The sequence below is a fragment of the Hydra vulgaris genome, chromosome 05 (assembly GCF_038396675.1).
Source record: "Hydra vulgaris chromosome 05, alternate assembly HydraT2T_AEP".
In the NCBI taxonomy this organism is placed as follows: domain Eukaryota; kingdom Metazoa; phylum Cnidaria; class Hydrozoa; order Anthoathecata; family Hydridae; genus Hydra; species Hydra vulgaris.
In genome coordinates, this window is record NC_088924.1 from 21,879,653 (window position 1) to 21,951,741 (window position 72,089).

At 27.7% G+C, this 72,089-nt stretch overlaps 7 protein-coding genes and 1 long non-coding RNA gene across 9 annotated transcripts; 5 read left to right on the top strand and 3 right to left on the bottom strand.

The window, feature by feature from the left end:
- The first annotated feature begins 2,701 nt into the window (after positions 1-2,701).
- Positions 2,702-3,481, top strand: LOC136080247 (uncharacterized). The gene has a single exon (XM_065796862.1). The coding sequence runs from the start codon at positions 2,702-2,704 to the stop codon at positions 3,479-3,481; it is 780 nt and encodes a 259-aa protein (XP_065652934.1).
- A 2,109-nt stretch (positions 3,482-5,590) lies between these two features.
- LOC136080248 (uncharacterized) lies at positions 5,591-10,075 on the top strand. Its single transcript, XM_065796863.1, has 4 exons — positions 5,591-5,595; positions 6,438-6,564; positions 7,864-7,912; positions 9,441-10,075. The coding sequence occupies exons 1-4, from the start codon at positions 5,591-5,593 to the stop codon at positions 10,073-10,075; spliced, it is 816 nt and encodes a 271-aa protein (XP_065652935.1).
- Positions 10,076-18,872: 8,797 nt separating this feature from the next.
- LOC136080692 (uncharacterized) lies at positions 18,873-33,937 on the bottom strand. 2 transcript variants are annotated; one of them, XR_010638598.1, is made up of 7 exons: positions 32,027-33,937; positions 31,830-31,880; positions 27,674-27,724; positions 23,134-23,299; positions 22,377-22,441; positions 22,069-22,196; positions 18,873-18,963 (listed from the first exon to the last, which is right to left on the bottom strand). It is a non-coding gene; the product is annotated as an uncharacterized LOC136080692 (long non-coding RNA). The 2 variants fall into 2 exon arrangements; XR_010638599.1 differs by having other exon boundaries at positions 27,701-27,724; positions 32,027-33,935.
- LOC136080691 (N-lysine methyltransferase KMT5A-like) lies at positions 26,992-28,880 on the top strand. The gene is made up of 8 exons (XM_065797668.1): positions 26,992-27,133; positions 27,210-27,266; positions 27,352-27,390; positions 27,515-27,577; positions 27,709-27,802; positions 27,885-28,050; positions 28,121-28,316; positions 28,543-28,880. The coding sequence occupies exons 5-8, from the start codon at positions 27,751-27,753 to the stop codon at positions 28,606-28,608; spliced, it is 480 nt and encodes a 159-aa protein (XP_065653740.1). The 5' UTR covers positions 26,992-27,133; positions 27,210-27,266; positions 27,352-27,390; positions 27,515-27,577; positions 27,709-27,750; the 3' UTR covers positions 28,609-28,880.
- On the top strand, positions 29,248-30,844 carry LOC136079911 (uncharacterized). Its single transcript, XM_065796584.1, has 7 exons — positions 29,248-29,265; positions 29,398-29,439; positions 29,572-29,622; positions 29,923-29,974; positions 30,065-30,123; positions 30,364-30,421; positions 30,515-30,844. The coding sequence occupies exons 1-7, from the start codon at positions 29,248-29,250 to the stop codon at positions 30,634-30,636; spliced, it is 402 nt and encodes a 133-aa protein (XP_065652656.1). The 3' UTR covers positions 30,637-30,844.
- On the top strand, positions 31,406-40,721 carry LOC136080690 (uncharacterized). Its single transcript, XM_065797667.1, has 9 exons — positions 31,406-31,460; positions 31,551-31,609; positions 31,804-33,422; positions 33,515-33,592; positions 33,893-33,946; positions 35,188-35,268; positions 35,603-35,707; positions 36,032-36,482; positions 39,226-40,721. The coding sequence occupies exons 3-8, from the start codon at positions 32,066-32,068 to the stop codon at positions 36,166-36,168; spliced, it is 1,812 nt and encodes a 603-aa protein (XP_065653739.1). The 5' UTR covers positions 31,406-31,460; positions 31,551-31,609; positions 31,804-32,065; the 3' UTR covers positions 36,169-36,482; positions 39,226-40,721.
- LOC136080249 (piggyBac transposable element-derived protein 3-like) lies at positions 36,847-37,875 on the bottom strand. The gene has a single exon (XM_065796864.1). It carries the CDS (start codon positions 37,873-37,875, stop codon positions 36,847-36,849), a length of 1,029 nt encoding a protein of 342 aa, XP_065652936.1.
- LOC136080250 (piggyBac transposable element-derived protein 3-like) lies at positions 37,901-39,219 on the bottom strand. The gene is made up of 2 exons (XM_065796865.1): positions 39,002-39,219; positions 37,901-38,668 (listed from the first exon to the last, which is right to left on the bottom strand). The coding sequence occupies exon 2, from the start codon at positions 38,666-38,668 to the stop codon at positions 37,901-37,903; it is 768 nt and encodes a 255-aa protein (XP_065652937.1). The 5' UTR covers positions 39,002-39,219.
- Positions 40,722-72,089: the final 31,368 nt, after the last annotated feature.

The window sequence follows — 72,089 nt, forward strand, 5'->3', positions numbered from 1 at the left end:
TAAGAGCTTCAATGATTTATGAAAACGAGGCTTTTAAATTTTTCAGTTAATAATTTTTTAAATCAAAAAATATTTGGCGCCAAATTTCAGTCTCGCACCGAGCGTCGTTCATGCTTGCTACGGCACTGCGAGAAAACACAAGTTTAAATGTTTTAAATAAAATTAAATGCAAGAAATGTTTTAAATAAAAGTACTTTAGTACAATTATATCACTCATTTATTTATTGTCACATAAACTATGCAAAGAAAATTAAACTTAAACCTCTTTATTGTCAGCAGAAGCATGTAGCACGTCTCATATATTTTAAAGACCGTTATACTCATGCCAACCCTCTATTATTTGAAATGAGAGTTTTTAATACATATGAGCTTAACATTTTTAATATTCTTTGTTTTATGTTTAAATGTAAAACCAATTCATCCCCTATTTCTTTCCATAATTTGTATTCATCGAAAGATAAAAATAAATACATTTTGCGGAATGATAATTTTATTAAGCAGCCCATTTTTCAAACAAATCTTTTTAAATTTTGTATTGATTATCGCGGACCATTCTTATGGAATAAAATAGTTTTAAAAAATTTTCTAAGGATTTTATTCATCAAAGTAACTACTTTTCTTTTAAACAAAAGCTTAAAGAACTCTTTTTTACAATCGACGATGTAACAATATACTTTTAATATATATATTTTTTTTTAGTGATCTTCCTTTTTACCCCCTATTTAACTATTGATTTATAAAAATTATATATGCATCATTAACAACTGTAATATAAAATAATGTATCTTGTATTTGTAACGGAATATTTTAAGTTTCTTACTTCGTTAACTTATTTTTTATCTTGTAAATATCTTATAAATTTTAACACGATCATTTCTTAGCGGTACTCGACGACAAGACCGTATGGTCTTCTACGAGTTCCCGCGTTCTTTTATTATTTAATAACGATTATTATATATATATATATATATATATATATATATATATATATATATATATATATATATATATATATATATATATATATATATATATATATATATATATATATATATATATATATTGTTTTTATTATTATATATTTGTATTTTAAATATTGTAACAAAATGTTTATTTATAATGTAATAAAAAGAACAAAAAATAAAAAATAAAAAAATAAATAATATAAGCTCAGAATGATAGAGTGAGAATAAAACTTCCGTAAATAAATATAAAAAACCAAAAGAAAATTTTAAGGAAATATAAATACCCTTGTTATCAAGTATAACACAAATATAAAACAAAGCAAAAATAAAAACAAACTGGCTTTTAAATTTTTATTAGTAGTTTCGAAGACATTAAAATGCATTTTGAAACGTTGCGTTTTAACATTTTTGAAACTACTATAAAGCTAATAACTGGTTAGTTATGTAAAAATATAAAGCAATAGAGCATTTTTTTAAATCTTAAGAAAATATTTTTTTTAATATTTCAAAACTGCGCATTTATCTACGCTTCGAAGTTTTTTTTGAAACCCTCTCTTATAACTTTTTTTGTTGTTCAATTGTCTTGTTTAAGTTCTTGTCTAATCTCAAAGCCTTTACATATATTGACCAGTTCCATATATACAGAGTACATTGCATAAATTTACGGCGTAAGTATGCACAGATAGGTTAATTAAATGTATGCATAGTATGCATACATTTAAATAACCTATATGCGCATATATACGATACATTTAAATAACGTTGATAAAGTTACTTTTATTTTATTTTATCAAATTGAAAAAATTCAACAAACGATCCCGACTTTCGTGAAAAATGCATCATGATCAGAAATCAATTTAGATCCATATGTTAACTTTGTAAATGATTTTTGAACACATACTGTTTTTATCAATATCCTAACAAAAATAATTTTGTTGGTAAAAATAAAATTCTTTCACAATAATAATAATGATGAAAACATAGAGGTGGGGGGAATCGGAGTATGGCGTATTTTTTGTATCAACGTTCTCTCTCTCCACCCCACTAAAAATTAAATAAGTCTGTCACTAAATATTTAAAGTCTAAATAAGAGTTTTGAAAAAATTTCGACATTTTGTAGAAATTTCTGGAAATATTTTCAATAAAATTTGCTTATAAGCCAGTTTTATATATAAAAAAAACTTTAATTCTGATTTCAGGGCCAAAACGCCAGGGGTGCGTGCCATAGACTTTTTTTCTAAAGGACCTTTTTTTATTATTATTTTTTTAAAGTTTCTAGATACATAGGATATTTCTTTAGAGACTGACAATTGTGCCCTCCTACTTCAAAAACCGTCGGCCTTGGATTTGCGTAAAGGAAAACATTGTATATATAGAATGAAATGTGTATTTCTGACACATTTCAAACATTTATACATATTTTATAACATTTTTTTTTTATCCATTTATTTAACCATAAAATTGAAATAATTACGAAGTGACGTATAATTTCACAAAATTAGGTTTGGTGTCACTCATTATAGTTAAAAACTAGTCATTGGAGTGACACCTTAATAAAATGAACAAATTAAAAAAATAAAAAAATTATATTGCGACCAAAATGAAATAAAACAAAATATAAAGAAGAAAAAAAATATTTAAAAAAGCAAGACAAATAACACAAAAAAGAGCTAAAGTAAATAAACGTGGTAGATAACATATAAAATATATATATATACATTAAACAATTAATCAATATGACAGTTACTCTCGTGGAAATAAAAAAGATGATCAAGAATATGTTGGACGAATTTGAGAAAAAAACGGAAGCGATGCTTAAAAGACAAGAAGTAAATTTCGTAAATATAATTAACGCAAATTTAAAAATAACAAACGAAAGTTTAGATAAAGTTGAAAAGCTATATAATGACAATACAAGTATTTTGAAATTATTATCAAAAGATGTTGAAGAGTTGAAAATAAGCTTAAACTTCCATGAAGAAACTTTTGAAAAAAAAATAAAGACCGCCATTACAGTCGTGGATAAAAAAAAAGAAACAAACGACAAAATAAAAGGTAAGAGTGAATTTGTATATGTAAAAAATAATTTAAGAGAAATAGAGGACCGAGCAAGAAGAAATAATCTAAGGATTGACGGAATAGAGGAAGCTGAAAACAAAACCTGGGAAGTGAGTGAGGCAAAGGTTCTAAATTTGTTTGAAGAGCAACTTGGCTTGGTAAATATAAAAATTGAGCGAGCGCATCGCACTGGTAACACGGTCACTAAAAACCCGAGGACTATAGTTCTCAAATTATTGGACTTCAAGGATAAAATCGCAATCCTCAAAAAATCTTCAAGTTTAAAAGGAAAAAATTTATATATTAACGAGGACTTCTGCGCGGAAACAAACCTTATTCGAAAAGATTTGCGTGAAAAAATGAAAGTGGAAAGAGAGTCGGGGAAATTTGCATACATATCGTACGATAAATTAATCGTACGTGATTGGAAAGAAAAGGAAAGTATTTTATGTCCTTAATATACTATTTTCTTATGAGTATTTATTTACCATTTTTTTGCTTATTTAAATTTTTTACTTTTTTCTTTTTTTTATCAAAAATGGCGAATAATGTGTTTGACCAATTAGATTTTGAAAAATTAAATTATGATCCTTTTGAAGATAATCTTTTGAACAATCTTTCTGATGACAACTTAAATATTTTTTTAGAAACTCAAATGAGTTTAATTAAAACACCATATTTTGATCCTTATGAATTTAAAATCAAAAAAGATTTAAACTCATTTTCTATGTTACACTTAAACATAAGAAGCATGCGGCAAAATTTTAAAAAATTTAAAGAATTTTTATTTATTATAAATTACTCGTTCGACGTCATATCTCTGTCAGAGACTTGGCATGATTCAGAAAGTCCTCTAGAGTTGAATTCGAATTATAGTTTGGCAAATTACAAACTAATTAGCCAACCACGAGGAAGCAATAAAAAAGATGGAGGACTGGGTGTTTACGTACTTAAAAAGTATCAATTTAAAATAAAAAAGCAATTAAGTGTAGCAAATAACAATTATGAAAGTCTTTTTATTGAAGTAATTAATGCAAAAAACAAAAATAGTATAATTGGATGCGTGTACCGACCACCTAGTGGTAAAATTAGATCATTTCAAGACTTTATCGAAAAAAGTATTTTAAAAACAAACAACGAGAAAAAAAAATTATTTATCCTTGGGGATATAAACTTGAATGCACTAACATACCAGAAATTTCCAAAAACAAAATCTTTTTTTGACATGTTATATAAGTACAATGTTTTGTCAGTAATTAATAAACCGACTCGGGTTAATAGAACTTCTGCAACTGCAATAGATAATATTTTTATTAACAATCTCTTAGAAACATCATTTGAGGCAGGAATATTTAAGACGGATCTTAGCGACCATTTCCCAATATACATTACCATAAAAAATATAAAAGTTATTCCAAATGATCAACCCAAAATTTTATATATAAATAAACGCAACCTTTCAACTCATAGTAAAAACAATCTTACGAACAAATTATATTTAGAGAATTGGAGTGATGTTTATAAAAGTCAAAATGCAAATGAAGCATGTAATTTGTTTTTAGACAAATTCCAAGAGATTTTTAATGAAGCTTGTCCAAATGAAGTATTAAAAATAAAAACAAAAACATTTGCTAATCCATGGATGGATAAAACACTTATTAAATGCTCTAGAACCAAACAAAAACTGTATAATAAATTTCTTAAAAATAAAAGCACAACTAATGAAAAAAATTATAAAGCATACAATTATTTTTATATCGATCTTTTAAAAAAAACTAAAAAAAATTATTACAGTAAACAATTTACTAATTGTAAGCTGGATACTAAAAAAACATGGGCTGTAATTAATGGCATACTAGGAAAAAATAAAAATAAAACTTCTTCGCTACCCAAACGAATCAATATAAATAATAATGATATATTCTGTCCTAAAGAAATATCCAAAGTGTTTAATACATATTTCACAAATGTTGGGCTTGATCTAGCTAACAAAATTACAACACCCCTTAATTCTTATAAAACCTATCTAACACCATCAAATGATAAAACGTTGTATGATTTCGACTTGACATTAAAAGAATTTGAAACGGCTTTTTCTTCGATAAAAAATAAAAATTCATCAGGATTTGACGGTATTCCCAGTAATATACTAATTTCAAATAAAAAAAGCATCAGTAGACCATTGTTCTATATAGTCAAGCTTTCACTGGGCCAAGGAATATTTCCTAATGTACTTAAACTCGGAAAAGTAATTCCAGTTTATAAAAATAATGATCATGCAAATGTTTCTAACTACAGGCCTATATCATTGCTTTCTGTATTTTCAAAGATATTTGAACGAGTAATTTATAATAAAATCTTTGACCACTTAACAAAAAACAATTTTTTTTATCCAAAACAATTCGGATTTCAGAAAAATCTTTCAACTGAACATGCGATTATTGAATTAGTCGATCAAATAAATAATGGCTTTAATGAAAATAAATTTACCTTAGGTATATTTATTGATCTAACTAAAGCTTTTGACACTGTTGATCATTCCATCTTGTTAGAAAAATTATAGTATTATGGGGTAACTAATAAGGACTTCAATTGGATTAAAAGTTACCTTACTGATAGAACACAATATGTTCATAAAAAAGAATACGGAATTCTTAAAGTCCCCTGTGGAGTACCCCAAGGATCAATACTAGACCCTCTCTTATTCTTAGTTTATATAAACGACTTAAGTAATGCATCAGTGAAATTAAACCCAATTATGTTTGCTGATGATACAAATCTCTTTCTTTCCAACTATAGTATCAGGCAACTTTATGCTGACATGAACTTTGAATTAAATAAGATAAATGATTGGTTTCAAGCAAACAAACTCTCATTAAACGTTAAAAAAAACAAAGTGTACATTATTTTATAAAAAGTCGCAAGAAGTAAACCTTCCCCTCAAACTACCAGATCTATTTTTAAATAATAAAGAAATAAAACAGGAAGACTCTTTAAAGTTCTTAGGGATTCTTGTGGACAAGCATTTATCTTGGCTTCCCCATATTAAATATTTACAATCAAAAGTTAGTAAAGCCATCGGCATGATGTACCGAGTTCGCCCTTATGTTAATATTATATGTCTTAAATTAATTTACTTCTCTTTAATTCATTGTTTTATCAGTTATGCCAATATTACATGGGGCAGCACGCAAACTACTAAACTTAAAAAAATACTTAGTGTTCAAAAACATGCGTGTAGAATTATATACGGAAAAAAAAGAAGGGAGCACACGAAACCCTTAATGCTTGACATGAAAATGATGAATATTTATGAAATAAATATTTATCAACACCTAATTTTAATTAATTAAAAACTCCAGTAAATTTTAATTGTAAGTTTAAAAAAAATATAAATGAAAAGTATTTCCTTAGAACAAACCAATCAAATTTCTTTAAATTGCCTAAGAAACTAAACAAGTTTACAGAGTGTTCAATAGCATTTCGCGGACCAAAAATATGGAACTATTTAAAAAAAAAAGAAGCTAAAAAAGATAATATGGTAAAATCATTAAACTCATTTAAGTTGCTAGCAAAAAAACACATTTTTAATTCGGAGGAATTACAAGAACTCCGTTAAGTTTTATCAAAATAGTTTTACTTTTTTATTCTTTGAAAAATTAATTGTACATATCTTTTGTAGTTATTTATGCAATGGTGTATATATTTTAAATCCTTGAGTATTTAAATTTGAAGTTTTTACATCTTACTTTTATCTGCAGTTTATTTGAACATTTTGACGACATTTTATTTTTGTGATTTATTTTAAGATTGTGGTGGTATTGTATCACCCATATCTTCTTTGAGTCCCGGTCTGTTTTTTAAATTGTCTTATTTGTTTATATATTTTATTACGTGATAATCTTATATAACTTATTTTATTAAACAGCAAAAATATATTCTAAACTAACGAATGAATGATATAACACAACGTTTGGCGATCAGAAGGATGATAAAAATAATGAAGAAAATAAAAAAAAAAAAAGGATATTTTTAAATATTATGATGAGACAAAAAATAAGTAATAAACTGAATAATAGCAACAAACATAAAAAACAACAATAATAAAAATAATTAGCAACAAGACCACAAAATAAATGCACATCAACATAAACAATACACAAGTGTAAACTTCAATTTAAACGGTGCACAAAATTACACAACAGTATAAACAAAACATAGAAATACACGACAATATAAAAAATACAAAAAACACACGACATTATAAACAATACACAAAAATACACGACAGTATAAACAATTCATACAACATAAATTAATAAAATTAATAAAATGTTATTTTAATAACTTTTTATAACTTTTAATAACTTAAAGTTTTTTATTTTCGAATTTATCACGAAGAGTTTTATTCTTTTAACTTTGCGTTCAGTTCTTCTGTTCATTTAATGTTTTTCTTCAATTTTTAATCTTTAATATTTTAATTGTTTTCACTTTATTTATTTTATTTTATTTTTTAAATCGTCTATTCTAAACAATTTTTTATTTGTTTTCCTTTAGCTCTTTTATCTATTTTTCACCTTTTCACCGTTAAAAAAAATGCTTCCTCCATTTGCGATGTCATTGCAAAGTGTCATTGCAAATTTTAATTTCTTTGTAGTCTAAAATATTATTAGCTGTATAGCTTTTTTCAAATTAGGAATTTTCGGTAACTTCTTTTAAACAAAATTTATCTAATATTCATTTTTTAGTTTTACTACCATTTTCTATTCAGTTAAAGAAAATATAAACTTTGATATTCTATATGATGTATTTTTTTTGATAAAATACAATTGTTTTTTAGATGGTAAAGCCAAATACAAGCATAACTCTATGTAAAACTATATGTAAAGGTGTGATATTTTGAATTATAAATATTTCAATAATCTCCTCTGAGAAACAATTTGAAGAGAAGTTTTTGTTGAATTTGATTTGGGGGTCTATTTTGACTAAAATTGACGTGTTGATTCCAAAACTGAAATCGTTTTTTTTCTAAGAAGTCAACTTTTTTCTCCACCCCTTGCGCTTTAGTTAAAAAAATTTCACCGTAAAAAAGTTACCCTCTGATTCCGATTGGATTCGTCTACCCGACAAGCTACAAAAATAGTTTGTCTGGGTTCCAAGCTATTTTTTGTGTGAGCTTTTACTTTTGTTAAAATGTTTTTTATTGTTTTTAAAACATGTAAGTTTTACATTTAAATGTAAATGAAAATAGTGTTAAATGAAACTTGGTGATCAAGACAAGCCAAGTTCCCCTCACACAGTCTGCAAGTAGTGTATTGAATGTTTACTTATGTGGACTAAGGAAACACAAGAAAAGTAGCCATCGGGATTCCCAAAGTTTGGTGTGAGGTAAAAGATCATTTAACAGACTGTTACTTTTGTTTTGTAAAAAGTTTTAACTAATAAAAAAAAAAGAGAAATATTTTATCCTAATTGACCAGCTTTAAGACCAACGTGTCATTCAAATGAAATTCCAGTGCCAGTATTCAAACAACTATCTTCTCTGGAAGAAATTAATGATGTTCGAGAAGACATTGACTGGAATACTGCAGATTTTGAACATCACAATTCAGCTCAAGGAATTCGAATTGTGAAAAGCCATAATTGAATGATTTGGCACAGGATTTGGGCCTATCAAAAAAAGCTTCAGAAATTCTAGCGTCAAGACTAAATGAGAAAAACAAAGCTGAAAAAGGAGTAAAAGTATTTTACTTTCATACAAGAAAAAATAAATTTCTGCAGTAGTTTCAAATTGAAGTGGTTTTGTGTTTTTCCATAACATTTCTGGTTTACTTAAGGAATTGGGATTTTCAGACTCAGGCCCGGTTTTAAGCGTAGGCGACGTCGGCGACAGCCGACGGCGGCACTTTTCTAGAGCGCCATTTTCTTAATTTATTTTGTGTTTTCCCAAAAAAAAAAAAATTTTTAATTTTTTTTATGTAACAAGAAATTATTTTATTTTTTTTAAAAATTTCCAAGTTCTTCTACGTACTCACTCCATTTTTATAATTTAAAGTTATGGATTTTGTAGATTATAACATTTCCTATTTGTCCACAAATTTTTTGCTTAGGCGGCGTTGTATTTTACGGGAACTTTAATACATACTAATTTTTTCAAATAAATAATATAGTAATAAAAGCGTTTGTTTGTATACATGTTTTACATTTGGGATTTGGCGAAGAAGAAACAGTAAAAAAAAGTTTCTTTTTTCTTTTTCAGGGATGGATGTTAGCAAACCGCCAAATATACAAACAAACGAATTCTATTGGTTCATAAAATACGCTGACTAAGCAAATTAAAGTTCTAGAATATTCCTAAGAAACTTTCTTAAAAATTTTATTGAAGTTATCTTTGAGATATCTATTGTAAATTGGCAGTTGAACTAGAAATTTTTGAAGGATTTGATGTGGATGATCCCGTACGCGTACGCAGAAAGAGTAGACAATTCCTATACGAAGGTCGTGATGAACCGATAGTATCACCAGAACAAAACTTCAGAGTATCTTTTTTCAATCGAATATTGGACATCGCAATTCAAGCAATAAATGAAAGATTTACGCAATTATCGGAATATAACGAGTTATTTGGGTTTCTTTACAATATCGGCAGCAAACACTTTACGGATGATGAGTTATTGAAACACTGTAAGGACTTGCAGTTAGCGCTTATGTCTGATGGCCAATCTGATATCAACGGGGTCGAACTTTGGTATGAAATTAAAGCTATTGGGAGACGACTTGATACTTCCAATAGCGATCCAAAAAGTGTATTAAAATGTATTTACACATCTAATGTTGTCGAAGTATTCCCAAACCTTTCGATAGCTCTTCGCATACAACTAACGTTACCAGTCACAGTTGCTAGTGCTGAAAGAAGCTTTTCAAAGCTGAAAATAATAAAATCCTATTTCAGATCACAAATGTGTCAAGATCGTTTAGTTGGTCTAGCTACGATTTCCATCGAGAAAGAAATTGCTGATCATTTGGACATAGAAGATTTGGTTTGGACATAGAAGATTTCGCAGAATTAAAAGCTAGGAAAATTCACTTTTCATTACGATTTGTTTTTTATTTTTTCATGAATGGAATTTGTTTTGTTTTTTATTTTTGTATAAATTCAGTTTTTTTATTTACTTTGTTTTTGTGTAATTTTTCGTAATAAAATAAAAATATATTAAAGTTTGATTTTCAGTGTTTTTCTATTTTCCTTCAAATTGGAAATTATTGCATTTTTAATTTTTGCGGCGGCAAATTTGCATCTCGCCTACACATAGAAAACTGTTAGAACGGGCCTGTTCAGACTACAACTTATTTGAATAGTGAATGTTCAATGATTATGCAAAGAAGAGCTTCAAGTGCGTCCTGCTACATAATAGCGATTTATTTAGTGCAGTGTATACTGGGCATTCTGTCTGCCTTCGTGAAGAATATTATGATTGAAAGAGAGTTATTGAGTTATTACAGTATAAGAAGCATCATTGGACAACCTGTGTTGACCCTAAAATGGTGTGTTTCCTTGTTGGTTAGCAACGTTTTTACACAAAGTATCCTTGCATTCTATGTATATTACATAGAAGAGCTCGAGGTAAGCATTGGGTTAAAACAAACGGGCCTCCAAGGTCTGATCTTAAATCTGGAGATCCAAACATTTTACATGAACCACTTGTTGACAGAAAGAAAATAAAATTTCCACCTTTGAACATAAAGTTAGGTCTCATAAGGCAGTTTATGATAGCACTGGTAACTAATGAAGACTATTTTAAGTACATTGTTATTGCATTTCCTAGACTGCCAATTAAAAAAATTTGATTGTGCACGAATTCGGCAGTTTATCAAAGATAAATATTTTACAAGAACTGTGTCGGATATTGAGAAGAATGCTTTAATATCATTTAAAGTCATCGTTAAGAACTTTTTTGGAAATACATACACACATAATTACAAAAAAATTGTTTAGCAACTTTTGGAAAATTATAAAGCACTTGGTTGCAATAAGAGCATTAAACTACATTTTCGTCATTGCCATCTCGCCGATTTCGTGAAAATCATAGTGCTGTGAGTGATGAGAACAATTTCATTAAGACTTGAAGGTTATGGAAGAACGTTATCAAGGTAGATGTGATGTACATATGATAGCCAACTTTTTTTGAAGCATAAAACGCCATAGTCCTCAATCTGAACATTCCGCAAAGAGCTATAAACGTACATTTTTACCTTAACTACTTTTAAAATTGAAGTATTCAGTAGCCATATTATTTGTTAAAACATTATTTGTGTTAAATAAACATTGCAGTCTAGCCCAATTGTTAATTTTCTTTTGTATGGTAATATTTCGATAAAATAAGCTTATATCGGCTAAGTACTTCATAATTTACATTTTATCACATTTTTTAAGAAAATGAAAACCCTATAATTTAAAAACTTGACGTGAGAAAGAAAAATTAAGATCGTTTTTTAATTTAGCACCTATAAATTAATCAATAAGTTATTTCAGATTCCATTCAAAAAAACTTTGGGTTCTCCAGTGTTTATTATTATTATTATTGTTATTATTGTTATTATTGCTATTATTGTTTTTATTATTATTAATTTTGTTAATATTTTTTTTAATTCATTAAGAAATTATGAGTTTTTATAAGAAACTCAAAATACGTTTTAATGTTTTGTATTAACGAGTTAAAATATATTAGTTTGTCTTCTTTTTAGAAAGAATATTCAAAACTTATATTTATTTATATTTGTTATATTTTAACACTAATGGACATTTTTACAAAAAGCATTAAATAGAAAAAACACTGCAATAGTAACGTTTTTAAGATTGCTTAGAAACGCATCAATGGTTTCTAAAATTTCTTAAGTTTTTTAAAATATGTTCAATATTTCTGAGACCTCTCTAGCGTTTTAGTTTGTTGAAAGACAAATACTAATTATGTTGTATCCCATTTTATTGCTCCTTGGTGGAATTTTTTATGACTAAATATTTCAGAGGAACAACAGTTACTGTCTTAACTTATTTTACACTTTACAGTATTCTTGATAAAATTTAAAGCTGTTTTACCAAGATAAGGTTTTCCGCAGCTTAATAAACTTAATAAACCGACTTAACAAACACCCGGTTTGCTAAAACTTTGTAGTTTAGATTTATTCCTAGTTGTTGAAAATGACTATAAATAGTCCCAAATTTAAAAACGGTTTTATAAAAAGCATTTCGAAAATTTTTCTAAACTTAGTACCTTAAAACTTTGGAGGTATGCTTATAAACATATATGTGTATTCATACCTCAAAAGCATTTTTTTATTGGGAACGGCTGTAAACATTAAACATTGATATAGTATAGAAATTTTGAATATGTCGCTTTTAAAACTTTTTAATTTGAATAATGAATATAATCAGAATAATGTTTTCCTATTGAATTAAAACCTAAGTTATAAGTAAGAAAGTTGCGAAAAAAACATTAATTATAAAAAAAAAATTATATGCCGTCTCCTAAAGTCTTTCCTTTTAATCGTTTCATCTCAAAAGTTTAAATTGTGGAGATAGAATAAGATAATTCAAACGTCGCGATGTATTAAACTTAAGAATATAGTTTATATTAAAAAATTATGTGACTTTATATTGTTTAAGCACTTTTGACTATATATGTTTATAAATAAGATTTTACTTAACTATTTAAGGTGGTACCATATGATATATCATATATCGATAAAACTTGATTTATCATTTAAAACTATGATATATCACTCAGTGGCGGACACAAAGGGTAAGGTGGTGGGGGAGGGGGATTGAGGGGTAACTAACCCCCATAAGAAATATCAAACATCAAAGTATTATTGAAAAATTTGTAAAAGAAAAAACAAAATACAAAAAATTATTCTGCAGCTAACTATTTACTTTTTTTAAACTAAAAAAACTGTGTTTAAAAACTTACGAAAAATAATATATAGGTTTGGTTTTAATAGTAAATTTTTTTTTATTAATTTAATTTTAATTTGTAGTATAATTTATATAGGTGATGAATATGCTAAAACTATTCTTAAACATACCATAAAGATATTAAGTAAAAGACGTCAGAATAAAGAAAACTTTAATGCTATATTTATGACTGCATCAGAGTTACTGGAAGACTTAGGTTTAAAAATCAAGATTTCACGAATTACAGGAAAACTAACTAATCGCGCAAACCCCAATACCAATGATCTTTTAACTTACTATAGAGTCAATGTTTATTTAACGTTACTTGATATCATACTTCTAGATTTACAGTTCAGATTTTCTGATGAAACCTTAAACTCTTTTGAATAAAATGTAGCAATACCAAGAAATTTATTAAACAAAACAAAGACAGAGTTAACAATAAACGTATATGAATTGCTTCTGTGAATAAAATATCATATTCATATCTATCCAATCAAAAAGAATACTCAAGCATTTACTTTTTGGTGATGATAGTAATTTAACTATAGAAAATCCTTTTGCATTTTGATTATATCTCGATTTCGGAAACTTTTTTTATTCATAATAGCTAATATATTTTTTAAACTTTTTATTTATATAATTATTATAACTATTAGTTCGTATGATTAGTTAGTAATAACGATAAATAGTATTTACATCGTTGCAAAAAAAAAATAAAAAAAAGGAAAAGGAAGTCTGTGTGAGTTAGGAAAAAATGTAGGCTGAATTTCAATCTTTTGAATTGTTTCCTGGTTTCAATGTTATCCGGTAATCCAATTTGAAGCTTCAGTTCCAGTTTTGACTCTTTGAAAATATATAAACTTATCGTCAATAGATGGTATTTTGTGCATCCATAACTAATATACTGAGTTTTATGAAAGGGCTTCCCAACATTAACACTGTTGATGAGAATGTCTAAGTAATGAAAGTTTCTTCAGAATTCGAATTTTGAGAGCTAAAATGGAAAGACGCAATCAAAAAACAACAAGACCTACCTGAATGTGTACTGGAAGCATACAAGCAATGTAATGGTAATGTCTTCCCTTTAATTAAATGTATTTTGCAACTGCTTTGCACCCTTCCTGTTAGCGTTGCTTCGGGAGAACGGAGTTTTTCGATTTTAAAAAGACTTAAAACTTGGTTAAGATCCAATATAGGACAAGAACAATTAAATGGATTAGTTATGATGCATATCCATAGAGATTGTATCATAAATGTCAAAAAGATTATTGATAGTTTTGCATCTTCAAAAACTAGAAAGCTCAATTTTATATTGTTGTTTGTTAAATTTATAATAGTCTTTATTAATAGAAAGAATATACTAAAGATATTATTTTGTTGCACATTACAGACAGGGTTGTCTGTAATGTGCAACAAAATAATATCTTTAGTTGTCCAGATTTACCTATAGGCAGACAAGACTGCAGCCTGTGTACCATGATTATAGCGAGCTCAATTTTTAAATGGGATTTCGTTGAAAAAAAATTGTGGTGTTAAGAAGTGTTTAGGGCCCCAAAAACTTTCCTGCCTAGGGCCTTTGTTTTATTTTTACTTTTAAAGAAACGCTGAGTTTTTAAAGAAACATTCTTTGTTATTTGTTTTAAGTTTATTTGTTATTTGTTTATTTGTTATTAGAAACATTCTTTGTTATTTGTTTAAAGAAACATTATTTGTTAAATTACGTCATTCTTTGTTAAACTTGTTAAACTACGTTATATTAGAGATATATTTAGAGATTGGAGAGTTTTTTACCACTAGACACCAGAGAGTGGGAAAAAAATCTTTTCAACGCTATCTTAAACTAAATTACAATTCAATAATAGAATTCAGACTTCATCAAAAAATGTCTTGGTTTTGACCGTGCAGTAGTTAAAACCCAGCTCAATTGGAAAGAACTCGTTTAAATCACAGAGATCTGGCTTGGAAAAATTAAAAGATTTGAAAACTTATTAATTTTGGAAGTTCATATTTCAGAAGTGTTTTTTAGGAATCGCTGTAAACATTAAACTTGATTTTTACATACCTTAAGACCAACAAATATAGTGATAATCTGGTTTACCACAAGTAGTCTGATAAACACGTAATATATCAGATTTGATAATTGGATAATCTGATGTCACGTGACAATCTGATTTATAACAATGATATATTTTTGTTGGATAGAATTTAAATTGAACATAAATCTTTTTGAACTGGTGTAATATTTTTATATTTATGCTGAGAGGCTCGTTGTAATTACTACAAGTAGTTTGTTTATAGATATGATACTGATGTTTTGATATAACTTTGAATTAAAATACGACAATACAATAATGTAAACATATATCTCTGTATTTTTCCCATTAAGTTTCTGAATTTTTCAGGTGTTTTAATGAAAATGAATTATCGCATTGCTTAAAAAACTACACTTTTTCAAAGGAAAAATGTTTTTTTTTGTTAAGTTATTAACCTCCCCAATGTCGAGACAGCCACTAAAGTCAAGGAGCCTGGTTTTTAATTTTTTTTAATGTGGAAACAAATCACTCTCAACTCTTTTAACTCCGACACACAAACCTTGACGAACAAAAGTTGAGCGCGCTGTTTTCAAAGACGTGGTATGGATCGAACTTGGAACTTTAAGCTAATGATCCAAGCGCTCTATTATTACACTACTACCGTCGTTGAAGTTTATGTGGTACAAAAAAAAAAATTAACAAAAATATTTATTTATTGACTGATCCGAGTATTATACATTATTGAATGAATGATGGACTTCCAATAATATTAGTTGACTTGCTGTTAAACATCTTTTAAAATTGCACATTTTCTTTCTATATCTAATCAACTAAGGAATTTTTTAGTCTGGATTGGAAAAATAAAACTTATGAAACAGTAGCCACGGCGCAGTGGGTAGAGTTATGGCGCACAATGAAGTGGTTCAAGGTGCTAGCTCTAGTTAAACAATCTTGCGACACATGAAAGAAGTCGTGTACTTCCTGGTTAGATGCTTTTCCACGGTACTCTGTGATAGATTGGCAAGTTTATTCTTCTTTAAAAAGTCCTTAATATTTTATTTAAAAACCTTTTTTATATAGTATTACTGTAAAATCCCGATAAATATAACCCTCAAACTTCAGATAACTAAAAGTATTTTTAAATTTTCTTTGAATCTGGTTTTTCATAAAAATCAATAACTCGAACTTTAACTTTAGCCATTTTCTTTGTCTTTTTATGGCGTGTTAAGATCAGGGTTAGGGGTCTTATTTAGAAATTTTTACTAAATCTAAGAAAGACGATGATCTGTGCGTTGAATTTAAATAAGTTTTTCCTATTATAAATATAGTTTATTCTGCGAAATGTTGTTTTTAAAAAAGTACTTTTATCTCATTTGGTTGAGAAGATGTTGTCCAAAGTTTTTAGCAAGCTGCACAACCTGCCCCAACAGAGTATCAATAAATAAACGAGTATGCATGATATAAACTTAAGCGTAAGTAAGCGTGCCTATAGTTTATAAATCTTTTATATTTTGTGTGGTACTTAAAGCGCTTCAAGAAGTCCTCACGGTCTTGTCGCAAAGTACAACTCTGTAAAAAAGCATATAACGTAAGAGCATTTAACAAGGAAATTTATGCCTCCTTCCTATACACTTTAATGACGTAAGAGAAAAAACTAAATAGCGAGAAACTTAAATTGCTGTCAAATTAGGTTAACTTGCCCCTGTTAGACTAAATGACACATTAGTTAGGTATTAAAATGAACTGTCGGATATAGGATTACAAGACTAATTATATTTAAAATTCCTATAATTTGGTTAAATGATAACTCTTTAGGGATGTAGATAAAAAATGCATCAATGCATTCAAGGCATCTGAGAGTAATTTTTTTTTTAAACCGTTATGGTTAAAAATAGAAAAATGCTCATGCATCATACTTGATTGCTATCTAATCACTCCTTGCTGTTCATTGTTACCAATGTTTGTCATGAAATGCGTAGTTATCAAGATTATTTAATTGTCCAAACTGGCATTTCTACTTCAAGAATAATGTTAAAAATTTATTAAGATTAAATGGTACTTCTCTAGCAAAAAAATTGAAAAATTAAATTCTAATAGATGTCATGTTTGATAGAGGTTTAGATTGTAGTCATACTAATTTTAAAACTTTTTGGAAAAAAATTTCAAAGCGCTTTGTCAACCTCATAAAATATTTGAGAAACTGTGAAAACAAAAAGTGATTTTTCTTATTTTTTCAAAAAATAAAAATTAATTTATAATCGGTTGTACTAGCCACCAGGCTAAAAATATTAGTTCCACAACAAATTTCAAAAACTACTTCTAGAAAATTGCCCCTTAGCAACTATAACATTTATCTTTTTAAATAAACAACCAGTGACCCAAAATAATTATGAAAGTTCACGCGTTTGAGTTTAGATGCATTTTTTTCCTAGTGAAACTTGTCAATTTTTCACTTAATTTAAAAAAATCCAAAAAACCCAACTTTTTTATTTATTTAATGGTGAAGCACCTTAAAAATCATTATAAAAAAAGAACTTCAATTTTTTAAATAAAGATTTAAAAATACCACAGATGCTATATATCATAAAATAAACCACTTAGTTTACAAAAATGCCTTGTAAGTTTTATGAAAAAATTTTGTACCAAAATGCCTTGAAAGCGTTATAAATAATTTGAGTGAATTACATCATGATTTAGATTTTTTTTGTAATAATTGTCATAACTTAAAAAATTTCCAGCGAATATAAACTTTTTAAGATTATTTTAATGTAAAATTGAGTACTTTAAAAAGTTTTCATTATATTATACTGAATTATCATTATAGTTAAAATTGCGATCTAATGATCGTAATTTATTTCTTTCTTAAGTAGAAACCTCAATAATAATCAATTAAAAAAATCAGAGCGAATACTTAATGCCTTTACATATCAAGGTAATATAATTTTTTGAATGGGTTATGTATAGGTTCTTTTAGTAATGTCTAAAATTTCCCGCGTTTTAAGAATAATTTTAATCGCTCAAAAAAATTCGAATTTTAAATCGAATTTCCAATACTTCTGAAAGTAAAAATTTTTTCGTTCAAAACAATTTTTGAAAGAAAAAGAGGAAGAAAAAAAGTAAATTTGCATTCATTTAAATTTCATTTATTAGACAATAAAAAAAACTAACTTACATTACGAAAATTAACATAAATTACGATTTAAAGAACATTTTAGCTTATAAATTATACGTTATAAATCTTTTTTTTAAATTTTATTATTTAATCATTTTGAAATTTATCTACATGGTATATTAATGGACGTGCCTAGAGTTAAACTAACCTTCACACATTTCTGCTTTGATAATTTTTAAATTAATAAGACATTATATTTTTTGTATAACTTAAACACTTATACTTAGGGGGTTATTAATAAAGCGCGAACGCTTTGTTTTCGACCTCACCCTCCCCGTATTTTGAGTACATTAGCTTTTTAACCACCCACCCAACAATTATATATATCTTTTTTAATTGTGTCTTTCTTTTATAATTGACCCACTCCCCCTCCATTTCATATACGCCATTTGCAAACCCTATTTCCACTCAGAGCTTACGTACTTTATAGACGATCCCTTTTTCATATTTTAGATAATACTAAAAATATATATATATATAAAAGTTTATATGTATCTATAAAATCCTCTTTTTAACGCTTAAATTAAGGGTCAAAATATACAATAGGGTGGTGCTAAAAGTTCTCTTTTAAATTGACGGGATAACCCCATCAAAAAAAAGGACAAGGATTAATTTAAAATAAAAATTTGCAAAATATATAATATTAATTCATTACGCTTTCAAAATATCGAAAAAAGGACAAAGCCAGATAATTTAAAAATTTAATATATTTAAGTTGTAGATTTTCTCAAAGTTTGTCTCTATGTATTTCCAAAGTTATCTTTATATATTTCTAATGTCCTAAAAAAAAGAAAATTATTCATAACATATTGAGCATTATATAATACAATAAGTAATGGAGAAGCAAGAAAGTCTCAATGCAATTAATCAATAGTCTTATATATTAAGGTGGTAACCAGGGTAAAAAATGGTTATTTTTGGTAAAATTTTGAAAAATACTAAAATAAATGTTTTAAATTCTTTTATCTACCTATTTTAAGATGCCTTTTCCAAAAAGCCAAAAATCTTAATTAAAATCAAATTTGCATTTTTTTACATGGCCTTAGCAACGCTTTTTCTCCGAAATCTTTAAAACCTAAAAGCTCAAGACGTTTGACTTCACTTTAAATATTATATTAGGCTATAAGCTGTAAGTTTACGTTTGTTGCTATATAATTACAATATATTACTTTTTAAAACTTGTTTGAGCTTTTTTGCAACTTTTTTTCTCGCTAAATCTTAATTTTTCAGAAATAACCTTTCCTCGAAAATAGAAAATGGGCTGGAATTTTGCAGATTTAAAGATGAACATATTAGGAATGTTGTCTATAAAGCAAAATTTTTTAATTCTTTTAAAACTCATTTTTATCATGTTTTGGTGCCAAACTTCCCTTATTTTTTATATCTTAAAGTTTGAATGTCAACCTGGTATAATTAAATATGTTAAAAAAAAAATTCTATTTTACAGGCAACATTTTAAATACATTAAAGAATTCATGTTCAAATTTTTAAACTTTTTTGAGTTATATTAGATAAGAGAATAGGCAGTTTTGGGGGTAAAATGACACTAATTATGCGCATAAACAATGACGTCATCACTAAAAAAAAAAATTTAAAGTCTATTGATACTAAAACTTCTCAATTTTTTGTTAAAAAAGTTGCTTTACCACCTTAACATTTAACTAATCTAATCAAAACTAATAGCAAAAGTAAAAACATTTAAAATGATCTATATTATTTTAAATCATTTTACTCTTGCTATTGGTTTTGATTAGATTATAAAACAATTTAATAAAATAACGAAGAGTTCAATATCGTCTGTATACAAGGAAAACGTCCAAAAACATCATTTTGAGATATTGAATAAGTTATCGACTTATCGTTGAAGTAAATAATTCTTAAAAAAACTTATTAATCACTGATTTATTAAATTTGCGTGGTATATAAAACGATAGAGAATTTAAAATACTAAATAGTGGTATAACTCCATACTGCTAAAATGGAAAAATCAATTACTTAAGATAACTTTTTCCGTTTTGATGACCAATGTTAGCAAATGTTGACACCGGGTCTCCCTTAATCAACTTAAAACATTACACTTGTTTCTCTAAAGTTAAAATTAAATGTCATCATGTTGGCTGTTGATACAATACGTGACATACTAAGGGGCATCGGCAATTTGGTATACATCACGTATTCTTCGTACAGCCGCATAACACAAATCTTTATATAACCTAATAAAACTTACGGTACTTAGGAAATAAATTAACTAAATTAAAACATTCCACGCGTAAAAACTTCATGAATACATGAAACACATTTGATGTGAACACAGTAACATATTTAAACATATAATGCGCAAAGACTTCGTGGAAAAACGAGGCATATTTAACACTATTAAATATAGAAATGCAGTGTTGTATTTATGCACTAAAAATATAGAAATGAAGTGTTTAAAATATAGAAATGCTTTATTTATGCACTATTAAATTGCTATATTTAACTATATTAAATATAGCAATGCAGTGTTTTATTTATAAAATAAAAATTTTAAATTAAACAACTCATTCATTCCATTAAAAATATACAATTGTTCTTAATTTAGAAAATATACGAATTTTAAGAAATAAGTTTTTATTTCTTCATGAAAAAATAATTTACTTTGCTGTTACTGTATTTTATAAGAAAAATATTTCTTTATATAATTTTTTATATAAGCTTAATATAATGTAAATAACTTAATCTAATATAAATAACTGAAGAACTGTCACTGACTGATATCACAAGTAATTTATGAAGGATTAAATAACTTAAAAAGCAATACTGAAATATTGGTAAGCTCGTTAGAAAACTGAAACAAGTCTTTTAACAAATATTATTTGAAAGCAAATAATAACATTAATTCACTTTTTAAAAGAGAAAATAGTTTTTTTTTAAAAAAACAACAACATTTTATTAAATAAATAAACAACGAAAAACACAAACAAAGCATTAGGTTTTTAGCATAAAACATAAAAATCATTTTTTTCGTTAACTGCGAAGATGCAATATAAATTGCAATTTAAAAAATAGATATGAACCCTAAGCTTTATTGATGCTCCAATCTTTTAAACTCATAATAAAAAAAATATTAATTCTAAAAAACAAAGCCGAAACCGAAAAATCTTCAACATAGATTTTTAAATTATTAAACATTTCAATTAGCATTTCTACATAAATCTTAACATTTCTACATAAAATTAACATAGATTTTTAAATTATTAAACATTTTTACATAAAACTTTAACGATTCAAATGATAATTTAAGATTAAACGATACTAACTTGTATATACCGTATGATACTTATTAGTTAGTTGTTATTGATGTAAAAGACTTCTAATCTAAGGAACGCGTTAGTTAAAAATAAAAAGTGTATTTTACAGAATCGCAACTAAGAGGCTGTTTATATGAAGTGGGCTGCATTTTTTGAAACCTTATACAGGCTCAGAATAGGCGCAATCTGATTGGTTTGATTTTTGAAAAATTTGATTTTACTACTTAAATGCACAAATTTTGTGCATTAAAGTAGTTATGCTTTAACAAAATTTTACAATTCAAAAATCCGTTTTTTCAAAATATTTTCTTAAAAAATAAAGGTTTTGAAAAAGTAGTTTGTTTTCTAACTGTTTTGATACCTCTGTTATGACATAAATAACAGTTTTAATAACTTTGATTATCGTAAAAAAGAATATTACCTTTGTAACAAACTATAAAGCAGATGACGAAATTTGACTATGCTGCGATTCTCATACGATAGTTATTTCAAAACATTTTTATAATTTAATAAAATAAATAGAATATTAGTAACTTGGTATAACTTTTTTCACATTCAGTTCTATCATTCATAAAAATAATTTTTTTTTTACCTTTAATAAGTTCGAGAAGATTTAATTTTTAAAAGCTTCGTTTTCCTGTTACTGTGTCACACTTTTTCTTATCATTGCGGTTGGTCCCTTTCATGTTGAAGCAAATCACCACTTTGTATGACATCAGACTATAAAAAAAAACAACATGTTTACAGTTAAATGTAAACAACAAATTAAAAAAGATTGCTTTATAGACCAATAAATCTTCTATTATCTGGTCTACTTATATATAGAAATAATAATGGCTATAATACATCATTATTACATGAAGTAAAGTAAATCATTTAAATCAACAACTTTAAAATTACCTTTCCATTATGTTTTTAAGATTATCTTTTAAGGAATTCCCACCAATCTTTGAAAGATGAACTACCTATATAAATATAACGTATTAAATACTTACATACAAATATAACTTTTTAAGTTAAAAAACAGAACATTTTTTATTTGTTTGTAAAATAAAAAAATCGGCTTCAAAAAATGGCTATTTCTCTATAAAACCATCTAATTGAAATACTCATTCAACAAATAATAAAAATTTGTCACAGAAAGTGTTTCTAAGAAATAATACTTGTTCAGAAAAGTAGTTAGTAGATTTAACAATGTCTTGTTAGGAATCTTTATATTTAGTGATTTGGAAAAAATGGACATGGGAGACCTGATAAATTTTTATATTTAGAAAACGTAATTGAAAAACAGCTTTTAAACAAAAACTTAGAATACAAAAATATTTTTAGTCAAAAATTTTAAAGAATCAAATTTTATAACTACATTTATAGAACTTATCTTTTATGAAAAAAACATTACATTGGTATTTTTCCAAAACTGATTTTTTGAAGTGTTTGCTTTTTACACATCTTATTCAATGCAAGTTCTTTTTTATCTAAATTAGTTTACTTGCTTATTATACTTTAAATTACTTTTCGCTATTATAATTCTTATTTCATTCCTTCTTTATCATAAAGAAGGAATGAGATATTCTGACAAAAGAGTTAAAAAATAAGTTAAAATTGCAACAATGAATACAAAAAAGATAATAAATAGAACTACAAATATTAAACTTACCAATTGTTTATATTTTTCATCATCATAATTTAAACTTGTATCTAATTTAAGAAGCTCTTCGACATCTGTGAATTTTTTAGGAACATTTTCTGCTGACTTTTCGGCATCCTCAGATCCATTTTGTAGAAAAGCTTGTCGATTTCAATTTGTTTTGTGAGAAGTTTCACTACAATATATTGGAAATCTTAAATGAAGTTAAAAAATAAAATTTTTGTATATTCTTGTAAATTATTACATAATTCTAGTCTACAATTAAAAGAAACTTTAGAAAATTTAGAAATGGTGTAAAATCATATTATGCAAACACAGCAATCATATTAATACAAATGCAGTTCAAATATAATTTTTCCATTTTACTGAAAAGCAAATCAAATTTCTCACAAATCATAAGTGTTGCAAACAGTTGAAATTAGGAAGCAAATTAATACTAATTGCTATTTTGAACATTTTTGGGAACCAATTCTTTTTTCACCTGCAAACATTCTTACAGCTATGCACCAATTGTTTTCAAAAAATATATATAAAAAGGTCCTCAAAAAACCAGCAGACTTTTTTTAATGGTGTCTTCAAATAACTTCTTAATATATTACTGAATAGCCTCATGAAATACTTTAAATTAATTTAAACCTAAAATAAATAGAAAAATAGCCGTTAACTCTTACATTAGGCAGTATGATTGACATAATGTTAGTTAGCTAAAGGGAAAAATTTGAAAGCTTTATTCCCCGATATTTCAAAAATTAAACCCTGTTTCCCTGATTTTTTTTGTACCTGCAAACAACAATAATGGTGGATTATTTTTAATTATATTAGTACAATTTGGTATTTTTTCCAGCCCCCTACTATTACTTTTGATACGTTTACCAACCATCTACTATTAACAATCCTTTATTTCAAACTTAATATAAAGTTTATACCTTTAGCCTGTATGCAAAAATGCTGCTGAAAAGAATGTTTTACATACCTTCAAGTTTCTGTTTTACCAAGCCAAACTAGCTCCATCCAGACTTAGGAGGTTCTTAATTCATGAAAGCACGTTTTACTTGCAAACCATCTCGCCAATAAAAAGTATTTTGGCTGTCATTGATCCAGCATGATGACACAGTCTATATTCTTGATTATTTTCTGTCCAAACAGCTCTTTCATATGCTATTTTATGACCTACTATTATTTTAGTAACCTTAAGGGCTATCGCTTTTTAAACATTTGTGTCTGCAACTTTTAATTTTGATATTTATACATTAATAGAGCAAAAAAATATTTTTCATAATGTTTAAATTTTAATTAAAACTTTGACTTGAAAAACAAATTTGACAGCAAAAATATACTTGCAAAGTTTTTATGTGTATATTTATATTATTATTTCAATAGAAATAATAATTTATACAATAATCCAAATAATTCATAATTCTAAATTTTGTGCACAACTTTCCAAATTACAATAGAGAACCTTGGACTTAGCATTCCTGATATTAAAATAAATAAACTTGTAAACTTCGTCTTTTAAATTTTTTTAAATTTCATCAAAAAAATCAATAAACTATATCAGTCCTGTCTAATATAAAATAAAAATAAATATAAAATGAAAATAAATAAAAAATGACTAAATCTACTATAAGTCTAATTTATTGTCTTAAATCATGCACATATGGAATTAAAATATAACTATCATTTCGAGGTAAACAAATAACTTTACAAAGAATATCATTCTTTAAAATGTTCTTGCTGTCCATTTGAACTAGTTGTATAAATATCTAAATCTCGTGAATCACATGGTTTGAGAAAAAGATTTCTCATATATGTCTTCTTAACAAATTTACAAGAAAAAAAATCACCAGCCAACTTTTCTTTTACACAAACAAAATCTCCATTTTTTAAACAGAACCAGCTATCTCTATTTTTAGAAGAGATTTTTATAAATTAAAAGGCTGTGATTAATTCTCTCACGGGCTTTCTATAATTATGAACATTTTTTAATAATTTAAACAAGTGGACTCTTTGCATTACAAACAAACTTTTTTAATATGTGCATGTGATTTTCAAATGAGACACTGAAAAGCAGACATTAAAATTAGATCTTCTTTTTGATGGCATACTGAATATGTATTAATGGATGTATATTAATGTTAAAAAACTTTGACTATATATGTCAATAGACTTTTATAGACAATATTATAGACAAACCACTCCAGTAGCTGTTTGGCATACTCCAATAATTGTATACTTTTTATTAAATCAGCATAACACATAATTCTTATACCAATATTCAACAATAAGAAATTAATATAAACATTATTAAGAATTAAGATTATTAAGAATTCCCTTTAATACCACAGGTCCAGTATAAAGAAGAAACTGTTTAAATTCTGTGGCTTTCCATCTTTTTAGTTTATTTAAAGATCTAGGCTGCCTTGCACATTCACTTGGCAGCTTCTAAAAGCTTCTAAAAAACCCTCAAAAAGATTTGATATCTTGTTGATTTGTGTCTGGGAGAGCCTGCATATTCTTGGACCTTCCTTTAAAAAAAAAGTAACTGCTTAACAACACCTAACATAACTAGATGCATAGAGTCAAGTAAGAAATTCTGAACACAAGAAATATTGTAATCAAGAAGAATACTTCTCTTTAACTGATAACCTGGGTAATTACCTTGGAAAAAGCCAATATCGTGAGTACCAATATAATGAGTTGAATTTTCATATTGGCAGGAAATTAAAATGCTTGTAACCGATTAAAGACTGACATCAAAATAACATGGAATAACTAACATCGAACATCTGACATCGATTCAACTTAAGATTTTGTCAGTTGATGTCGTCAATGAAAATCTAACTGAATTCCAATGTTAGATTGACATTGGGTGCCCACTGGGTAGCTAAGCATATCTAATAAAAAGCACTAAATAAAAAAAGAAAAAAAAATCTTTTTTTGAAAAATTTTAACATCGTTTTTAAAAATGTAATTCAAAACAACACAATGTAAATCAACGTATGTATAATTAATAATATAAAAAAGATTTTCTAAAAGTAGCACCGTAAAAGTTTTAAATTATTACTTTAACTAATAATACTTGACTCAAAGATATAATATACCTTTTAAATGCTTTCTTTTTTCAGGAAACCAAAATGAGCTCGTTTACTTTTAAAAACAGTGAATTAGAAAAAAAAAAGAGAAATTTCGAGTTGTCTGAACTGCCTCTAAACTTCTCTGATTTAATTGGTGAAGGTAGTTCAGCTAAAGTGTACAAGTCAGTTGTACAGAAGAAAATTGCAGCAGTTAAAGTTTTTAAAATCCAATTTTCAAAGAAACGTGTTTGGACGGTTTCTGATCAATTAAGACAACTCCAGCATAAAAATATCGTTCAATTCTATGGGTTTAGTTTACGCCCTACAGCTCTTTGTTTTGAGATTTGCTGTGTTCAACTTGACGATGTGATTGTACATTCCTTAAAAGATTTATTAAATATTCTAAATGACAATAATTATTTCAAATTAAGTGAAAGGGTTGACTATATAACTCAAGCATGCAAAGGAATAGATTATCTCCACCAAAAAAATATCATTCATCGGGATATCAAACCAAATAACATGCTAGTGAGTGGCACTTTAGAAAATCTCATAGTAAAAATTTCAGACTTTGGAGATATGACAACAATAAAAAATACAACAACAAGTAACATAACAACTGCAAATGGATCAAAATTAGAGGGTTTAACAATAAGCTATGTAGCCCCAGAAATTGCTAAAAAAAATACGAGTTTTCTTTCTGTATGGACAGATATTTATGCTATTGCTGTTTCAAGCTTTGAAATTTTATCTAACCTTAGCTCACCTTGGGAAAATATACTGCCATTCTCGATGCAATTAAAAACAATGAAAGACCAGATGTCAGCATATTAAGAAATCTCTATCCTGAAAATGAGAAGGAGATTTCTAAACTTATTCACCTAATAACATTAGGTTGGAAAACATTACCAGAAGAGAGATTACCACTGGCAGATGTAAAAAAAGTTTTTTTAAATTACCAAGTATTTGTTTACTTTCATTTTCAAAAAAATATTTATTTTGATTTTATAGTTTCTCAGAGAATTGACTTTAGTAAGTAGTAAAAGATTGGATGTAGAAAATGGAAATGTAAGTCACACTTTTTAACATTTTCTAGTATTTTACGACTCATCCTTAGGCTTAACAAAATGATAGTATACAAATCTCTCCTTAGAATGAACCAGAAGTCATTATTGAAAATGTTCCTGACTCGGTAAGTGGTAGCAACTTTTAGCATACAACTTATAACTTTATCTCCTACTTCTTACAGCATATTATGTTTTGGAGCTAATAATCAATACATTTAATAGCTAATACTTTACAGTTTCATTTTTCAGCATGAAGACTCTTGTTTATCGAGAGAACCACATGTCACAACAATAACTGTTGAAAAAAAATCAGTATGTAACTCCATTTCCTATTATTATTCCTTATATTGTTTTTTACACATAAGATATTTTAATATTAAAATTTTTAAAAATATTTTAATACATTACCATAAAAAAAAGATTTTTTACAATTACCATTTTAGCGGCGTCTTCCTCCAACTGAAATAGCAAAAAATTATATATCAATGATGACAGATCCTGATTTTATATACAAGAAATTTATTAACAAAACAAAAGGTCAGGAGATAACTTTAAGTTTGGAAAGGTAATATAAAAAGTATTTACAAATATTGTAAACATAACTTTTTGGTTTACGTAGGATATGGAGTTTTTGCATGTAAAAACATTCAAAAAGGAGAATTTATAGTTCAGTACAGGGGGGATTTATGCCTAAAGTGCGAAATGATAGAAAAAGAAAAAGTATACGAACAAACTAATGCTGGGAGTTATGTATATGACTTTATGCACAATAACATTGAATACAGGTAATAAACTTATCTTGTTTATTTCTATTTTGATATTAAAGGCATTATATTAAATCTTTTTAAATTTTAGTATTGATGCCACTTCTCATGAGGAATACTTGGCTCGGTATGTCAATGACTCTAAATACTTTCCGAATGCAGTAATGAAAAAAGTTTTAACTGAAGATCGAAATCCACATTTGTGTTTATTTGCATTAAAAGAAATCAAACCTAATGAAGAAATTGTATACTTTTATGGTGTTGATGGTTTAACATGGCATGCAGCGGTAAGGTTTTTCAATTTGGCGATTGTAACGTATAATAAAACCTATTTTTTAGTTTCGGTATTACTCATAAAAGAAAAGAAAATTTGTATAACAAGAAAAAAAAATTTTTAAATAGCAAAATTTTGTAACATTTGAAAACTCTAGAGATAGATTAAAATATTATATAAATATTGAATAAATATAAAGTATTTGAAACAGTTTTAAAGTTTTGTTTATATACTTTAAGGAGTTAGAAAGGAAACAAGAGCAAATTAAGGAGTCAAAGGTAAATGATATTTTTCTAATTATTTGAGAATCTGTCTGTTAGTGAGATCAATACCATATAAACGTTTACTAAATATCAGCTACTAAAAAGTAACTGTATATGCACTAAGTAAAATTTGACTTAGTCGAGTATTATATATTATAGTATTATATAAATATTTTTTATATTGTAGAGTAATAAATCAAAAAAAAAACAAAGCTGAAATAAAACTGGCACAGAAACAGTCGCAAACAAATCAAGAGTTAGAATTTAAACTTAGAAAAAATGTTGCAGAAAATCCTCTATTTTTAATTAGTGATAAAAATCAAGTATCTTTTTTTATTACTACTTCTAAAACTTTAGTGCATTTTCAAATTAAATGGAAAACACAAATACTATACACAACAAGAAAATGAAACAAAAAATAATCAGTAATCAACTTTATGTAAATGCAAAACAATATCCTTTCTGTTTTTTAGAATTTCTCAGACTCAGTGAAGAAAGACGCTTCTAATGATGTTAAAAATGAAGTGAGTTAGTTCTTTAGTAAAAACAAAAAAGTAATTAAAGTATCAACTCTTGCATTGAGCATCTAACACTATTTCAACTTAAGAATCCCCTTATATTGATAGAAACTTTAGAATAATATTTCATTTTTTTTATAATTCAGCTTGTAATATTCTGAGTATGCTTACAGATGAATTTGTATGAATGATGAAACTTTTAATTTTGACTTTGTATTTGGTTCTTTTTAATGAAAGTTTAAGCCTAACTTTGACTTCAAGTATTTAGTAGTTTTGTTGTTTTTTTTATAATAAAATGATGATTAATTGATAGATTACAAAAGCTATCACTTCTACTTGGATAAACAAGTCAAATGTAAGAAAAAATGTCTTTATTGTTTTCATTTTTTATATTGTTATCATATTAGTTTAAAAAGATGAAACACTGAGACACTAGGGTTGTATAAAATGCTAAATTATTATAACTTATTCATTCTAATATTTATAGAACCATTGTGTACCAGTAAAGAATGATTATGTCAACCAAAATACAGAGAGTGTGAGTATTTTAAATACAAAATAGTCTTGTTTTACACAAGATATTTTTGTATTTAAAAATTGGATCTATAAAACAAATTAAACTCTGAATAGATTAAAATTTTTAAAGACCACATTAATGACAATTCAAATAACAGAAAAATAAATGTGCTGAAGTTTTTTTGAGTTAATTAACAACTAAAAAAAAAAAGTTAATTATACTAAAAATATAATTGTCATTTTTAAGATAACTTAATTCAAAAATATTGCACTCTAAGATTTATGTTGATATTGCACTCTAAAATTTATGTTGATGATTTAGAATGAAGCTAATTCATCAGAAAAAATTTCATCAAACAAGATAGCTGTTGAAGGTAAGTACTAGCACATATGAAAAAGATGAACGAACAGACTTTAAAAATAAAACATTTGAATTATTTTTTTTAAAATTTTTTAAAATTTAGAGTTGGAAGTAATTGACTTAAGTGCTTGCAGCACATTACAAAACTCACATTTAGTAGAGGTTAAATTAATTTTTACCTTTTTTAAGCAATATAAATAAAGTCAGGGAAATTCAATCGATACTAAAATATTTTTGTAGGCATTATTTTCTAATAACTTAACACTGCTTTATCTTAATATTAATAATACAGAAAAGAAAAAAATATAATTTTTAAGAATATTTAATTGGAAAAACCCTGCTTTCTATCTAAATAGTATAAAAAAAATTTTTTATCATTAATAAAATATCCTTTTGATTCAGATTGGAGCTAATTCTTCAGAAAAAGATGAATTCTTATTGGACAAGTTTATTGGTAGAGGTAAGCTTGTTCATATAAGCTCTAAAACTTATAGATATGTCGCAGAAAAAATTTTTGTAAAAAGATTAAACAAACAAGGTTTTTAAAATTTAGACTTAGAAGAAATTGATTTTAGTGTTCAAACCATATTACAAGACTCACATTTAGAAGAGGTTGAGATGATCTTTTTCCTAGTTTATAGGTTTTATTACTTACATTATTACATTTCTAGGTAATAGTTTAAATATTAAAATTTTTTCCTTACTTTACAAAAAAAAAAAAAAAAAAAAAAAAAAGTTCATATTATCAAACAAAATGTTTCAGAGTCGTTTTTATTAATAAAGAACAATAGTGCTAAGTAATAATTGACAGCAAATTAGCCCTAGTTAATTCTTAGTACAACTACCAAGAAAACCTTTTTGGAGCTATGAATATATACAAATGGTTGAGTAACTATGCAAAATTTCTTAAACAAAATGTTTACATTTTGTTTAAGAAAGATATTTGATTTTTAAGATTTTGATAAAAAACTTCTTCAATTCACTTGTTTCAAAAAATATATATTTTCTTTAGCCACAAACGAGATTTGTAAACATATTTCAAAATGAATTGAAGAATCCAAATTTAAATTATGAAATCAAAAAAAAAGGTGTGGTGCAATGGAGGGTTAAATCTTTAAAAGTTGTAACTATATAACAATGAATTTTAAATTTCAGACAAATTTTGAATAGTTGCTCTTCCCTTTGTATATTCATACCTCCAAAGGGTTTTCTTGGAAAAAAGCTATAAACATTAAACTTGATTTTTACAGTCCACATTAATGAAAATTCAAATACCAAAAAAAAAAAATGTGCTGAAGTTTTTTTGAGATATTTAACAATTAAAAAAAAAAAAAAAAAATTTATGTTTAATAAAAAAAAAAATGTCATTCTTAGGTTAATTTAATTAAAAAAAATTGCAATATATATTATTTTTTTTTCAATAAAAAAATTCCTGTTGATGATTTAGAATGAAGTTAATTCATCAGAAAAATTCTCATCAGACAAGATAATTGTTGAAGGTAAGTACTAGCACATATGAAAAAGATATATGAACGGACTTTAAAAATAAAACATTTGAATCTTTTTTTTGTAAAATTTTTTAAATTTAGACTTAGAAGAAATTGACTTGAGTGCTTGTAGCACATTACAAAACTCACATTTAGTAGAGGTTAAATTAATTTTTACCCTTTTTAAGTAATAAAATAAATTCAAGGAAGTTCAATCAATACTGAAATATTTTTTTACAGGCATTACTTTGACATTTTATTTAAAACCAAATAAGAACATTTAATAAAAAAGAACATTAAAAATTACAGAAAATTATTTGAGACTATTTTAATTTATTTCTATCAAATTTTGTAGAAAAAAATACGCAGAAAACAACCTACCAGAGTTTGCCCATTTTGTGGTGAGCTACATACAAAATTGAATCGCCACATCTTAAAGAAGCATATAGATGAAAAGACATTAGAAAAAATCAACACAAAAAATAAAACAGAAAAAAAAAAGAATATTTCAACAACTTAGAAAAAATGGCATTTTGCAATATAATAGAAAACAATTATCTGAAAAAAATCCAACTTACCTAAGAGAGAGATACTCTCAATTAGAAAATGATCCAGTAATGTGCACTGGATGTTTTGGGTTTTATGCTAGATCATTTTTTAGAAGACATGAGATGAAATGCACAAAAGATTCTTGTGCTTCAGCTTTGTGTATACCATTAAACACCATGGATTCTGCATCACTAGAAAGTTATAGTGATGATTTTAAATCTTTTATCATTGGCAAATTAAGAGATGATGATATTGGACTACTCATAAAAAGCGATCCAACAATTTTAATGATTGGTTCTCGTCTCTATGATAAAATAAAAAGAAAAAAAGATAAAAGAACAGAAGTAAGAAGGTCAGTTAGGGCTGATATGAGGAGATTGGGTCACCTCTACAAACATTTTAAATCATTAGATATTCAATCAGTATTTAACAATTCAACTGATATGTTTCTCCGTAAGAACTTTACCAATCTAACAAAAGCAATTAGTCTTTATACATCATTTGAAAACAATGAACAAAAAAAATCTGGACTAAAACAAGCTTTGTGTTATCTTATTTTAAATGCAGCGGAAAAGCTAGTAGGAAACTTATTAGCTAATGATGATGATAGTGTTGCAGAAGATATTTCAAATTTTATTAAACTATATAATCTGGAAAAAGAAAATGTCTTTGGTGATGCCAGTTATAATCTTAATAATAGAAGAAATAAAAAACTTAAAAAACCAGCAAACTTACCAGTTGAAAGTGACATTATTCTTCTAAGAAATTTTACTATAGAAACAATAGATAAACTAGTTAACGACAAGTTCATGATGTGGGATCTACATTCATTTGTTTTGTTAAGGAACTGTACTTGTACAAGGTTAACTTTATTTAATGCCAGGAGAGGTGGTGAGCCAGCAAGGTTGCTTTTGACTGATTGGAAGGAAGCAGATGAAGGGGCATGGGTTGATCAACAAAGAATTAAATCTTTTTGTGATGATTTTGAAGATAATCAGATGAAAATAACCTATCAGACTGGAAAAGGGAATAATCATCTTGTTCCAATTCTTTTTCCAGTTGATACAATAGCAGCAATGAAAATTTTGTCTGACATTAAAATTCGTAATGATGTTGGAATTAAAAACAATAATCCTTATGTGTTTGCAAGTGGAAAAAGTTCTGATAGCCATTGCTCTGGTTGGCATGCACTTACAAGCATATGTGAAAAATTACCTTTAATAAATAAAACTAGGTTAAATGCCACTACCAACAGACATAGGCTGAGTACTCTTATTGCTTCACAATCAATGATAGAGAGTGAACGCAACCTTTTTTATGAGCACATGGGGCACAGTGAAGCAATTAATAGAAATATTTACCAAGCTCCGCCTGCCATCATGCAGCTCATCAAAACAGGAAAGCGATTGCAAACCATTGATGAAGGTAAAAATTAATCTAAGTTTTAACAAATTTAAAATGTTTCTTCTTTTTAAAAATTTAAAAAAATACCTACAGTTTAAACAATATGACATTAGGTGAACAAAGCACAAGTAATGAACCACAGAAAAAAATACAAAAGACAAGTTTGATCAATCATCCTCCAGAAAATAATGGTAAATATGCAATTCTTATCAAACCAATAATTTTCTTAAAATTACACCCAGGAGTTTAACTTAAAACAAAACAAATATCTATACATAAACAAATTAACTATTTTAGTACTTTTTATCATATATGTAACGAAAGTCGTAACAAAGTCTCAGAGCTTCTACTTTGTTACGACTCAGACAACTTTGTTTAGTCTCAGACAAAAGAAATAAATAAACAGGAAATAACAAATATTTTATCACAGCATTTGTATTTAGAAATTTGCCAATAATTGTTTGAATTATATTATATAAACTTTTTAATAGGTATTACCAGTTCCTGTAAAGAATTCCAATCTTGTTTAAGAAACATGACATTAAGTATGATTTTTTATGTTTTTATATATATATATATATATATATATATATATATATATATATATATATATATATATATATATATATATATATATATATATACTATAGCATTGCTGTTTTAAAACATATTTCATAGTATTATGCATAGGAGTATGTATAATTCATGAATGAATGCATACACCATTCTTCAAAAGAGATTATAACATAAAGTGGCATTAATGAGAAAAGCACAAGCATTTGCAGAATCTTATATATATATTTAAAAAAAGTATGTACCTTAAAAAATATCAGAAGCATCACAAAAACACATCATTTATGAATATTCAAATAATTTGACAATAAACATTAAGAATTTGAATATGCACAAACAAGAAGACATTTATAAAATTAAAAGGTATACAACACTAGTGACATATTTTCAAGTCAGCATATTATAATTCTCTCTAATATTTCCTTGCCTGTATTATTCACTATATAAAAAGCCTAAAGCTATTATTTACAATAATTAATTAAATGTTTAATAATTAAGCAACTGCAATTTTCAGCATCACAAGTTGTTTTATTCGAAAAATTAGAAAATGTTACTTTCTTTTAAAACTTGATTTTTCAAAGAAACTCTAAGGTAAGTATGGGTATTAAGGCCCACCTAAAAAAATGAAAATGTAAAGAAATGCTGATTTTTTTTTGCTGCCAGTGATAAAACCAGATAACTCTAATATTTTAATGTCGAAAAAAAGTTTCACAATTTATTTTTTCCCTAAGTTTGGATTAGTGGGCCTTATTACCGCCGGGCCTTAATACCCACACTTACCTTATACTAGAACTTCATTGATATTCATAGTAAACAAAAACTTAAACACCACACTCATATGCATGATTCCTTGTAGCTCATCAGAATGTAAAAAAAGCTTCAGAAATTTGCCATCTTACCAAAATCTTGTAAATAGAATTACACAAAGTTGCTTAAGCAAAAGTTTACTTGCTGTTTTAATTACTCTATTTAATTATTTAGGTACAAAGATTTTATAAAGAGAGAATACTAAACTTTTATTATTACTAGATAATGGTATTTTATTTTGAGAATGTCATGATCAAAAGCACTCAGTTCCTTATGATTCTTTGCAGGCTTGTGTTAAATGACTATCCAGTAGCAAAATTTTTGTTAAACTGTGTATATATATGCAATAAACATTTCAACTAATTTGGACTTAAAATGATGAAATTTATTTTGTTAATTATTACAGAGGGTGATTTAAAAACGCCACTTTTTGAAACAGATCCGAGTGATTCAGATGATTCAAAAAATAAAATTCACAGAGAGAATGGTAACTATGTTTTTTTTTCTAAAACAAAATAGAGTAAAAAAAAAAAAAAAAAAAAAAAACAATATAAATTTCAAACTTTTCGCATCAAATAATATAATAATTTCAATTGCTATGCATGCCATTTTCATTACTAATTAAATTACTGGAAATAAGTCTTTCTCAAAAAATTGATTTCTTATGATTTTTCTAAATCATTTGTCAAAAGTCTTACTTTGCATTCAACAATACGTATAAGCGACTATTATAATAATATTAAAATATATTTAACTATATCAATTTAACTTTGTAAAAAATTATGCAAAATTATTTTCCCCAGTAATGCTTTTAATTTTAGAGAATAAAGCAATAAACAGAAACTATTGTCGTTGGACAGTTGAGTATGAAGACCTGTTTTTTAAATGGTTTCAAAAATACTTGGACAAAAAAGCTGGTTGGCCAGGTATTAGTTTTAAATAGAATATTGTTAGTATCTTAAAATCAATGAATTAGAAGTTTTAGCAAATTCACCTAAAAAACAATTATACCAATTTGGTGTTTATGTTACCTAGCAACAACTAGTTATAATGAAATCCTTCAATTAGGAGTAGTACAAATCATATTTCTATATTAAGTTAACTTGACTTTTATTGAAAAATCAGTTTTTAAACTTTAACAAATTAAAAAATGTAAAGCTATATTTTTATAAAATTTCTAACTAATGTACTTCTAAGAGTAAGCTAAATTTTATCAATAAACAAGCAATAAAAATGATATTTTTATTTAGAGCGTGATTACATAAAAAAATTTCAAGAACTCGTACCATACTCATACAAAACAATAAGAACAAAAGTAAACAACGAAAGAAAGAAAAGATGCAACTCAGTAACGCTTCGCAAAAAAAGTATGAACATCAGCGTGTGAAAATATCCTACTTCAGCATTTCTCTTTTTTTTCTTATGTTAAATATTTAACTAACAAACCCTTAACTTATATATATTAATAGTATTCTTAAATATTTCGATTTTTAGCCTATTTTGTTTTATTCCTTAAAATTTTATCTTTAAGGAACTAAATAATGGAGCATATTGTCATTTCCGCATATTAAAAGTTATGTACAAATGAAACTAAAAAGTTAATTTTATTTAAAAGTAACTCTCGTTGTAACATGTTATAATCACATCTTACAAATGTTTCTCAACTAATTTTTTTTGTATTTTTATTCCCAAGATATGCATGTTTAACCCTTTAGCGCCCACCAGGGCTTAAAATTTTCAAAAAATTCCAAAAACTTCAAAAAGCAATTGTTTTTTGATCTAGATTATGAATTAAAAAATAAAATTTTAAAATTTCACTAGCAAACCCAATTATGTCATTGTAGCATATCTGCTACAATGGGAATACGAGGAAAAAAATAACAAAAGTTTTCTTAAAAAAAAGATTTTGTATTTAAGTATATAAAGAAATAAAGAAATTTGAAAATTGAAACTTTGCTATTGATTTCATTTTACAAATTCTGTTCTTATTAAATAAAACACAATATATCTTATAAGACAGTTAACAACCATTTATACTATAAATATAAACAAATTTTAAATGCCATTAATGGTAGTCATGATAACAATTTCTGTCCTTATTTAAGCATAACCAAACATTGCACTTTTTGCAACGAATATAAGAAAAACCAGTTTTGCATTTCTTACACCGCTGCCGTTTGTCACTATAAGTTGGTAAGTGGTCAAATCCATCCAGACGGATATCTTTTGTAGGATTACTCTGAACAGCAGCAGCTCTTTTGGTTGGTATAGGTATTGCATCAAGAGATGCTCTTCCAGCTTTTCTTTTTACAACAGTTACCAAGCTAGAAGCTACTGCAGCTTGAAAATTTTTTAGAGGCATGAATTTCTTGCTGGGGCAAATAATTTTTAAGTCCCGACGATACAAAAACCAGGCATTTGATAATGCAATAAGAAGGGTATGTGCCCATACATATATATACCATCTATGGCATTTTAAATTTGGTTTGTAGAATGAGCACATCATATCCAGTTTGTCAACTCCACCCATATTTTTATTATAAAACTGGACTATATATGGTTGTTTTACCATAATATGTTTGCAGGTTTTTCTATCATAACGCCTTACTGAGTTGATTGGTTCAATACTAGCAAAAGACGAAATTAAAGTAACTACCTTGTTATCTATCCAAGAGACAGCTATGTTATTAGATTTGATGTCAGTACGATAGTCAAACGATCCACGCCCTTGATTTTTTAATTCTTTTTCAGAAGTGAATGGGCATTTGTTAAGGCGCTTAAGGCGAGCTGTTCCAACATACCATATTCTACGCTTTTTTAGCTCATCTAGCAAAGGCAATGAAGAAAAGTAATTGTCAGCAAATATTTTAAAATTATGATTTTCTGGCAAAGTTGAGGTCATTTTAATTACAACAGATGCCCCGACACCATGAGGAGAAACTTCATCTTTCTTTTTTATTTCTTTTCCTTGATATAAATCAAAGTCATACAAATACCCACTGACACCACATCTAGCCCAAAGTTTGAACCCCCATTTATTGGGTTTTTTTGGAAGGTATTGCTTCAAAAATGACCTTCCTTTGAAGGGAACCATTATCTCATCAACTAATTGATTTTCCTCAGGAGAAACTTAAGAAATTTTCTCGCAGTTTTTCCAACCAAGGTCTTAATTTCCAAGCCCGATCATTTTTCTTTACTTCATCTGTTACGTTTAGATTGTCAACAAAGTGTAAATAGCGGAGGATAGAAAGAAATCTATTCCTTGATAATATTGAACTTACTCCATCATAATTCATAAAGGTTTCCCAATAAGATCTCACAGATGGTAGTTTTACAAGACCCATACGAAAAAAAACACCAATAAAAGACTCTATTTCATTCGATGTGACAGAAATATTTGTACCTGATGACTGGCAACTATATAAACTAGATTGTTCAGCAATAATGTCTATAAGATTGTCATCAACAAACATTTTAAAATATTCGTATGGAGTAGTAGTTTCGTCCGGAATAGGTTCAATAGGTACCTCTTGAAAAGCAATATCACCAATCAAATCATTATCTAGTGTAACCTTTTTCCAAAGTGGTAAACTTGCTTTTTTTTGTTTTTTGTTGTTGACTATTTTGGATTTTTTTGGGAGTGGGGCTGAAGAGTTGGAATAGAGCATATCATCACGTGTACTACTTTCCTGGGTAAGAGACTCCGATATTGGAAAAATAATGTTGTCATTGTTGTCATCATGCACAACCTTAGTATTGCTTACAACTGCAGTTGAAACATCAGATTCAAATTCAGAGTCTGACTCACTAAGATCCTCAAAATCACTTTCACCATCAAGAATAAATGCGAGAGCATCTTCAATATTTAATTTTTTATTTTTATTCATCTAAAGAAGAACAATATATGTGCATATATATATATATATATATATACATATACATATATATATATATATATGTATATGTATATATATATATATATATATATATATATATATATATATATATATATATATATATATATATATATATTGGTAACAATGTATACTTAAAAAGTCCATAGTAGCATATATGATACATATAAATTCAAATAGCATTTTGTGGTAGTTTCAAAAAGAGAAAACTCTCTTAAATACTTCTAAAACTTACATGTATTATTAATTTACAATAAAATAAACAAATAAGCTTCAATATTCATAAAAAAAAAGGTAAAAACTTACTTTGAAAATACCTTGCCTGACAACAATCACCCGATTTTTAAAAAGACGATTTTGATGTGTTTTTATGCCTTGATTATCCAATTATATTAACCTTGCTAAATCGGACCAACAAAAATATGTTGTAAATATGCTACAAAAGGTGTTTTTGAGATCACTGTGTTGACAGGGTGGCCATAAAAGGTTTCTGAAGTTATGTAGCAGATCTGCTACACGGGGCGCTAAAGGGTTAAGGATAAACTATTCGGGAATGTTTCAGTTAAATATATAAGGAAATACATTTGTCTAAAGTAGCTAGTAACCATATTGTTACTCTGACCAATTAGTGTAGAACATATTTACGTTTTTTCGTAATAATTAATGAGTAAAATAAGCCAACATTTATTTTTTTTGTTTTATTACTTTAATTATGAAAAAATTTTACAAAACATTTTAATATTTTCATCCTGCATTATGATAATAATTAAATATTAAATAAACTAAACTTTATGTATTACTTAGAACTTTTTGATAAATTTTTATTTTGACTTTGTTTAAAGACAATATTGTTTATTCTTAAGATGATGTTTATAAGCTTTAATTTACCAGATGAATGTACTTATACTTTTACTGCTATTGTGTTGTTTTTAGTATAATTTTATTTTGTGTTGTTCTATTGTTATACTTAAAAGTAACCTATTTAAGCATTGTTATCTATGTGTTCAAGTAAAGCCTACTATATTTCTATATTTTTATTTGTTATTTTTGTTTTAATTCAATTCACCTCCCCAAGGTCATTGCAATCAAGGAGGCTACTTTAGATATGGTTACAACCCTCTCTCAACTTTATAACTCCGAAACACAAACCTTGACAAACAAGGCCGCTGCGCCGATAAACAAGTCGAGTGTGGTACTACTAGGGACATGGTGAGGATCGAACATCACAAAATAAAATTATTATAAAAACAACCAAGGAGTTATTAGAGACTGGAGGGAAAACGAAGTTAAAATACATCATTTCTCAAAAAACAGTCTTAGTTGTAACATAATATTCTAATAAATACTGCGTAATTATCATAATTTAAAGTTAACTAATCACATTTTTTTTTTAAACAAAAATTATTCAATAATATTGTATCAAAACGTTATAAACAATTAATGCATTGCAAATTAAAGATGGAAGTTTAAAAAAATTTGTAAACATTATTTAGAGTTTGTTTATTGATATTTTTTGCTGCGCTTTTTGAACAACTAATAATAAATTTTAAGATAGGAATTTAATTAATAAATGTTTAGATAAGAATTGGTAGTATTTTTGCCGGATTTACGAAAAGAAATTTTATATTTCTACATTTAGAATATAGCAATTTGCTTTAAAATCCACCAAAAATACTCCGACACAAAATAAAATCTTGGAGGGATTTAATAAGTTCCTGGCCGAAATAACAGTTTTAAAAAACGTAACTAACCAGTAGCTGGACAGGCAAGCAAAAAATAAAGTTCAAATAGGTTGTAGAGATTTACTAAAACTTTGATATTTATACCTATAATTGAAGGAGGCAAATAACAATTACTTCATCTTAATCGTGATTTTTGTTTTAATTAACTTCTTGATTGATCTTTTATTTTATTAATCCATTTCGACCACAGCTTTCAAAGCTTACTTATTACGTTTTGAAATTTTCCATTTCTTTGCAAATTTTGACTTTGCGCCATTTTGACTCGCTTCTGGAATAATTATACTACAAAGTAACGCATTTTAAATTCATTTTCGGCTTTGTTCTCCCTCCAACTAAACCTATGTTCTCCCTCCAGCTACCTCCTTGAAAACAACTTAATTATTATTTAATTAATTATAAATAACATATGGTTGTTGTTTAGATATCTAAATTGCTATTAAATTAATAAAGAATTCTAAGTAAACTACTTATGATTGTACCATTTTCTCTTAAAAATTGAAATAAAAAGCATTTCTCGAAAATTGAATCTATTTTTTGAAAGTTTTCTTTTCATAGTAAAAAAAACTAAAAAATGTATACTTTTAAAAAATGTATAGCTTTTCTAATATCTTTTAAAATAATGATTTGGCTCTGATTTGAGTCCAAGTTTTTGTTTACCGGTACTGATTCCATGCAAGATTACATGATTTAAAGTTGTATGGTTTTATATTTTCAATATTTCAATAATTAGTTAATTCATTGGTATCGGCATTGATATCAACCTTTTCCCATCCATCGGCAACAGTATCGGCCAAAAAAGTGCTATCAATACATCACTACCAAATATACCGGTATTCGCCAGTACAACCCCAAAAAACCAGTAAAATGGGGATTTAAAAACTTTGTACGTTCTGTGTCATCAGACATTATCAATGTTTTTTTTTTTGTATTCTGGCTCCGTTGACAACCAAAAGTGCTCGGGTTCTTATGTGGTACGTAGATTAATCAAAACACTACCAAGAAACCCAAACTTTAAGCTTTAATTTGATAATTGGTTTGCTTCATTATCATTGTTTCTTTCATTGAAGGAAAAGGGATTTTTAGCAGCAGCCACCCTTCGGTCTGATCGAGCAAAAAGTTGTCCATTGCCAATGAAAGAGATCTTAAAAAAACCGGAAAAGGTAGCCACAGTTTTCAAGTTGATACTAAGAGTGGCTTAGCAATTACTAAGTGGTATGATAGTAAGTGCGTTTAAACGATTACTAACTATTGTGAACCACAATCAGTTGGCAAGGTAAAGCGATGGGATCATAACATAAGAATATACATATTACATTAGGGATACATAAGAAGTTTGTTGAAATTAATTGCTGAACTGTTGTTTAGGAACATAATAAATTAATCGGTGGAGTCAATCTTTTTGATATGTTGATAGCACTATACAGGAAATCAATCAAAACAAAACAATGGTATCTCAAGACCTTATTTCATTGCGTTGATATAGCAAAAGTAAATGCTTGGCTCACCTATCGACGCCATTGTTATCAATTAAAAAGACCTAAAAAATGTCAACTTAGTCTATGACAGTTTACAGTTTCTATAGCATCTGTCCTTGTTAAAACAAACATCATACAAAAATCTGTTGGTCGACTTTCTTAAAGGAAATCTAATGTTGAATTGCCAATTGAGCAAAGAAAACGCCCTATGCATTTACTAGCCGGCGATGCTCGGTTTGATAGCACTAGTCATTGGCCAGAACTTCGAAGCAAGAAGAACAAATGTTGTTTATGTAAAGGTAGAACAGGGAGAGTTTACTGCAAAAACTGCAACTTATGTCTGTGTTTAAGCAACGCCAAAAATTATTTTTATAATTTTCAAAATAAATAAAGTGTCATGCAAAATCGTAAAATAAAATCTGTTACGGTTAGAATGGGGGAGGCAGGGGAGTTATGCTATTAAGAGGTGACATTTAGAATATTTATAAACACATTTTTTTTTTTAATTTTTTTCCATAACTTGTAGTTTTATTTAAAGGAAGTTTATTTGTACTATTTACTTTTATTCCGTAAATGTTCAATGTAAACATATGGTTCACCGTTACAAAATTTTGAAAAAAATTCGCTTTTCCCGGAAAAACCCTTTGGAGGGATTAAAGTAGACACATTCCTGATTCCAAAAATGTTAAAACTGAAATTAACGAATTACGTCCAACAAAAAAAATTGCGATTAAAATTTTATTCTATAAGCACATGACACAGAAATGACAGCACACATTTTTTTTTGCATTTTTACAACACATCTAATTTGAAAACTCTATAAAAATAAAAAAGTAACGCTAAATCTTCTTATTTGACTAATAACTTATTCTGAAAACATATTGAAGTAAATGAATTCTGGTCTTTGTTGGTTTTACATGTGTTTGCTATTGTAGTCCACAATGCACGTCTTCAATTTGCTACCATAGTTAGTATTACTTGCGTCTTTTTTGTGTCTTTTCCAGTGTTCAGCAAATGAGATGTGAAGAGCTTCTGTTTGCTGCTCACTGTAAGGTCTAAGTGCATTGTGCTTCATTTCAATAATTCTTTGATGTGAAAAAAGACTGCATGTACCTTGGGCGTCACTGAAACATTTAACAAGGCCAGAAATGAGGTTCGAATTGCATCAATTTTCACTGCATAGTGTGGATCAAGCTCTTGTCTAAAGCAGGCAATCACAACTGCTCTAAATTTTCAAAGGGCATCAATAACACCAATGACTTGGAATGCACAGTCAGTTTCTGCTAGTTTTTGAAGGAGATAAACATTCTTCAAAAGCTTGTGACATTCATTGCCAGAAAATTGACATCCATGATGGGGTTGTGGTTGAATGTTTAGGAGTCTTGGTCAATCATCAGCTTTGGGCCACAGATAATGTTTGCGACCTTCAAGTCACAAGAAATGAAGAAGTTTGTAGAGTTGATTTGAATCAATGAAAGCAATTGTCTGATGTTTTCATATGTTTCTGACATGTCTTCTGCATCTTTATGATGTGGTGCAGTGAGCGATTGCTTGCTTGGGGGAGAGTGACAGGTCATTGCAATGAACAACAGTTTTTGACTTTTTGGTGTTTGAAGCTTTTTCAGTTGACACATCAATATCAGTTTGTGTGAAATGATCGGATAAATGTCTTCCTAAGGCACCAAACTTTGCATGAAAATTGCTTTCAATAACATTTGTTCTGCTGACTTGATTGATTGTTAATGCAAGTTTTTTATCACCAGAGTTTGACAAATCAGTATTCACCTGAACAGTGACAAGGTCTTCACTGCCACGATTGGAGCATTGTCAAAAAGTTTTTCGGCACTGGAAGATCCTAAAATATAAAACAATTAGTCGAATAATGTAACAAAGCTTTACAAGATCTAAATTTCACTTAACCAATTTGACAATAAGTTTTAAATAATGTGGAGCTCTATTACTTTTATAGTCAATTTTATATCTTATTATAAATTAAAATGATAATAACAATTTACCTTTTGTGATGGGGAGAGGTCTTCCACTATGTTGTGCAACTCTGATTGTTCCATGTGGAGATGCATCTTTTGAAGAAATCACTGAAGATGTAATCTGTTCTGCCAATGTTTGGTCTTTTGTCACAAGGGTTTGCATATTTTTTCAAAATCTTGCCTAATTGCACTTATGAGGAAGGTCTCTGCCAACAAGAGCAAGACATTCTGAGCATCTTCTGTGCGTTTTTGCTGCTGCTGATGGCATCGGATCAGTACTTCACTCTGCAATTCTTACATATTCCATTTGGGACTCGAGTATCAGAGAAATCAATTGGTTTATCAAGTAGAGAATGAAGTTTTTCAATGATGAATGTTGTTACTTGTCTATCACACTTTTGAAAGCACAAGAAGCAGACAACCTTTTTATTGTTTTTTTGTGATCTTGCAGAATTTGGCCAAAAGCCGTTTTAAAATTCACCAAACTAAGCTTATGAGTTCTTTAATTTGAAGTAGCACTTTCCAGAACTATAGTTTGAGCACATTGTAGGATTGTGCTGTTAGTATTTGAGTCAAATATGCTTATGGTTTTAGATAGATATAATAAGTGAATTCTTTTACATAATTTTCAACAGAAAAACATGCAAACTGGATTTCCTAATATACTGTAAAACTATTGCCTATATTTTGTCACAATCAATTTGATGCAATACTTTGCAATCTAATTTGGCGCTGTAATTAATTTAAAAGTCATCTTTTAGTTTTAATAACTTTTTTAATAACTGTAAAAATGCAAAAATATTGTTCACTGTCAATTCAGTAAGATCTGCTAATAGATAATAAATTTCAAACGCATTTTTTTTTCTCGGACGTAATTTGTTGATTTCAATTTTTACATTTTCGGAATCAGGAATGTGTGTACTTTCATGCCTCTAAAGGGTTTTTTCGGAAAAGCGGGTTGAACTTTTTGTAAATACTGATGGTAACGGTGGGTTACCATCAGTATTTACAAAACTGCTAACGTATGCGCAAAAATTTTTTTAGATTTGAAATGAGTATCATAAATCATGAATTTGTGCCAAAAATTAATTTTTTACTCAATCCCAAGACATAGTGAGGGGTAATGGGTTAAGCCAATATCATTTGGCAGAATCTCCAACGGTTTACCTTTGCATGCGTTTTTAAAAACTAGATTTACGCTTTCGCAGAGCTGTTCAAAACAGCTTCGGAAAAGAAAAGTACAAAGTTTTTATTTACAAGGAAATAAAGCTCTTCTTTTGCAAGATGATAGATCTTGAACTTTGCTTAAAAAAATTACACAATTGATGCATGATAAACCAAAAGTCACTTAACCATTTAAAAAGTAAAAAAAAATTTTCGTGCTCTTTGTTCCAACTCTTAAAAACGAGTTAAAATAAAGAGCACGAAAAAGTTTCCCACGGTTGGGATCTTGATTAATATTCCCAAAAAAATGGTCTTTAAAAAATTTTGCAAAAACTTTAAAGCCTTCAATCAATGATAATATTAAGTGTTGATGACAAAAATGACAAAAAACATCTACCCATCTGCATTTATGAGAAAGAAAAAGTAAAAAAAAAAATAATAATCTTAACTATGGTAGTAAGAAAAAGTTTCCAAATCACGACGGCACCCAATGAATTTTTCTTGCATATCGGAAAAAATGTAGTTTATTTAGCAAATTTTTTGTTTCTTATTCATTGAGGCAATTATTGCACAAAGTAACTAGATTGGGAAAAGAAAGAGGGAAGTCATTACCTTTACCGGTTTTTGGAATATCCAATTTAGTTATACTAATCTTTTCCCACATTCAATACCTCACTCCCAAATTCAATACCCAGTCAATTTGAGAAGATGACTGAAACTTAGGCCAACTTATTTTGGAGGGGGGGGGGGGGGAGGGCTCTGTGCTCGAAGGATTTTATAAAGATGAAAGAGGGAATTTTTCAGGTCCCCACACATTTAAATACCAGTTTACGTTTTTTTTTTTTTTTGTTATTATTATTTTACTTTTTGTCTTTTTATGTGGGTTAAAAAAGTTAAAAGTGTTTTTTTTAATTTAAAAAGTGTTACACAATTTATCTATTTCGAAAAGTACACTGTAATCAACAAAAGCTTTATGAAAAAAAAAGCTAGCAAAAACGCTAAAAACAAAAGTAAAATCACAGCCCCCCGCCCCCGGGAGAGGATATTCATACTTTAAAAATGAATGTAGAGAAAGTTTGTTTCATGAAATATTATAATTTATCAGGAAATAATTATAACAACAGTTATAAAAAAAACTGACCTAAAAAACAAACTAAACTATATAATTAATGATTTAAACTTAAATTGTTTTGAATACCACATCAAGTATACCACAAAAAAATTTAAAACTATTTATTTAAAAATGGAATGTTTCCATTAATACATAAATCAACTAGAATCGCCGAAAAAACAGCTTCGCTATTTGATAACATCATAACAAACGATATTTTTAATGAATCACTAAAAAAGGGTATTATTAAAAGCGACATCTCCGATCATTTCCCTATTTTTTCCTCTATAAATTTAGAATCAAATGAAATACCAATTAGCAAACAAATCTTTTTTAAACGCATTTACAACGAAGCAAATTTATCATGGTTTTGGGAGCAACTGTCATTGCTTCATGGGAAAAATATAAACACTTCATCTGACTTTAACTTAGCTTACGACCAATTCCTAAAATCTTTTTTATGAAATATATGATGCTAACTTTCCAAAACGTAAAATATAATTAAAACCAAAAAATAAAAATTCGCCTTGGATTACAAACAGTTTCAAAAACTCTTCAAAAGTCAAACAAAAGTTATACATTAAATATTTAAAAGCTAAGACAATTAAAGATAAAACCATCTACAAGAATTATGCGAAAATTTTTGAAAGACTTAGAAAATATCTAAAAAGAAATACTAATCTAATTTAATGAAGCAAAACGAGAACCATTCCAAACGCACATGGCAAATTCTAAGTGAAATTACTGGTAACACTAAATCTAAATCATGCTCTTTAAAAAATGACATTAAAAATAATGATGAAATCATATATTATTCTCATAAAATAGTAATTGAACTAAACAAATTTTTTGTCTCAGCTGAACCTAATTTAACAAAAAAAATTCCAAACATAAAAAAAAAATTGATATCACGTCCTTAGCAACAACTAATCTTGATTCTTTCGAATTATCACATGCGGAATTTGAAACTGCTTTTAGTTTGCCATAACCAAACAACGCGAGAGGTTTTCATGATATAAATAGCAAGATAATTAAAAATTCAAACGAATTATTAAAGACATTCTTTATAAGATTTTTTTTATAAGATCTTTAATAAGACAAGGAGTTTTCCTGATCAGTTTAAAATAGCAAAAGTTACACCGATATTTAAAGGAGGAGATCTGTTCTTCCAGTTTTTTCGGAAATTCTAGAAAGAATTATGTATAACAGAATTTACACACATCTTAATGAAAATCATTTGTTACATGACCATCAGTATGGATTTTAAAAAAATAACTCTACAGAACACGCGATTCTCCAGTTAAGACGTTTATCACTGAATCGTTTGAAAAATCTGAGTATACCTTAGGCATCTCCATTGACTTATCCAAATCCTTTGATACTATAGACCAAGAAATATTTTTTAAAAAACTCAAACATTACGGAATAACTGGAAATGTTCTTAAATGGTTAAAAAGTTATTTAAATAGTCGCAAACAATTTGTATCCGTTGGCGCTCCTTCACCAATGAATTTGCTAAAGATTACCTGTTTCACAAGGATCAATTCTTTAACCTTTTCTTTTTCTCATATATATTAACGATCGTCATAAAGTATTGAGATTAAAGTATTGAGATTAATGTTTGCCGATGATACAAACCTATTTTTATTACTTAATAACATCCCTACACTGTTTCAACTTATGGATCTAGAATTAAACAAGATTTCTTATTAGTTTAAATCAAACAAATTATCGCTCAACGTTAAAAAAACTAATTGGAGTTACTTTTATCCACTTTCTAAAAAAAAAAATTCCTAACAAAATGCCATCCCATTTCATTAATAATGTCGAAATAAACAAAGTAAATGTTTCAAAATTTTTAGATGTTTATATTCATGATGACCTTACATGGAAAATTCAAATTGAAAATTTATGCATCAAAACTTCAAAAAGTATAGGAATTTTATATAAGGTAAGAACTTTTTTGAATAAGAAAATTCTAACTTAATTATATTTCTCTTTTATTCACATCCATATTAACTATGCAAATGTTGCATGTACTAGTACTAACAAAAGCAAACATGAACCTCAACTTCATCTTATTCAGAAGCACATAGGACGATTAACAAATTTTAGTGAACGATTTACCCATGCAAAACCTCTATTAAGAAAAATTAATGCACTAAATATATATCAACTTAATGTTTATAATGCATTATCTTTTATGTTTTTATGTAAAACCAATTTGAATTTTTCAAAAGATAAAAATAAACACATTCTACGAAATGATAATTTTATTAAGCAGCCATATTTTCAAACAAATTATAGTAAGTTTTGCATTACTTTTCGCGGACCATTTTTATGGAACAAAATAGTTTAAAAAAATTTTTCTGAAGTTTTTATTGAACAATGTAACTACAACTCATTTAAACGAAAACTTAAAGAATTAATTTTTACAATAGATGATTTAGTAATACACTTTTAATATATATGTATTTATTGTGTATGTATGTACAAGTGTATGTAGGATTTAAATAATTTCAAGGAATTTTTCTGTAACGAAAAAATTTGTAATTATCTTGATTATGTTTTACCAATATTACGAGAAATTATCACGTTTATGTTAGCGGTTCTCAACGACAAGACCTGACAGTCTTCTATGAGTCTCGCGTTCTTTTATTTTTTTTTATCTATCTAACTTTGTAAATTTTTTATTGTCATTTACATATTATTTTTATCTTATAAACTTGTAAACTTTATATTTTATAACGACATGTTGTTTAAAATGTAATTAAAAAAAAAAAAAAAAATTAACCTACTATCACAACTAAAAGATTATTTCTCGGAATAGCATTCTCTTCGTAAAGTTCTATTTACAAGATAACCTTGCGTTGTACGCAAAACTTAAAGTCTGTTTTAAGTTGACTTAGCGTCAAAATTTGCGTAAAACAGACTGGTAGTATAAACAATTTCGCTAAACGGACATCAAATTTTTTTTTTCATAATTGTAATTAATCTGCTTGTTAGGGAGTGAACACTTTATTATAACAACTAAATAATACATTTATTTAAGATTTTTAGCAAGTTATGTTGAGTTTGGCATAAGTTAAATAGTGTCCGCTTTAGGTGGACTTTTTTATGACCGTCCGCATTAGGTTGAAATAGTGTTATATATATACATATATATATATATATATATATAAATATATATATATAAATATATATATATATATATATATATATATATATAAACATTTATATATATTTAAATATATATATGTATATATATATATATATATATATATATATATATATATATATATATATAATATATATATATATATGTATATATATATATATATATATATATATATATATATATATATACATATATATATATATATATATATATATATATATATATATACATATATATATATATATATATATATATATATATATATATATATATATATATATACATATATATATATATATATATATATATATATATACATTTATATATATATATATATTTATAAATATAAATATATAAATATATATATATATATATGTATATATAAATATACATATTTATATATATATATATATATATATATATATATATATATAATATATATATATATATAAATATATATACATATATATTTATATATAAATATATATACATATATATATGTATATGATGATATACTAAGTTACAATTCTTGTTGTAAGAGACCAGTACTAAGTTACAATTCTTGTAGTAAGAGACCACCCGTCCGAGTAAAAATAAAAAACCGGTATACCGCAAAGTTTCAAGGAGTCCGAGGTAGAAGAGTGTTGAAGCGTTTTTTTCCCGGTCTCAAAGAAGGAGACGCATGCGCATGCGCGCATAAAAAAAAAGATCAGGTGATAAAAAATTTTTTAATAAAGCGTGACAAAAAAGTATATAAAGAGTATATAAAATCGAAAAAACAAAAAAAATGAGTATTATTGATTATATTAGGTTGGTGATGGATTGTCTATATATTTTTTTTATCACATTAGTATGTTTTATTTATATTATAATAGTGGAAGGATTACCTTCGTTGTTTAATATAATACGGTTTGGAATACGTTTGTATTTTTTTATTGTATTTTATGCTATTGGTTCTATTATTGAAAATTTTAAAAATGAGAATGAATGAAAATGATTTTATTGAAGCGTGACCAAAAGTATATAAAGGGTGAAAAAAAAATGAAATGAGTTCATAACGAATGGAATCAAAAAACAAACCGTTACAACAATTTCAAACTCCAACGACAGTAGCAGTAGTTCGACCTTATAAACAAGATCCTCCAATAGATAATGGTGGCACACACGACTCGCATGGGAATCATATTCGAAATTTTGAAGTGTATTAATAAAACGAAAATAGCAACGATATTAACACTTTCGAGCTTGTTTATTGTTATTGTAGTAGGAGGATATTTATTTGGAGCGTTATTAGGAGTTTTTATATTACTTGGAACCATGATGGGATTTTATATTTGTAATAAAATAATAAAAAACAAAGTGTAAATTTATTGATATATATTATAATAATATTATTTTCCAATTCTATTAATTCCGTAAGAAATTCCACCAGAGATAGCTCCACCCAAAACAGCTTTACCAATGGTAGGTATAAGAGCGCTAGCAAATGCTGGTATAATGGCTTTAGATGCCATTCCTAAAAGAGGTCCAAAAAGAAATTTACCACGCATACGTCTTGTTCTGTGTCTTTTATAATGTTTTTTATAATTTCTTTTTTTATGTCTTCTTTTCAACATTTTTTATCGTGGTATAAGTGATGATAATAAAGTGGGTGCTAAAACAGCGGCTAATAATGGAAGAAATTTACCACGCATGCGTTTTCTTAAATGTCTTTTTATTCGTTTTCTACCTGCGCCTTTTAACGGAGGTAAATAAACTCTTCCTCTTCCTCTTTTTCTATGCATTACGAGGTGTTTGAGGGTTGTTAAAGTAAATATATATTGTAAAGTTATGTTTTTTTAACATGTTCAAATTAAGTTTTTTGCATTTCTTTTCTTCAAGCTTTATACCAAGGGTAAATTTTTAATTTTCTTAAAGTGTCTTGTATTTGATTACCACCTCGTAATTTTCTTTGTCTTCTAAATCGCTTTTTACCAGCTCCTTTTAAAGGAGGTAAATAAACTCTCCCTCTTCCTCTTTTTTTATATGATTTTATTTTACAAGCGGTGCAACACGCTATTTTACGCATTGCGTTGTTTTTGAAGATAATCCAAAGCGTAACCCCCTACGTTTGATTTCAATAACCGTTTAGCAAAATTTTTCACTTTGGTAATAAATTTTCCTTTCCCTCTATGATGACGAGTTTTATGATGTCGACGACGGTGACCTCTTGTACGCCTGCGAGCCATGAACACAACAAATAAAAAAAAACTAGATTAATAATTTTTTTAAGATTTTTTTAGAAATAAATAGCCGTTTACTTATAAAATAATAAATACAAATAGGGTTTGTTTAATAAAATTAAAAATGTTTTTTATAACAAATTAAGACGATTGAAATTTGGTAGGAATATAGTTGACTTCAGTGTCGGTTCCTGACCCTTGTTCAATAACTTGAGCTGGATATTGCATATATATAACAAGCACACCTTTTAATTGTTTTGTAAATTGCACATTGATTTGGAACGAATTATTTCCAGCAATAGTTGCAGGAGGTTTATCGTTGATAAATATATAATCACTAGTGGTATCGATGATTAAAGGTTCTGTAGTGTTAGTAGTACTAAAATAGAGTTTAGGATGTCTCAAAAAGCTATCATCGTCCGCATTATAAAAATCTGCAATATTGTTAATATTAAAAGTAGAGGGCGTATTTCCTTTACACCAGGAAACATAATGTTTCCAAAGGGTCAATTGATCGTCTTGCTTTGTCATATCGTATTCAGTAGTATCACCCGCTGAATTAACATATGTTCTTCTGTAATTATAAAGGGTGATTTTTTTAATCATGCTGCAAGCCATTTCAACCGGTGTAAAACAACCTTTGCTTAAATGATCGCTTTCTTTTTTTGAATTAACAGAAAATATAATGTTGTGAGGTACAAGATCTGCTGTTTTTATACTTCCCAAATTGACAGTGACTTCTGACACATTTTCTACATTGGTGACAATTTGTTCGTAGTGAGCAATACGTAGTAAAGTATACATTTCGTCTTTTTTACTGTTGAGATATAAAGATTTTTCCAAGGATAAACTAGGTTTGAGTCTATACGTATTGCAATAAATCATTGGGTTTTTAATAGCTACTCCCACATTGGCAAGCGCTGTTACGTTTGCGTCTGAAATAGGTCTTACCCATTCTAATAGTTGATTCATATCGTTTTCAATATAAAACTCAAATCTAACTTGTTTATTTTTTCCAAAATATTCTTTCATTTGAAAAATTTCACATATCAAACTCAAAGGCACTCTAAATTTACAACCTTTTTCTCCAGTCATGAAAGCATTATATCTATCTCTTAGCGTTGTTTGATAACCTGGAGGTACAGGATAAGGTGCAGCAGCTGTATTAAGAGGACGAATGAGTCCATTAGGGTCTGCAGATTGTATAAGCGTTTTGGTTTCAGTATAAGTAATAGGGGTTGTATTTTCAGTTTCTTCTGTTAAACCTAAACTAGGATTAATCCACGACTCTCTAAAAGCTTTTATAAAACTTTTTTTCACTAGCATTGATTTAAATCGATCATAAGAACGATTAATAATAGCGTTGTTTGCGCAAGTAGTATTATTTTTTTGATAGTTGGGATAAAATTTGAAACATTTAAATAAGGCTTGAATAAAGTTGTTGCAAAGACATACTTTTGTTATCAACTCATCGTCTGTTGTAGGTGTAAATTTTGTTTGCGTGTTGACATTTTTATAAAGAAATAAATCAAAATCTATATAATAATCGGGTAGATATGTCCATTCGTTAAGTATAGTGGTAAAAGAAATTAAATTAGCCATATCAGAAGTAAGATCGTAAGAAAATTTTTGATTGTTAACAGCAATGACTTCATCTTAAGCTTGAGCTGTTTGAAAACCAGGATATTTTTCATTTAATACCGCTTTATATTCTGCGCTAATATTACCACTTGTTGCTTCTTGCAATAAACGGTTTTCGTGGTCTGCTTGTGCCAAAACATCTTCAATAGTAACATGACCATTTGTATTGGGTGTATAGCGATTACTATCGCCGTCTCTCATATATTTAGCTAACGAACCCATTTTTTTAAAAAAAGAAAAAAAACAATTTTTTTCTATTTATTCATCTTCTGATTCTGAAGTAGTTTTTTTAAATGGTAATTTTTTATTTTTAACGTCTTTTAAAGCTCGAGTGTAACCAAGTTCAATTAGACTTTTTTTGTTTAATTTTTTTTTCTTTTTTCGTTGTTATTCTGCATGAGTGAACTCGATAAAATGGCTCTTTGTTGAATAATGCAGTTTTTACATAAACCGTTTATTTTGTCGACAGCATTGACTTCTTGAAAGCATTGTGAACAAATGTGTAAAGGACTAGATTTTATTTTAGTTTTTTTTTCAACAAGTTCTTCTTCTTCTGAACTTTCGGTTTCAGTTTCTGAATATTTTCGTTTTTTAGGTTTGGATTTGATTTGTTCTTTTTTTCTTTTGTTCTTGGGAGGTTTTTCTTCTAGTATTTTTTTCTTTTTTATTTTTGATTTTTTTAATTTCATCCAATTCGGATTTCATGTTTTGCAATTCAGATTTAGTAGAATATTGAGTCAGTTGATTCTGTAATTGTTGCATGTGATTTTTAATTTGATTGAATTGTTCTTTAGGATTGATTTTTGTTTCTTGCATCATATTTTCTTCTAAATTGACTAAATTTTTATGATATCTTCCTTTGGCACAAAAGAGACTCATTTTTTTTGTAAATAAATAAGAGAAAAAAATAACAACTTTTTTTTTCTTTTTATATTTTCTTAAACATAATAAAAAATAATAGACATTATTTTATACTAAACAAACTATTTAATTGTAAAACGGAACCATTTGAATCTTTAGCGTAGGATTAAAAAAAACAGTAGAACTAAGATTATTAAAGGTAAGCGGTTCATATTTTGAATTGAGAAACGACCATCTTGTTTGTTTCCAATCGTCTACATCGTTGATATCAAAGGTGGATAATTGTCCTTGAATAGAAGGATTACGATTTTTTGTAAAATCAATATTGGTGGTTATTTGAGTAGAATTGGTGTAGTCTAATAAATTGAAAAAAGCAACAATACCGGGAACATAAATTTTGTTCATATACATTCCACAATTTACAGCTTGATCGCATTTGATAAAAATGTAAGCGTCTGTAGTTGAAGGAAAGTTGGAAACAGTGTTATTAAAATTACTAATTTGAACAAGAGCACATCTTAAGAAAGCGAGTCTTTTTTTTTGAATTTTAAAATCTAACGATATGGCGTTGGTCATATTTTGATCCACTTGCATAACAAAGGGATTGATTTGTTGAGTTAAACTGTATTGATCTCTTTGTAAAAGTAAAGTATAAGGTATAGGATTGTTCCCAACAGGTTGATACATTTTTAAAATGATATTTTTTAAAGGTAAACTGTCTGTCCAAGTTTGTATAATCGTACCATCACTCTTTTTTTGATAAATGAATTGTCCATTAAGAGAAGTGCAATAAAATATTAATTCTGTTGGGTTATTTCCTTGTAATATAGCTTTGACACTATTTAACCATGTTTTATGACTCGGTGTAGTCGCTCTTTCTAAACTACTTGTTGTGACAAGAGGTACTTTGATGGTAATTGAAAAAATAGGTTTGCTTTGTTCGCAATATAACAAAATTTCAATAAATGTTTCCGCGTTGTATTTAGCTATTAAACTAAAATCTGCTGAAATTAATTTATAAATATCGTCAGGTAATTTGGATGGTAAAGTTTGAAAAGTAATAGGTGCTCCAAATTGTTGATGATATGGAGAAATTTCATTTGATTTCATTTCAAAATACAGAGAGTTATTTGAATTAATTAAGGCTTTACTTATTTGTATCGGTGATGATAATTGTCTTTCAAAAGACGGCAAACACCAAAAAGTGTAATAATTATTTAAACCGTCTTTAGGAATGCAAGAAGCGATTTGATATTCTTGACTTGTTATTAGTTTGTTGTAAGTATAACGATAAGATCCATCATAGACAAAATCTGAAAAAGTAATATTGTTTAAATTTAATTTGAGTAAATTGTTAGGTAGTTGATAGTTTATACTTTCAGTAAAAACGTCTAACATTTTTAATTCTCGTTCGGGCCATATGATTTGTTCTACGTTAAAAAAAGGTATTGGTAAAGATGATAATGGTACGTTTTTTAATGTAAAACGATAATATTTTCTTTGACTTGTATTTGGAAAAAATATTTGGTAAAAACTTGTAAGGATTTCCGTCGGTTCAACACCTATACCTGTTCCTTGAATGTAAAGAAATTTTGTTGCTATATTTCCAATGGCGAGTCTAAAAATTTCTATAAAACCTTCTAAGGTCATTTTTTCTTGTGTGTAGTTTCCGTTAGTGTCTTTAACATTGACATGATCGTTCCAAATTTTCCATAAAGCGTTAATTTTGATAGGAATATCAACGAGTTCAGTTTCTATATTATATATATTACCTTCGGATTTTATTGTGTTTGAGTTGGTCATTATTTTTAATAAAAAAAAAGCAATTTGCCATGGCACAACATGTTTCATTTTGCTTGTTTTAACGCTTTCTGTAGTAGGTAAAAGATTATTAATATAAACATCTAAATCAACGCTTAAAATATTAGCATCACGTGTGTCTGGAACAATAGGACTTGTTGAAGAGTTTTGAACAAATGTTCCTCCATATTTTGGTGTTACCATGACATGAATAAAAGGTCGTACAAAAGTTTCTTCTACATTGTTTAAAATGATTTGTCTTTGAGGTGTTAGATTTGCTATATCACCTGGAGCTACTTCTGGATGATTGATGTAAAGGAGAAAATTTTTACTAGTTCGAGTTGATAAAGAAAAGTTATATAAATTATCATATCTCGATTTGTAAGAAAGATAATCATATTGCAGTAAGGATGTAAAATCTTGAGCAGTGTGTTGATTTGCGGTTGTTCTGTTTGAAAAAAAACCAAAATAGGATAGTCCTCTTTCATTCGTTTTGCTTCCAATACTCGATCTTATAGGGTAAAGATAAGAAGGGTTATTAATAAATTCATTTGTTTTTGGTTTATAATACCAAAAAAAATTATAATTAGGAACGGTAATGTAAGAATAGGCTTGTATATATTGTTTGATGTTCATGTTTGAATCTATATTTAATTTTGAAATGATAGTATTTTCGTTGTTAGTTACATAACGGAAGTGTGTATTTGAATCGAATAAATATTTCAAATTTAAATATTTTTGATTGGATATAGCATTAATTTTATTTTGATAATTTGGAAAAAAGTCAGTAAAATAAAGTTTTCTATTTAAAGAAGTATTAAAAAGTTCTAAACGTCTAATTAAAAAATCGTCTTGATAAGGACTTGGACTAGCATTACCAAACATTTTTGCGTAATTTAATTGAGTTGCTATTGCTTCTTGATGAAACGATGACATTTTTTCCATATCCAAAATATCAAAATTTAAAAATGTGTCACCTGGTAAGGTTTGAAAATTGGTAAATAAAACAACATTTTTTGTTATGAGATAAAATGGAATTTTTCTAGTGGGATTGCTAATGATATCATTTTGAATGTCTGTTATCATTTGTTTGATAGAAGGTTTGGATTCCATTCTTAAACCATAATTGTTTTCTAAGAAGGATAGGTTTTCATCTACTCGAGTTAAATTAGTAGGTACGTCCATACTGGCTAAATGTAAAATGGTGTTATTTTTAAATGTGGGTTTGTCGATATCGTTAGGAGTCAAGGGCAAACTAAAATCGTTCAACACATTATAATGCTCGCTAGCTTTATTTTTATTTTTAATTTCACTAAAATAATACGTGCTACAATCATATTTATTTACATCTAAAACATCGTCAAACGTTAAATTGTTCATTTTTTCTTTTTTGCTTGCAGTTTTTTCTTCAAAGGTTTTAAAAAAGTGTTAACATATTCGTTAAAGTTTTTATAATAAATGTCTTTGTCTTCTTCGTTAACAGGTAACAAATCTTCTCGCTTTAATTTAAATGTTGTATTTAAATCGCCCACTATTCCCACTTTATAAATATAAACGGGTAAATAACCTTCGACTGAAGGGTTAGTACGCTTAAAGACTTTGATAATAATCACTTTTTTGGTAGTGTCCCAATACGGTTGATCGCGAGTAGTCGATTTGCTAAATGTGTCTTTGGGATCTATTTTATATTTTTTCAAATAACATTCGGTTCCAACGGAGAGAGGTTTGTATATTTTTAATTTTTCGTTTTTGTATTCTTTTTCTACTCGATGTAACATGTTGGAAGAAAAATGATGTCCTCGTCTTTTGCCGTCTCGGTATTGATCGACTAAACGAAGAGCTTTACCTTTGGCATCGTCAGCATCCAATTCATTAGGAGCGATTCCACTCGTGACTCGTTCTTTTTCGTTGAGTTTTTGTTCAATGTCCTCGATATAAAAACTCCAATTCTTTTTTTGAAGTTCGCCTTGTTTTCTTAATTTTTGATAAAGTTGTTTTAATCGTCCTATAGTTGATTCGGCCAAGTAAGCTTTTCCATAATTTTTAGAACTAAAATGAACAATGTTTTGTTCGTAACACCATTCTTCCATTTTGTTATTAAAAAATTCACCACCTTGATCCGTTTGCAAGTAGATAAAAGTTTTATCGTCTCTTTTAATGTCTTCAAAAATATGTTTAAAACTGCTCAGCACTTTGTCGGCTGTTTTTTTACTGGTGACCCTCAAATAGACTTTTTTAGATACTCCATCAACTAAAACTAAACAAAATTCGGGTCGATGAGGAGCAAAATTTAAATTAAAACTGTTCATGTCGGCCAAATTAGCTTGAAAATATTGCCGAGGTCTATCGTACGAATATTGATGTGTTTCGTAAACATAAGGTTTGCGAGGGGCTTGTTTTTTAACGTTGACATCTGTTGTTTTTTTAAAAAGCAAAGTAACGTGTGACCAAGCGGTAATGAGACCGTTCCATTTTGCGTAAATGGAATTTTCTAAAAGCGCTCTGAGTTGATCATAAAATTTCAAATCGGCTGGATTTTTTTTTAAAGTGTCCAATTGTAGTAATACTTTTTTAATTTTGGGTACATCTGTCAACGCAAAGAAACGACTCGATAATTTAGACAGTTGATTTTCTACAAGGTTGTCAATAGCATCTCTCAAAACATTGTCCATTTGTTAAAAAAAAGTCGGAATATTTTGTTAGAGTGCTTTTTTCCTCGATCTTGTTTCTATTGGTTTTCTTCTTAATTCTAAACGAGCTTTTGTGCTTAATATTGGAGTTTCACTAGTTTCAGTTGAAGCACTAGCTTCATCGGGTAAAGAAGTGCTAACTGTTTCAGGTAAAGAAGTAGCTCCTAATAATGTAGGATCAGTTTCAGGTTCTGTAGGTGTAGTTGTAGGTTCTTCTTCTTTTTTAGGTTCTATCGGACCTGAATGTGGATCGCTTGCTCGTGTTCGTGGTTCTTTTATGGGTGTAGGAATTTCTAATAAAGAAGCCTTTGTTAACGGGTGAGTGAATAAATTTCTTGTTTTAAAATGAGTAAGTAGTTTTAAAGCGTTGGCAAAATTTACAATATTATTAGAATCCATTTCAAAACATTTTTTATAAGATATTAAAAGCGAATTTAAACGAGCAAGTTGAGAATTATACATTGCACCCATTATCATCAACATTTCGAGTAAACTTTTTTCTTTGATTGTATTTTCTGTACTGTAAAATTGATTTGAATTGGATTTAATATGTTGCAATATTCCCGACATACCTCCTTTAGCACAAGTTTGTTCTACTTGTTCTTTTAATAGGGTCACATCTGTTACGTCTCTAAAAGGTAAAGAAGGCACAGTGTTGAAAAAAGTTTTGAACGTTAAATAGACCATCGTTTCTCCAATGGCTCTGCTGGCTAACGCGTTTTCGTTAGAGTTGTTTAACATTTGAACAAAAATATCTTTATTAGGTAGTAAATAACTGTTGATTTGAATGTATTCTCTTAATATTTCAAATTTATCACCTCGAAACATTTCACCATATTGTATACATCTTTGTTGAATAATGTCTTTTGTTTGTGTTAATATTTCAAACGCTTTACTTCCACCAAAACTTTTATCGCTGAGAGATTCGCTTTCTATAAAACTAGAAGTCATAACAGTGTAAGGATCTCGAATTAGAGCGCTAGCATATAGACCTTCGGAGGTTAATTTAGTTTCGTTTCGGAAGGGTATGTTGTATTTTTTAATAAAACTCCATAATTTGGCAAAAGTGAGTTGTCTTATTTGGTAATAATCGGCTACTATTCTCATGTTTGTTACAGAATGAGAAGAAGTGAGTAAAGTTAAAAATTCGTTAGCATAATAGGAATATTGTTTCGGATCGTTTATTTTTTCAAAGGCAAAGTTGCTGACATTGTTAATAATACTAGCTATAGATTCTTCTACATCTACGACGTTGGCTAGGTATAAAATATAAATTTTTAAATTGCTTAAAGTGGCTTTTTCATTTCTCGGTTTGTAAACGCGTAAAGAAATTTGATGTGATCCAAAACGATAATTAACTTGATTCTTACACATGTCTATCAGATATTTAGGTAAGTTGGGAATTTTTTTTATAGATTCGTTTTGATAAAGCTGTTCTAGAATTTCACTTGCATTGGCTGTTTCGTGAAAAATTAAAAATTTATTAAGAGGTGTCAAAGTGTAAATTTTTTTATTAGCTGATGGAATAGTGTTTAAAGTAGTAGAACGTGGTAAAGTGTTTAATGTAGATTGAATAGATGTGGGTGGTGTGATAGTAAGAGAGTTGTCTTGAATAGGAAATCTTTTTAAATTTCTCATCATTCTTAAAGAATCGCTAATGTTTCTTTGATCGATTTGATCATTGAATTCGCTTTGTTTATTCAGATTTAAAATGGATTTAAAAGCGTAAGCATCACCTCCTACGTTGAGATAGGTTTTCCATTTTTCTTGATCACTGATTAAACTTGTAGCTATATCACTATCGAGCATAGTGTCTAGAGGTAACAAAGCATTTAAACTTTGTTGAAAGCTCACTTCGCCAGCAATTTGATTTTCGAGATTGATGGGATCAGCATAATTGAGAGAAGAAGGTAAATCGTATCTCTGGATAAGCTCAGAGACATTGGATGTGTTTGTTTCTCCAGATTCTAGGTTAGCTTGTTCGTTTTCTTGTTCGTCGATTTGTAATATTTTTTTGTTAAAAACATCCATGTTGTAGGCATTTTTGGCTAATACCTTACGTAAAGTTAATAAGGAGACTCGTGATAAGGTCTATATCTATTCATGTTTCATAAAAATACAAATTATTTTGAAAATACAATTCTTTTTGACAATAATCAACGTCAAACTGTTGTCTTAATAAATCGATTACAGTTTTTGTAGGTTGTATAGTGTCGAATGAGATTAATTTATTGGCATAATAATTTATAATTTCGTGATAAAGTTTAAAACGAGTAGAGTTGAAATATTCTTTTAAAACGTCGTAATTGTGATAAACATAGTCTGATATAGCTTGATTTTTATCTTTCATTTTTTCTTTTTTCATGATGACTTTTCCGTTTTCATTAAATTTTGGATACGGATACAAATATTCTTTGACAAAAAGTTTAATTTCTATACAAACGTATTCTTGAAAAGCGTTTTTTATCTGTTGTCGTTCGTGATCCGATAAAAGTTCATATTTTAACATTTTTACAGCATTAAAACGCGTTAAAATTTCTTTCATCCATATTTTAATTTCGTTTTCGTCAATGTCTTTTCTTCTATTCATTTTGGGAATAAAAATTTGTCCTCGAACAGCCAACTTTTGTCTCATGGCTTGACGTTTGCTTGCTTTGTTGGAAGGATTGCAACATTCGTAATCGTTTTGTAAAATTCGTAAAAATTCTTCGCTTTCCCAATCATTCAGAATCAGAACCGGGTCCACCGTCTGAAGATTCGTCTGTAGATTCGTCTGAAGATTCGCACAATCCATATCGTTTTTGTCTTTTAATTTCTTCGAGTAGCTGTGTTGCTCTCTCGCTTTCACTCCATTTTCTTTTTTTTATCGGATTTTCTTTTTCCTTATTTATATCGATTTTATCTTCTTCGCCGGGTTTATTCTCCTTCTCTTGATTATAGTTATTGTGATGCGATTTGAGATAATAATGATTTTTTAGATTAGGCGCTTTTACATAGGGAAAAGATTGAAAACTAACAATTTTTTTGTTTACGCTCATGTCTTTATAATCAAAGTCCAATTTACCTTGAGCGTCTACTGGAATAAATACTTTTTGTTCTTTACTCGTAATCTGAGTTCTTAAGCGTGCAACAGAAGAGTTTCTTTTAAATAAAGCCAAATGACCGTGTTGATTAGAAGTTTCTTTATTTAACAAGTCGCTTATAACGTGATGATGCATTTTGCCGGTTGAAGGAAAATCATTTTTAAATATTTTTTCAATTTCGCTGTTGTTATCAAAAGAAATAATGCATTTGTAATGAGACAGTAAATTGTTCCAACACTGACTGGATTTAGAAGGTACAGAATGAAAAATAGTAATGGTACCTACTCCATGATGAGATCCGCTAGAACATGCGCTAGTATATTGTTGACTTTTTAAGCAAAAAGCACTAATATCATCAAATAAAAGCAATGTTTTTAATAAACGGTGATCGCTATTTTGAATACCGTATTTATCTTTTGAAAAACCAATGGCTCTCTGTATTACAGAATCTAAATTTTCTGGACTGTTAACTGTTATAATATGATACGCTTCTAAATTATTTTTAGAAGATTCAATAATATTTTTCCATGTTTTGTGTTGACAATCGCTAGGTTCTCTCATTTGTATCACAAATAACATTTCGGCATCGGGAAATTTTCCACAATGTAATAAATCTCTAGCCATAGTTGATTTTCCGCTGTTTGTAGGTCCTGTAATAATTGTATTTTCAGGATAAACATCTTGAGTAGGTTTAAAAATATTAAATTTCACTTGTGAATGGGATTCTTCGTCTAAGAGTTCAGTTTCTTTTGATGTTGCTTTTAAATAGAAATCATGAAAACCTTTTTCGTTTAATATTTCGGTGATAGTTCTAGCATCTTTTTTTTCTAAAGGTTTTTCTATAGTTTGTTCTACGCTCTCTATTTTTTGTTCGAGAGGTTTTTCTTCTTTTTCTTCCATTTTTTTTAACTACGAATAAAAAAACAACAACCTATTTTTTAATTTATATTTTTTTATCAAAAAAAATTTTACAAAAAACGGTCCAAAATAATTTTTTTAATGTCCATTCTTGGTATGTTGTTCATTGCGTAAGGTAATTGTTCTTTAGCACCATTACGATTCCATATTTTTAACATTTCAAAAGCTTTATCTTCAATATATCTGAAATCTGCATCAATAAGATCCAGTTCCTGTTCACTTACTTTCAAATATCTTCCACACGTTTTCCAATCTCGATTTAATCGTTTTGCCACCTCTGTTAATATTATATTATTCATCTTTTTTATTTTCTAAAAGACAATTGCAATTATAATGAACTCTATTAAAATTTTCACAATGAACACAATCTTCTTCATAACATCCCACGTGACAAGCAAAACGTAAATAATCAATCAAACAATCGAGACAACAACTTAAAAATTCTTCAGGAATTAAATCACGACCGTTTAGAGTAATGAGAATCAAACGCGAAGTATAAGAATCGTTTTTTTTAAAATAATGAATTTCGTTTTCTGTATTTTCTACTAAATAAAAATTTTTAAAACCAATTTCTTTTAATTTGTTTTCAAGTTGTTGCGCTGTTAACTTTTGTTCTAAAAAATAAAACACCATTTTTTTTATATTCATAAAAAGTTTACAAATTTATATTTTTTTTAAGATCGTATAATAAAGGGATCAAAACTTTTCGATTAAACATGGCCATTGTTTGATAACGTTCTGATTGTTTTATAATATTTTTTTCAATTTCAAGTAACTTTTGAATGTGTTCATCGCTACAAAATTTTTCTATATTGGGTAATACTTTTAAATTGGCTTCTCGTATCGGTTGCAAAAGATAATGATCACGAATTTCGGTCATGACTCCGTCGTCAAAAACATAATTTTTTTGTGTAAATCTTTTTAAAAAATCGATAGTGTGCGTTTGTATTTTCACTTGTTTGTAATTGACACTCATTCTATTTTGTTCGATAGGTTGATTTTCTTTTATTATTGCAAAAGGAACTTGTCTACACAATCTTTTGCCAGCAAAGGTATCGAATCCGTTGACATAATTTGAAAATAAAAGTTTAGAATTGGGTACTCCTTTAGCTCTATTTTTATAATGATTTTTTTCTTCGTCTCCGTTGACGCTATGAACACTATAACATTTAGGTCCCATAGCAAAAGCTTGAGCAATGTAATAAGGAGGAGGTATTTCGTTTTGAAAATGATCTGTTTCTTTGGCGTATAAAGTGGAATAAAAAGGATGAGTCGTTTTATAATTGGAATAATCCATCCAACGATTGCCAAAGTTTGAAAAATAAATCCATTCTTCTACCTTTTCTCGAAACGTTGTAGAAAGCATTTTGTGTTTCTTTTGCGTAATAAAAAAACAACCAGAATCAGTATCTGTTACTACCAAATGTTTTTCGGCTCCATGATTTCTTAATACTTGTCCCAATTCCCAACTAAAACGTCCTACATTAAGTTTGGCATAAGATAAAATTTGTGAAGCTACAATACGTAAAGAGCTGTTAACGAGTTTGCATTTTTCGCTAGTTGTTAAAATGAGAGCGTTTTTATGATCTTTTGATTTTAAAAGTTCAAAGGCGTCTTTCATTTCATGATGATTGTCTTGATCGTGAAATAAAATACTTTTGGTTTTAACATCTGTCATCAAACCAAACAAAGTTTCTTTAAAATAATCATCATAACTAAAATCACTCGTCTCGTATTCATCTAAACATACTTTTTTTTCAAAAACGTCCAATTTATATCTTTCAGGTTCAACACCGATGAATTGTGATCCGTTATATAACAAATTTTGAAAATGAAAAGGGAATAACTTTTTAATGTTTTCATCGGTTTGACCTTCTTGAATTAAAACACGACGAATGTTTTGAAAATTTTCAATACTATTTTGAAATGCTTTTTCTTCGTGGTTCATAAAAGTAGTATTTAGTTTTTGTGCAATTTGTTGACTCAAGGTTCCGTAATGACCGTTAATTTGCAATTTGCAAGAAGCATCCACTACCTTGTCACCCTTTTTAATAGCTTCTTTTCTTTTTTCCATATTTCGTTTTACCATTTTTTGAGCTAAAGGATAACGCCATAGAGGAAGCACTTTGTAAATTTTTTCAACAACGCATCCACAGCACGTAGTCAACCATATTAAAGTGTCTAAAAATTCACAAGTCTCATGCGAACTTAATTTCATGACCAATTTAATAGTTTTGTCTTTTTCTATACCGTAGGTTCCATTGTTTTTGAGATATCGTTTAGATACAATTTCAGTGGGAGAATAATCTTGAAAGGATATAATTTCTTTTTCTACCATAGGTGAAAAACCTCCTACTCGATCTTGATACTCTGGTTTCATAGTAATTTGACAATGCACTAAAGCACTCGTCGAGAAACCGTTTAAATTAACGCGATGATATTTTCGAAATACATCGTCTAAAGTAATACATTCCAAATCAAAAGAATATTTCATGTGAAAAGGTAAAGGTTTTAATTGAGCTCCTCCGTATTGGCCGTTTTCGTCCATAAAAATTAAACAACCTCTCAATTCGCTGTTTAATTTGAGTTCTTTTATTTTAGGTTCAAAGTAATCTGTATCAATGGCAAACTTTTGCGTACCGTTGGTGGACATACCGCCTCGAATACTTTTTTCAATCATTTTTTGATGTTCGTTGGTCGGAGGAAATTGAACAGGAATTAAACTTGTTGCAGAATTTAATTTACTTGTATAACTAAAAATACTCACATGATTAAGAATATGAAACTTTGTAAATTCAAATGTTCTTTCGTCAAAGTCAATCATAACAGAACCTAATACGACCGTATCGAGTACAGTATAGATATGCAATAAGGATTTTAAAGTTTTTAAATTCAAAAAGTTCCACAATTTTTTAACACCTTCGTAAGCTTCTTTCAATTTTTTAATTTCTTCTTGTAAGTTTTTAGACTTCATTAAATCATTTTGAGCAAATAATTCAATAGGTGGAAATGTTTTATATTCAATGTTTAAGAGTTCGTCTGTTATTTGCGAGTAAGGAAATAATGTTTTTTTAATAAAACAGTTTTTAAACTCTGGATTGTCGGTTAAATCATTTACTTCGGGATGAAAAGGTCGTAAATAATGCAACATGGTGTTGACAATTTGATGTTGAGCTTTTCGTGACAACATACTACTGGCTTGTTCTAAAGAACAGTTTAAAATTTTCAAACTATCTACAATTTTAATATGTTTACCGATGCAAATAATATTGACTTTGCTCACATTTTTAGATCTAACAAATACATCTTCCATGTTGCTATATTTTATAAAAGCGTTAAAAGGTGTAGTTTCAGATTCTGCCAAATGTCCATATAACGGAATATCCAACATTTTTTTTAAACCTTCAACAATCATAATGCGATTATCAAAAGAAGCATTGTGAGCAAAAATAGGACAAGACAAATGCAGACTATATCTACCTAAATTTTTGTTGCAATAATCGTGAGCTAATCCATACACTTGTCCTGAAAAATGATCGTGATCAATAACAAGATAATCTTCAAAAGCGTTAAGAAAAAATTGACATTTATTTAAAACTTTTTCTCGATTTTTTTCATCTAGAATAAAATCAGATAAACTAAACTTTGTTTCAAATTGTTTATTAAAAGCAACCAACATGGTGTGATACCATAATTCGTAGACGGGTTGCTTCAATTTTCTCATTAGAAACAAAAAATGAAGGTTGTCTGTATATTGTTCACCACTCTCATTAATACATTTCCGAAAGATTTTGATTAAAAAGTAGGGATCTTCTAACAATTCTATATCTTCTTGATTAAAATAGTTTTCAAATTGGTGTTCGGTCATGATAAGCAAAGACAATTGTTTCATATAATCTACAAGTTCAGCAGTGGTGATTCTCACATAATCACTCAATAAACCGTTAGTGGCAGGTAGGTATTGAAATTTTTCCCACCATCTACAACAAATGTAATACAAAGTGGAGACTCGAAATAAATCTTGTTTAATTTTTTCAGCATCGTTGTCGATTAAATAATTTTGAACGTGACAAGGTAACATGAACAATTCTAATCGTCCTACTCTTTGAAACACCATGTTTACAACTTGAATTCGTTTATCGTTATAAATTCGAAATTCGTTATGATTTAATCTTTCAATTTCTTGAAGAGTCATGTGAGAAAATTTATTTTTATAAACATCAGATTGACGTATTTTATCTACGGGAGTTCTACAAATAGAACAACAAGGATTTTCTTCTTGCCATATTAAATCTCTTTCTTCACTTGATATATTTAAATTTTCAAAACGCGGTAAACATATTTCATAAGTAAAACGAACCAAAGTATCTGCTAAAGCAATGATATCGTAAACTCTCAATTCCATTTTTAATTTTTCATTATTTTCACAATTTAGCTTTTCCCACAAGATACGTCTGTGTGTCTTGTGAAGTAAAGAAACTCCTGGTTGAAAATAGTCTGGTAGACAAGTTAAAGGATTTCTTTCTAAACTTTCAACCGTATTTTCATAATAAAAAATCCATTGAGTAATGACTTGACCTTGTTCGTCCAAACCAAAACATTCTCTTGCTAATTTTTCATGAATGCATTGAATCACAATGGAATGACAATAATAATTCAACTCAGATAAAGGTTTGACTTTGGAAGTAGCATTTTCTTCAGACTTTGTAATACTCGTTTCGCAATCGAATGTCATTAAAAAAGGAAACAAGTTTCTACTTGTACACATGAACGAATTTTGTAATCGATAGTGAGTAATGCAATCACCGTATGTAAATTTGTCCGGTTTATAATAACCTTCGCATTTGTGTTTCTCTGTGGTAAATTTTTGTCCACAATCAGAACATTGAAACAAAACACGTGAGTTGTTAGAACATAAATACTTTGTAGAAAATTTTTCATTCAACATGCTTATAGCGTGAAAAGAATTATTTTTTTGAAAAATACAAATTTTGATCGTGTTGATTGTTTTTTTCCGCTCATTGGCTTTATTTCTTTCTTCGTCGTTAATAAATACTCTTTGAGAATCTTGATCGTCTTTGGTAATGTTTGCGCTTTCGTAAACTACTTTTAACAATTCTGCAAGAGAACTTTTATATTGTGATTTTAATTTCGAATGCAACAAACGAATTTTGGTGTTTTTTTTGTTAACGGCAAAAATTTTAATGTTAATACGATCAAAAGTATTTTCGTAAGCAAAACAATGACACAAGTCAATTAAAGTTTGAAATGACATATTTTTAGTTTTTTCTTTTAATTGTTGTAAAATGTCTTTCCATGCTAAAATATTTTGCTCTTCTTGATCTTGAAAAAGAAGTTGAAAAATATTTTCTTCAGAATATAAATCAGTAGCATTTTTTTCCAACACTTTTCTATTCCATTCTTCAATGTCGCTCACATCCCATTGACGAATTAACAAAGAGACGAGAAACGCAGAATAAAAATATAATTCTGGTTCAAACAAAATACTATAATCTAAAAACATTTTCTTTTTTTGTTGATAAGACAGAATAGTATAAGAACTACTTTTTAGTGTTTTTTCCCATTGTGTTATAGAATGAGGTCTATACCATTCGCCAAACCATTCGTCTATTTCTTTCTTATTTTGTTGTTTTTTTTCGTAACATGTTTGCTTCCGTCGTTTTAGTATTTTTTTATTTTTTTCATAATAGGTTTTGTTATGTTTTTTCTTTTTTTCAATTTGTCCATCTGTCATAAGCATTTTTCTTTTAAAACCAGACAATTCAAAATCTCGTAGTTTCATCATGGATCTTTCTGTTAAATTGGATAAAGTTTTAATTTTAATATTACATACTCGTATTATCTTCCATCCGCTATCGTTTTCTAAAACATTAAAAACAGCTCGCACATTGGCATCTTGAATAAAACGTAAATTTGTCGGTCCTTCTAAAGGTTTAATAAAATAAACAGGGGAATTGTAACAACGTTTCATTATTTTACAATAACCATTTTCAATAGATTTGCAACACAAAGTAACAATATTATAACCTAATAAGAAATTTTGAAACAAGTCTGCAAAAAGAATACTGTTTTTCATTTGTGTTTCAAAACCTTCCATTGTTTTTTGTTCAACATGATAAACAATTTCATCGGGACTTTGAGTTTCAGAATAAAGTTCTGATTCTTCTACAATGTCTTCATCTTTATAATCATCTTTAATGTAAAAAAAATGTTCAGTATATATACTATTATTACTAAAGCGAGTTTCCTCAGTTTGATATTCAAATTTCATTTTTTTAATCTAAAAAAAATTACATGTATTTTTTATAAAATTCCAAAACATCACAATCAACAGTAATACTTTTAAATAGTGTTCGTAAATCAAATTTGTTATTAATAATTATAAATATATCGTTAATATTACAAACTCGTGATAAAGAAACATAATAAAGACTGTTAATAAAAGCCTTCGAATTAAATTGAACAACGGCTTTATTCATGGTACTTCCTTGTGTTTATGAACTGTAAAAGAAAATGCTAATTTTAAAGGCAAACCAAATCTTGAGCCTACGACAACATGGGAGCAATCTAAAATTTCTTCTTTGACACATTCAATTTTGACTTCTTTTTTATTCATCATCACCCAAACTGCATTATTTTCTATTAAAATCACGGTGCCAATAGTACCATTACACAAACCTTCTTCCACATTAATATTTCTTACAAGCATAACAATAGCACCTATTTTAAGATAAACAGCTGCTGGAATTTGAAACGCACATGGAATGTTTCGATTTTTAATAACGTCTTTAGCATAAAACCAATACCCTTCTTGTTTGATAGTCTCCATTTTTTGATTGTTATTAACATCCACTTCAATGTTTCTAAAAAATAATCTTGTATATTTAGAGTTTAAATTTTCATCTTTTTCAAAACAACGCGTCATAAAATAATCAATAGTTTGATCTGAAACTTGACCAAAACGTATTTCGTTTAAAGCACCAAAAAATTGTTCATCGTCTTTTTGTCTAAAGCATTGAGTTAAAATCAACACTTCTACCATGTAATGTTGCCATATTTGTGATTTAAAAACAAATTGTCCTGTGACAGGTGGCAACTGAAAAAAATCACCACAAGCAATCACTTGAACACCACCAAATAATTCATCGTAACATTGTCTAATTTCACAAGCTATTAAATGTAATAAATCAAATGTTTGAGCGTTAATCATTGAAATTTCATCAATAATTAAAACATCAGTTTCCAACCACGTTTTTTTAATGTCTGGATGCATATGACGTTTATAATAATCGACACTTTTAACACCAGTTTCTATACCAGCAAAAGCATGTATTGTGACACCATTGATTAAATAAGCTGCTTTTCCAGTACTCGCAGTAATATGTATTGTTTTATAAATTTGTTCACTTTGAGCAATTTGGTTGACAATATAACTTTTTCCACATCCAGCGCCACCAGTAATAAAAAAATTCTTTCCTTCATCAAGCCATTGAAGTGCTTTTTGTTGTTGTAAAGATAACATTTTTTTATTAATTGCTAAAAAAAATTTTTTTTTTTATTTACTGAAAAAAATACATATAAGTATATTTGATAAAAAAGAATAACAAAATTAGTTTAACATTTAAATTGGCTCGTATTTTAAATAAAAAGTCACTATCGTTTTCATCTAACAAAAATTTCAAAGATGCCATTTCTTCGTCAGTTAAAGTTTCTGTCTCCTCATCAGTTACACGATTTTCTTTCAACAAAGAATTCATATTTTTAATTTTCTCCAACATTTTTTTATTTTCATTTATATTATTCATTTAAAAAAAAGAAAAAAATTTGTTTTTATTTTGAATATAAATATATTACAGCATATTTTATGAAAAACATCATATATATAATGTTCTGTTCGACAAGTCTTTCCACCTTGCAATATAAATCATTTGGTTCATCTAACAAAATATTCGCAAGTATCATTTCGTTTGCAGGCAATAGGTTTTGTTTAATTATCATCTCCAACATTTTTTTGTTATGTTTTTCTCTTATTTTATTCATCTTAAAAATAAATTAATATTCAGAATTAAAACATTTTTCACAATATATAAATGAACAATTCTTTCCATCAGAATATCTATTTTCATCACACTCTTCACATTCGTTTAAAAAATGTTTACAATTTTCAATTTCTACACATTTTTTTTTTTACATGATTTAATATATCTTCTTTAGATTTTAATTTAAAAAATTCATAAAAATATTCAAAATTTAAATTCAAATAAACATGATAATGTATTTTAATAAATTGAAAGACCATCAAAATCAATATATGAGGTAATCTTTTCATTTCTTCATTGAAAAATTCATTCCACTTGTAATTCAAATCATTCCATTTACAACGATTACATAAAATTTGTTTTGAAGTAATCGCATGCATTCGAATATCTTCCAAAGTAGCTGGCTGAGCTTGATTGAACTGGTATATTTTTTCCATCAAAAAATCCAAATCATTTTCTGTTAGTTGCATTTTTTTATTATGTAATCTAAAAAATAAAAGAAAAATAAAAGAAAAAACAGTTGATTTATTATAAAATTACAAAATCAAATTCCCATTGACATAACAAATATTTTTTAAATTGACAATCATCACACAAACGTTCCAAAATACAATTACAACTAGCTAAATCACGTATTACATATTTATGAATATGAAAAATTTTGTTTAATAAATTTCTCGTTAAACCGAGTTTGTTAGAAGCTTTTACTATCATATTGTAAAATTCTTTCACCGTATCCACAGAATAATCACAACTCAAACAAAGAAAACGATATTCGTCGTATTCTTGACATTGACATTCGGCCAAAAAATCGATCCTTTTTTTTTGATTTTCATAAATTTCCAAAAGTTGTTCTTTAGTCAAATCCATTTTTTTTGAAGCTTTCAATATAATGTCATCTTGTTCCATTTTTTTTATTATGTAATCTAAAAAAATAAGAATTTTTAAAAAATAGTAACATTAACAAATCCATTGATAAATCAAAAATTTTTTAAAATCACAATCATGACATATTTGTTCTAAATCACAATTACAATTAGCTAAATCACGTATTTCGAATTTATGAATATTAAAAGTGTCGTTTAATAAAACCGTTGATAAACCAAGTTTGTTAGAAGCTTTTACTATTGAAATGTAAAATTCTTTCACTGTATCCACACAATAACTACAACACAAACAAAGAAAATGATATTCGTATTCCTGACATTGACATTCGGCCAAAAATTTAATCTTTTTTTTTTGATTAATATAAATTTCCAAGAGTTGTTCTTTAGTTAAATCCATATTTTTTGAAGCTATATCCACACAAGAATTACAACACAAACAAAGAAATGATGGTTCGTATTCATCACATTGACATTCGGTCAAAATTTTATTTTGTTTTTTATAAACTTCCAAGAGTTGTTTTTTAGATAAATCCATTTTTTTTGAAGCTTTTAATATAATAGAATAGTTACACCA

What these genes read in the sequence shown, in the direction of transcription:
- LOC136080691 (XM_065797668.1), top strand. Translation starts at nt 27,751, where the DNA reads ATGATGACAGATCCTGATTTTATATACAAGAAATTTATTAACAAAACA. An exon ending in ATTTATTAACAAAACAAAAG is followed by an intron (nt 27,803 to 27,884) that starts GTCAGGAGATAA and finishes TGGTTTACGTAG; the next exon opens with GATATGGAGTTTTTGCATGT. An exon ending in CACAATAACATTGAATACAG is followed by an intron (nt 28,051 to 28,120) that starts GTAATAAACTTA and finishes TTTAAATTTTAG; the next exon opens with TATTGATGCCACTTCTCATG.
- LOC136080690 (XM_065797667.1), top strand. Translation starts at nt 32,066, where the DNA reads ATGTGCACTGGATGTTTTGGGTTTTATGCTAGATCATTTTTTAGAAGA. An exon ending in ATTGCAAACCATTGATGAAG is followed by an intron (nt 33,423 to 33,514) that starts GTAAAAATTAAT and finishes ATATGACATTAG; the next exon opens with GTGAACAAAGCACAAGTAAT. An exon ending in TCATCCTCCAGAAAATAATG is followed by an intron (nt 33,593 to 33,892) that starts GTAAATATGCAA and finishes ACTTTTTAATAG; the next exon opens with GTATTACCAGTTCCTGTAAA.
- LOC136080249 (XM_065796864.1), bottom strand. Translation starts at nt 37,875, where the DNA reads ATGGTTCCCTTCAAAGGAAGGTCATTTTTGAAGCAATACCTTCCAAAA.
- LOC136080250 (XM_065796865.1), bottom strand. Translation starts at nt 38,668, where the DNA reads ATGAATAAAAATAAAAAATTAAATATTGAAGATGCTCTCGCATTTATT.
- LOC136080248 (XM_065796863.1), top strand. An exon ending in AAGCTAAAAAAGATAATATG is followed by an intron (nt 6,565 to 7,863) that starts GTAAAATCATTA and finishes ATTGTTTTTTAG; the next exon opens with ATGGTAAAGCCAAATACAAG. An exon ending in ATGTAAAACTATATGTAAAG is followed by an intron (nt 7,913 to 9,440) that starts GTGTGATATTTT and finishes GTAAATTGGCAG; the next exon opens with TTGAACTAGAAATTTTTGAA.
- LOC136080247 (XM_065796862.1), top strand. Translation starts at nt 2,702, where the DNA reads ATGACAGTTACTCTCGTGGAAATAAAAAAGATGATCAAGAATATGTTG.
- LOC136079911 (XM_065796584.1), top strand. An exon ending in CTTGGATAAACAAGTCAAAT is followed by an intron (nt 29,440 to 29,571) that starts GTAAGAAAAAAT and finishes TAATATTTATAG; the next exon opens with AACCATTGTGTACCAGTAAA. An exon ending in AAACAAGATAGCTGTTGAAG is followed by an intron (nt 29,975 to 30,064) that starts GTAAGTACTAGC and finishes TTTAAAATTTAG; the next exon opens with AGTTGGAAGTAATTGACTTA.